Below are 72089 nucleotides of genomic sequence, written 5' to 3'. Positions count from 1 at the left end.
TACCTTGATAGCATGTGTATGTCAATTCTAACCATATCCCCTGTTTGCATTACCTATCTTTGTAAACACTGGCAACACTGCATTTGTAACATCTCTATACTATATTTGGTAATCTCTGGTTATTCTAACCTTTCTTTTCTGTATAAATAAATGTGATTGTTATTCTTTTTACACAGTTATCATTCCTTATTGATTTCATAGGTTATAGATGCAGGGGTTGATTCATATAGATAAAAGGTTTTAATCACCTATGTTATATATCATTAAGCATATAGGTTGGGTAAGTAAAAATAGCCTTGTCAGATGTGCCCGGGTGTGAGGAAGTTTAACGTTTGGGTGAATGTTATTTCATGTATGGAAGACAGAGCTGGTTTATACTGAATACCCAGACTAAAAAACTTCTCAGAACTTTCCTTGTTTATCTTTTGTCTATACTAATACTTTGATGAGACTTATTTTGAATAATGTATATAAGAAATAAAATTTTAAGTGCGAATGATAAGGGCTCCGTTTGGAATCTTGGAGGCAGTGGAAAAGGATATGTGCCTCTCTGCCAAAAAGCAAATTCAGTTGACCCTTTGAATGAGATTAGGTCAATCTTTGTGATTGAAACACACCTGTGGGTATAGGGCTGCCTTTCCACTGGTGCAACTCCAATGTCACATGATTTAGAGTGTGACTGTGAGATGCAGCTTTAGTGGGACTGGGGTGTGGCTTTGAATGCGACTGATCCAGAGTCACATCAGAGTGGTGCAGGTGCCTTTTCAGAGTCGCTGCAGCTTTGAGTCACATAGATTGGAACGGGTGCTATTGAAATGGGCTGCGACTTGTGTCCAAAGTTGCATGACAAATTGCATCAGTGGAAAATATTGTTCTGACAAGTAGTGAAAAGCAGCAATGGTGACAGGGGCAGTACCTGTCAACCCAACCCAAGTGCCCGTAAGGATGGGTAATCGAATCACTTCAAAGAGGGGGTCTGAATGGGGTAAACCCTATCAAATGACCCCAAGGGAAGAGATGATAGATAAATATGGGCCCTGGGTTGTAAAATATATTCGTGAATGGGATAGGTGGACAAAAACGAGTTTGTCTAAGAAAGGTACATTTAAACTTAAAGTATGGGAAAATCTGTACCGTGCTCACCACAAAAAGATGACACGGCCATATGGAAAAGATACTTGGGCTATATGGATGCTTGCATCGGTGAATAAGACGGGGGAAATTAATGTTTTTATGGTGGGAGTTAAGGAGAAAAAGCACCAAATGATGCTGAGGAGTAGGGACATGCAGGGACAGCCACTAGACCCACATTCCCAGAGTAGTGACAGTGATGAACAGGGAGACGATGAGGAATTGTCAGGATTGGGGCCTTATACAATCGCCCAGTCCTTGGTGGCAAAATACTCAGAAGCTGATAGGAATTGTCATCTATCAACAGATGACAAAAAGGGGAAGCCACAACTTGCTGCCAAGTTTAACACCCCATTTAAAATCCCCAATGAATCACTGAAAAAACTCTTCATGTGAAAAATTGAAACAAAAGGAAAGAGATAGTGCAGCAAGCCAGGGGAAGGGAATGCTGGAATCAAGGGAGAAAAGTCACCCCAGTTCCAGAGACCATATTACTGACTGCGAGCCTGCATTCTCCCCTAGACAGCAGTTAACTAGCCATTCTGCTGCTGTAAGCAATACGGGCAGTTCTGCTACAGAGTATGTACCTTTATACCCCCAAGTAACTAGCACCCCACAGCAAGGACCTGTGTGGTGTCACTCAAATGCCCCGTACACACGGTCAGACTTTGTTCGGACATTCCGACAACAAAATCCTAGGATTTTTTCCGACGGATGTTGGCTCAAACTTGTCTTGCACACACGCGGTCACACAAAGTTGTCGGAAAATCCGATCGTTCTGAACGCGGTGACGTAAAACACGTACGTCGGGACTATAAACGGGGCAGTGGCCAATAGCTTCCATCTCTTTATTTATTCTGAGCATGCGTGGCACTTTGTCCGTCGGATTTGTGTACACACGATTGGAATTTCCGACAACGGATTTTGTTGTCAGAAAATTTTATAGCCTGCTCTCAAACTTTGTGTGTCGGAAAATCCGATGGAAAATGTCCGATGGAGCCCACACACGGTCGGAATTTCCGACAACACGCTCCGATCGGACATTTTCCATCGAAAAATCCGACCATGTGTACGGGGCATAATGGTAAAAGGATATCACCCAATGTGGGCACACCTGTGTACCATGGGACTGTTAACGCCACCCTTCAGGGCACTTTGCAGTTGGATAAAGTGCCCCCCACCTGGCAGCAACAATCTTCCCCAGTCTTATTGGGATTCTGTAACAGAATCCCAAAAGGCAAATACACAACTGATATCTTTTTCAGATGACATATCTGTCTATCCTGTAAGAGAACAGGTGGTTTATGATAACAGTGGGAGAGCCACTGGAAAGGTGACACATCATGTACTGTGGACTCCCTCCGAGATGAAGGGATTTCTGAGTGTTATCCCCCATCCAAGAACAGATCCCATTAAATTTGCCAAAGAGCTGCTGGACATCCAGGCAAGCTACAATGCAAACTGGGGTGATATGCTTCAAATAATGAAAAGGGCTTGTGGAGATGGGGACTTGGATGAAACCCTTAGTAAAACTTATATTCCACGGACCCTGTATGTTGACTCCAGCCATCTAGGAGATATACTCACTAAGCAATTGGCGCAGTTGATTAAAACAGTCTATCCTCCCCAGTCTTGGACCAAGGTGTCAGGAGTGATCCAAGGTCCACAGGAAGATTGTATGACATACTACAATCACTTTAAACAAGCCGTGGAATCGGCTGGTGAGGACATTACTAACAGTGCCCTATCACCTATATTGATACATAGCTTCATGACCGGGTTGAGAGGAAACATCAGAGAAAAATTGATGAATGCAAATCCAGACTGGAGAGATAAGCCCCCCTCCTCTTTGTTGTCGCTTGCAACTGCTATTGAAAGGGATATAGCAGATTGGGAGTCTGAATTCAGGGGGGTGTCCTCCACACCTAAGGTATGTACCAACAAGAATAAATCCCTGGAAGGTAGGAGCTCTTTAAAAATTTCCCCTATATTTTGTAAGCCGCAGGTAAAAACCACTAATCCAGAAAAAGCCATCCCACATTCTCAGTCGTCTAAAGCAAAGCCTTTTGTTAAGAGATGTTGTACCACTTTAGATAAGATAACATGTTACTTATGTGGTTTATTTGGCCACATCGCAAGATTCTGTCTATCCAGTTCCAGTCAAAAAGTCGGTAAACATAATCCATATAGGACCACAAGACGTGATTATGAAGTTGACTCAGTGCGCTTTGCAAAGTGGCCTAGGTGTACGAAGTATGAACCTCCTACATTATGGGTCCCCCACAAAATCCTGAGAATGCGTCCATACAGGCTGAGAAGGGGCTAAGAAAATGGGATGGATCTCTGAAAGAATTTCAACCTTACCAAACAGATGTTATGGGTTTAAGAAGAAGTATGGGTTATTATAGAAAACATATTGATATGTGTGATGTCTAGAGGTCATCTTTGACCTAGCTAATTGTGTGAGTGTGTGTGGAATATGCAACATATGTCGTGTCGTGTGATGTTTGTTCTCAGCTGCTGACAGCCCACCCAATTGACCCCCCCCCTTTTTGACCAGGTCAGTGAGAGTGTAAAGCGAACTGTATTGACTTGCAAATTACCTGAGCCAAGATAATTATCTGTAATACTGAATTGAAAGGTACATTTACTAAATTGTGTTTGTTTTCCAGAAAAGACAGTTCTGCGAGAGGTTTGTGGTGAGGTATTATAATTTGTTGATAAAAGGTACCGCTAAAAGATTTATTACAAGTTGCTAATTTTTTTCTCACCATGGTGAATACATTTTTTTGGGGGACTTATTGGTATACCATAAAACAAAAATCCAAGTGGTATTAATATGTATTAAGTAATACATATTAATAAAAAGTTGAGCTCAACCATTTTTGGTATTTTTTTTTTTTTTTTAAGTGCACTGTTTATGTAATGTAATGTATATTTGTGTTGCATATGCTAATGTCTTGTTGCAGGTATATAACTATTGAATTATTTTGTTTCTAGGAGGAAAAATGTAATGTTTATTACTAAAATTTTATTGTTGTCTTATCCCTCAGATTCGATAATTGGGTTTCAAGGCACACCGGTTGGCTTGAATTGTACCCCCTACAGTTCAGTGATCCCGGTGCCTCAGTGCTGCAAAGGATTTTTCAAGAGAGGTTTAATGGAGACTGCTGTTGGAGCTGGAGGTGGGGCACTGGGTACCTTGAAACACTATGGAGCGGGAGATACTCGAGACCACATTGGGAGGCCTTGTACTACATATCAGGGAAGGGGTTAGGAAAGCCAACCTGCTCTGTCCAGCATCCAGGACCTTGGAGAAGTAACTGACTCTTTCTAAGTGGGTCAATTTTCACTTTGTAAGGATGGGCAGGTGAGGGTAGTATTCAGGTTGCCTATGAGTCATAATAGATTGGTGGATGACAGTTCCAGGATTGTCAAAATCTAACTTGCACTGTTCTCATTCCTAATGGCAGGGACGGAACATTGTGCAGATAGCACGGTCAATCTGAGTACTATCCTATCAGACTCTACTGTGTTACACCCTGGAGTCCATCTTGTTCTGATGGTTTGAGTCTAGACAGCCTCAGATGACTGGTACTGATGAGTGCTGGAGAAAGGAAGGTGTTGTGCTATGGGAAAAGGCAACAATGCTGGCACAGACGGGATCGTGTCTAATGGATGCCAGAGTAGTGTCACGACTGGTCCTAAACAAAGTTAAAAATACTTGAGACCTGAGACCAGGGTACTGGTGCTGGTATCACGCACTGTTTTCAGCATCAGGTTAAATGATACTCAGCAGGGTACACTACCTTGGGGCATCTATTGTACATCTCTTCTGGCCCTTGGCATGGATATAGCAGGAACACCGGGTTGTACCCCGATCACCCCTGAAGAAAAGTTTTATAGAAAACCTGACATCTCCTTACACCTATTAAAACTTTCGTTGGGATTTGGGGAGGAGTTAAAAGTTGGTGGTTTGAGTAACAGGATTTAGATAGTGACAACAGTCTGTGCAGGGTGTGAATTGAAGGCCGGCTCAAGGGATTTATGATCTAAGGAGAGGAGGGTGGTACAAAATAATAGCTGCTGGGAATTATCTGATATGGAGCTGGCTGAGGTAACATTTTAGGTGGAGGCAGGGTAGGCTTCCTGGAATAAAAGTTTCTAAGGAGCTGGCTGGACATATGGGGGTGGGGAGTTCCAGAGGTTCTGGAGCGGTCCTGATGTTGAGCATGGGAGAAGGTAATAAGGGAGATGGAAATCAGGATGTCTTAGGAGTGAAGTGGACGATTTGGGTGATCTCAAGATCAAAAGAGGTCAATCCAAATATCTCAAACTAAGATTTCTTAGTGGGAAAAGTTAATTCAGGTACAGTCTTAGGGCCACAGCTTTAGTGAACTCCACCCTGTTGCTGTCCTGATGTGGGTAACTATTAGGAGACCAATGTAGGGGATTGTGTACATTTAAAAGAGGACCCTAGAACTATTTTTTTTCTTCTTTGTTGTTTTGGGAAAAAACCTCTAAAAAAATTTTTGAGCAATAAAGTGCAGTCGGGTTTGACTAAATTCTAAAAGTTTTTGGCAACCATTGTTTTATTCGCTTCTATTTTTAATATTTTTTGGTACCCGACTTGTAAATTTTTAGTGACAGTGATCCTGTTAACCTGTTGATCACTAAAAAGGGAGAGGAGTTACCTATTTTTATTTTTTTTTGTTCCTCTTTATTTTTTTTTTTTTTGCTAAGTTGCTGCTGTAACGGCAGCAATGTACTATTTTTCAAGGCACTTTATAATAAGTAATAAATATTTTAGGACACTTATATATTGTTTGTTTGTTTTTATGAATGCAGATTCAATGCTCTTTGGCATCTGGGTTGAAGCAGCATTAAACCTGTATGTTTTTTTAATTTTTTGCTTATTTAATTTTTTTTTCTCTTCTTTCTCCTTCCTACATTCTTTGTTTCATATTCTTATCTTTAATTACTTTAAGTGATGGTACCAGTCCATTAGCTGATAATGTTCTTCTATATCTTTAAAAGTAAATGTGTAATGCCCTGTACACACGGTCGGACTTTGTTCGGACATTCCGACAACAAAATCCTAGGATTTTTTCCGACGGATGTTGGCTCAAACTTGTCTTGCATACACACGGTCACACAAAGTTGTCGGAAAATCCGATCGTTCTAAACACAGTGACGTAAAACACGTATGTCGGGACTATAAACGGGGCAGGGGCCAATAGCTTTCATCTCTTTATTCATTCTGAGCATGCGTGGCACTTTGTCCGTCGGATTTGTGTACACACGATCGGAATTTCCGACAACGGATTTTGTTGTCGGAAAATTTTATATCCTGCTCTCAAACTTTGTGTGTCGGAAAATCCGATGGAAAATGTGTGATGGAGCCTACACACGGTCGGAATTTCCGACAACAAGGTCCTATCACACATTTTCCATCGGAAAATCCGACCGTGTGTACGGGGCATTAGTCTTCTGGAACTTTTATCTGAATATCAGAGATGAGCTGTGAATTGTTATGCCCTGTACACACGGTCGGATTTTCTGACAGAAAAAGTGCAATTGCATTGTGTTGTCGGAAATTCCGATCGTTTGTGGGCTCCATCGGACCTTTTCTGTCAGAATTTCCGACACACAAAGTTTGAGAGCAGGATATAAAATTTTCAACAACAAAATCCAACCGTTTAAATTCCGATCGTGTGTACACAAATCCGACGCACAAAGTGCCATGCATGCTCAGAGTAAATTAAGAGACGAAAGCTATTGGCTACTGCCCCGTTTATAGTCCCGACGTATATGTTTTACGTCACCGCGTTCAGAACAATCAGGTTTTCCGACAACTTTGTGTGACCGTGTGTATGCAAGACAAGTTTGAGCCAACATCCGTCGGAAAAAATCCGATGGATTTTGTTGTTGGAATGTCCGATCAATATCCGATCGTGTGTACAGGGCATAAGGCTTTACCGTTTCTGCCTGAGTCTGTTTTAAAAGTCCAGTGGGTCCTATAGAAATGTTTACTGAAACACACAAGTACCATATTTCACAATGTATCCCTGGACATCCAGGTCTTATGTCTTAATGTAATGCTACCTCCCCTAGTCTGCCTACTGCTTTAACCTGAGCCCCGTGAGCAGGTGTGCTGAACCCAGGGACCTGGCAATAGCAGGCAGTGTTGACTATCCCTACCATCAAGGGCCATGGATGATACTGGCTGTTGCTCGGACTCTGTACCCTGTGGGGATCCCACTTCACTTGTTCACATTACACCCGTTATAAGTATTTAGCCTTAATGGGCACATCGCTGCACCTGTCTGGCATTCCTCCCATAATTGTACACTGACGTTCTCCTTCCTTTTTTTGTATTTATGCATGACTGTCCGGAGGCCCGCCCAACCACCACCTGAGGAAGCAACGACAACCAAGTTATTTCTTGAGACAAATGTTCCACGAATAGGGATGAGCCGAACACCCCCTGGTTCGGTTCGTACCAGAACCTGCAAACGGACCGAAAATTCGCACGAACGTTAGAACCCAATTGAAGTCTATGGGACTCGAACGTTCAAAATCAAAAGTGCTAATTTTAAAGGCTACTTTGCATGGTATTGTCCTAAAAAGGGTTTGGGGACCTGGGTCCTGCCCCAGGGGACATGTATCAATGCAAAAAAAAGTTTTAAAAACGGACGTTTTTCGGGAACAGTGATTTTTAATGATGTTTAAAGTGAAAAAAAAGTGAAATATTCCTTTAAATATCGTACCTGGGGGATGTCTATAGTATGCCTGTAAAGTGGCGCGTGTTTCCCGTGCTTAGAACAGTCCCTGCACAAAATTACATTTTTAAAGCAATAAAAGTCATTTAAAACTGCTTACGGCTTTAATGTAATGTCCGGTCCCGGTAATATGGATAAAAATCAGTGAGACAAACGGCATGGGTACCTCCCCTCCTTCCATTACCAGGCCCTTTGGGTCTTGTATGGATATTAAGGGGAACCCCGCACCCAAATTAAAAAAAGGAAAGGTGTGGGGCCCCAGGTCGTCTGAACAGCAGTATACAGGTGGTGCAAACAAGACAGGGACTGTAGGTTTGTTGTTAAGTAGAATCTGTTTGTAATTTTGAACTGGTACATTTTTAAAGTGTAGCTCCAGCCAAAAAATTTATTTTTAAGCTTTTTGGAAAACATAGGGAAGGGTTATTACCCCGGTGACATTTGTTTTGCTGTCTGTGCACCTCTTCAGAAGATTTTACCTTACTTTCTGTCCCAATGACAAATGTTTTTTGACAATTTGGGGTTTTTAGTGAAACATGGATTGGTGATAAAGCATCAGTGGACAGGAGACACGTTTTCCCCATATTAACTCTTACAGGAGAGAATTTCCCTTCCTAGGGGTAGATTTCATCTCACTTCCTGTTGTCTCCTTCCGTTTGCAAGTAGGAGTCATTTGTAAGTTGGATGTTTGAAAGTAGGGGCCTGCCCTATATACTCTGCAGAAATTGGGGCCTTAGGTGTTGGTGTTGCCACAACACTGTAAGCCCTCACAGTTACTCTTGGTGGGCGCAGGAACGGGCTCTGCTGTGGCATATTAGATCAAGAATTGTAATTACATGCCCCTGTTGAACAGGGTCAGAAAAATTGGGCCTTTGGTGTTGGTGGTGCTGGTGCCACAACACTGTAAGTCCTCGCAGTTACTCTTGGTGGGCACAGAAATGGGCCCTGCTGTGAAATATTAGATCAAGAATTGTAATTACATGTCCCTGTTGAACAGGGGCAGAAAAATTGGGCCTTACACACACACACACACACTGTGCAGAGGACGCAGTACACTAACTGTAAATACTGTAGCTGCCTGCCTGTGGTATTAATAGGATCAGAAGAACACCACAAATTTTATTCAGGTAGCTTTAGGTGCACACTGTGCAGAGGACACAGTACACTAACTGTAAATACTGTAGCTGCCTGCCTGTGGTATTAATAGGATCAGAAGAACACCACCAATTTTATTCAGGTAGCTTTAGGTGCACACTGTGCAGAGGACACAGTACACTAACTGTAAATATTGTAGCTGCCTGCCTGTGGTATTAATAGGAGCAGAACAACAGCAATTGTCTCCAGGTAGCTTTAGGTGCACACTGTGCAGAGGGCACACTACACTAACTGTAAATACTGTAGCTGCCTGCCTGTGGTATTAATAGGATCAGAAGAACACCACTAATTTTCTTCAGGTAGCTTTAGGTGCACACTCTGCAGGGGATGCACTACACTAAATTGTAAATACTGCAGCTGCCTGTGGTACTGTACTAAAAGGATCAGAAGAACACCACTAATTTTCTTCAGGTAGCTTTAGGTGCACACTGTGCAGAGGACACACTACACTAACTTGTAAATACTGCAGCTGCCTGCGGTACTGTACTAATAGGATCAGAAGAACACTACTAATTTTCTTCAGGTAGCTTTAGGTGCACACTGTGCAGAGGACACACTACACTAACTTGTAAGTACTACAGCTGCCTGCGGTACTGTACAAATAGGATCAGAAAAACACCACTAATTTTCTTCAGGTAGCTTTAGGTGCACACTGTGCAGAGGACACACTACACTAACTTGTAAGTACTACAGCTGCCTGCGGTACTGTACAAATAGGATCAGAAAAACACCACTAATTTTCTTCAGGTAGCTTTAGGTGCACACTGTGCAGAGAACGCACTACACTAACTTGTAAATACTGCAGCTGCCTGCGGTACTATACTAATAGGATTAGAAGAACACCACTAATTTTGTTTAGGTAGCTATAGGTGCACTCTGTGCAGAGGACGCACTAAGCTAACTTGTAAATACTGCAGCTGCCTGCGGTACTGTACTAATAGGATCAGAAGAACACCACTAATTTTCTTCAGGTAGCTTTAGGTGCACACTGTGCAGAGCACGCACTACACTAACATGTAAATACCACAGCTGCTTGTGGTACTGTACTAATAGGATCAGAAGAACACCACTAATTTTCTTCAGGTAGCTTTAGGTGCACACTGTGCAGAGGACACACTACACTAACTTGTAAGTACTACAGCTGCCTGCGGTACTGTACAAATAGGATCAGAAAAACACCACTAATTTTCTTCAGGTAGCTTTAGGTGCACACTGTGCAGAGAACGCACTACACTAACTTGTAAATACTGCAGCTGCCTGCGGTACTATACTAATAGGATTAGAAGAACACCACTAATTTTGTTTAGGTAGCTATAGGTGCACTCTGTGCAGAGGACGCACTAAGCTAACTTGTAAATACTGCAGCTGCCTGCGGTACTGTACTAATAGGATCAGAAGAACACCACTAATTTTCTTCAGGTAGCTTTAGGTGCACACTGTGCAGAGCACGCACTACACTAACATGTAAATACCACAGCTGCTTGTGGTACTGTACTAATAGGATCAGAAGAACACCACTAATTTTCTTCAGGTAGCTTTAAGTGCACACTGTGCAGAGGACGCACTACACTAACTTGTAAATATGACAGCTGCCTGTGGTACTGTACTAATAGGATCAGAAGAACACCACTAATTTTGTTTAATTAGCTTTAGGTGCACACTGTGCAGAGGATGCACTACACTAACTTGTAAATACTACAGCTGCCTGTGGTACTGTACTAGTAGGATCAGAAGAACACCACTAATTTTGTTTAGGTAGCTTTAGGTGCACACTTTGCAGAGGACGCACTACACTAACTTGTAAATACTACAGCTGCCTGTGGTACTGTACTAATAGGATCAGAAGAACACCACTAATTTTGCTTAGGTAGCTTTAGGTGCACACTTTGCAGAGGATGCACTACACTAACTTGTAAATACTACAGCTGCCTGCGGTACTGTACTAAGACAATCAGAAGAACACTAATTTTCTTCAGTTAGCTTTAGATGCACACTGTGCAGAGGACGCGCTACACTAACTGTAAATACTGTAGCTAATAGGACTAATAGGATCATAAGAACACCAGCAATTTTCTTCAGGGAGCTGTAAATACTGTAAAAACACCTGCCTGCCTGTCAGTAGTAGGAAGAGAATAACAGGAACGGATCTAGCTAAACTGAATACAGTATATATATATATATATATATATATATACAACACCTAGGATGTATCTATACACAATACACTGTAAGTGCAGCTAACTGACTCGCCTGCCTACTCTATCTAACTTAAATCAAATGACACTGTCTCTCTGTCTATCTCTCTCTCAACGCCGAAACACACTACACAGGGCGGCCTTATATAGTGTGGGGCGTGTACTAAACCCCCTGAGACATAATTGGCCAAAGCCATCCTGGCTTTGGCCAATTACGGCTCTCTGTACAGACGGCGCTGTGATTGGCCAAGCATGCGGGTCATAGTGCATGCTTGGCCAATCATCAGCCAGCAATGCACTGTGATGCCGCAGTGAATTATGGGCCGTGACGCGCCACTCTAATTTTGCGCGAATGGCCGATATCGTTCGGAATTCGACGAAGGACTGAACAGGCAATATTCGAGTCGAACATGCGTTCGATTCGAACACAAAGCTCATCCCTAGCCATGAATAAGACTCTCCTGAACTTTCTCTCTATACAATGTATCTGTATTATCTCTTATGTCTCTTTTCTTATCTTAACCTTTTTCTTTCCTAGGAGTTGCCTTACCTTGATAGCATGTGTATATCAATTCTAACCATATCACCTTTTTGCATTACCTATCTTTGTAAATACTGGCAACACTGCATTTGTAACATCTCTATACTACAGTCAGGTCCATAAATATTGAGACATCAACACAATTCTAATCTTTTTGGCTCTATACACCACCACAATGGATTTGAAATGAAACAAATAAGATATGCTTTAACTGCAGACTTTCAGCTTTAATTTGAGGGTATTTACAGCCAAATCAGGTGAACGGTGTAGGAATTACAACAGTGTGTATATGTACCTCCCACTTTTTAAGGGACCAAAAGTAATGGGACAATTGGCTGCCCAGCTGTTCCATGGCCAGGTGTGTGTTATTCCCTCATTATCCCATTTACAAGGAGCATATAAAAGGTCCAGAGTTAATTTCAAGTGTGCTATTTGCATTTGGAATCTGTTGCTGTCAACTCTCAATATGAGATCCAGAGAGCTGTCACTATCAGTGAAGCAAGCCATCATTAGGCTGAAAAAACAAAACAAACCCATCAGAGAGATAGCAAAAACATTAGGTGTGGCCAAATCAACTGTTTGGAACATCCTTAAAAAGAAAGAATGCACCGGTGAGCTCAGCAACATCAAAAGACCCGGAAGACCACGGAAAACAACTATGGTGGATGACCGAAGAAAACACCCTTCACAACAGTTGGCCAGATCAAGATCACTCTCCAGGAGATAGGTGTATGTGTGTCAAAGTCAATAATCAAGAGAAGACTTCACCAGAGTGAATACAGAGGGTTCACCACAAGATGTAAACCATTGGTGAGCCTCAAAAACAGGAAGGTCAGATTAGAGTTTGACAAAAAAAAGCCTTCACAGTTCTGGAACAACATCCTATGGACAGATGTGACCAAGATCAACTTGTACCAGAGTGATGGGAAGAGAAGAGTATGGAGAAGGAAAGGAACTGCTCATGATCCAAAGCATACCACCTCATCAGTGAAGCATGGTGGTGGTAGTGTCATAGTGTGGGTATGTATGGCTGCCAATGGAATTGGTTCTCTTGTATTTATTGATGATGTGACTGCTGACAAGAGCAGCAGGATGAATTCTGAAGTGTTTTGGGCAATATTATCTGCTCATATTCAGCAAAATGCTTCAGAACTCATTGGATGATGCTTCACAGTGCAGATAGACAATGACCCGAAGCATACTGCGAAAGCAACCAAAGAGTTTTTTAAGGGAAAGAAGTGGAATTTTATGCAATGGCCAAGTCAATCACCTGACCTGAATTCGACTGAGCATGCATTTCACTTGCTGAAGACAAAACTGAAGGAAAATGCCCCAAGAACAAGCAGGAACTGAAGACAGTTGCAGTAGAGGCCTGGCAGAGCATCACCAGGGATGAAACCCAGCGTCTGGTGATGTCTATGCATTCCAGACTTCAGGCTGTAAACCAAATATTAAAAAGTGAAAGTTTGATGGATGATTGTTAATCTGTCCTATTACTTTTGGTCCCTTAAAAAGTGAGAGGCACATATACAAACTGTTGTAATTCCTACACCATTCACCTGATTTGGATGTAAATACCCTCAAATTAAAGCTGAAAGTCTGCAGTTAAAGTGCATATTGTTCATTTCATTTCAAATCCATTGTGTTGGTGTATAGAGCCAAAAAGATTAGAATTGTGTCGGTGTCCCAATATTTATGGACCTGACTGTATATTTGGTCATTTCTGATTATTCTTGCGATTTGTGCAAAGTTATGTATAATAAATATGTTCCTTTTTTCCCCCATGTAGTTGTATATAATGTGTTTTTTACTTTGGATAAATCTGTAATTTCCCCACCATATATATCTCTTGACTGATATGTAATGACAATATATTTTATTTTTTATTTTTTTATTTTGCACTATGAATAGATTACGGTGAAGACAATCTATGGATTCTGTGAATATATTCCAAATAGCTCCCAGCTCTCGTAAACCTCCATCTCATACAAATAGACTATGGGTTATTTCAGGTGTTTGCATTTTCTGCCTTCGGACAGAGAATAATAATTTAAAGCATGCCCTGGTTTCCACACTGTATCTCAGGTATACCCTTTACAACTGTCAATTTTATCATTGCTTTGTGGCTTCTATGTCTCCTCCCATCTGGGTCTTGATCCGAGTTCCTGGGCTGGCTGCCCCCCCCCATTTGGAAAGGTTGGCCCTGTTACTGTGCTTCTTCCTGGCAGGGGGAGACAGGCGTAAGGCCCTGCGCCTATTCATGCATCCACTAGAGGGCTGGACCCTCTGGGACGTGATATCTCCCTGCCAGCGGCGTTGCTGATCCTTCCGGACGCCGGGTCCATGCCCGCGCGCATAGTGATGCGCGCGCGTAACGTCACGGCGCCACGCAATTGCGGTGGAAAGGATGGCGGTGCCGGGTCAGCTTGTCTTCTGGAACGCCTGGTGAACTACACGCAGATTGCTGACATTGTCGGCACTGTTCTTGCAACAGGTAAGTAAGGTGGGGGTGGCTGACGCTCACCTGTGGCCTCTGTCAGCAATAATTGGTCTTTAATCTTCAGTACTTAAGGTGAGCAGTTTCCCATGGGATCCCTCATTTGATCCCCACTGCTCCAGTAGGAAGTTCACCCACACAGGGATATCTCTGTGATAGGTAACTATATTATTTCCTCACACTCCTTATATTTCCTTGAATACCGGATAACAACTAAATACCCTTAACAATTTTATTTTAGATCGGGTACTTTTGCTTACAACACTTATACTCTGTGCAACCCCAACAGACTGTTTTTTTCAGATTGGTGTGTTGCTCATATGCCTTGCACCTCCCAGGTAAATAACCTTGGTTATTTTCACCCTCTCCTGGCATTTCTTGTTTTCTCTGCACCGTAGTCCCTATTTTTGTCACCTTTTTATCCTTCCACTTATTTCATCTTCACTTCTTTTGACTATTTCACACTTTTCTTTTTTTTCTTATCCACACCATTCCTTCACTCACTCGTTTTGTTTGATTCACTATTCGTTCACTTACTTTTTTTTGTTTTCACACTGAGTTTTTTCTCTTCATTCACCAGTCTTCACTTTGCACTGTCACCTCTCAACCTTCCCACATTCTTCTCTCCAACTATGTCTTGCTTTTTTCCTTTCCTCTATTTTTTTCCATTTCCTGTGTTTTTTCCCCCACCATTTTTCCTTCCCCCTTTCCCTCCCCATATTTTTTTTTTTCTTCCCCTTCCTTCCCACCCATTCCCCATCGGCCGATACATGTTCTATTCTATTCTATTCTATTCATTCTCTTATTCTTCCTCTTCTCTCTCTCTCTTTCCCTCTTTTTCTTATCCTATCTATTCTTGTTTTTTTTCCTCTTGGGTACATTAACACATACGTTAACAATTTTTGATTATTTATATATAATTCTAATCGTTGTTACAAAACAACGCTGTTAAACATCCAAAATTTTGTACAAATATGATCATTATCATTTGACTTATTTAAGTATACATAATTAGAATTCATAATCATAATTCCTTATATGCACTAATCAGTGCCATTGCTTGATGTCCAGACCACAGGTGCTGCTGGCTCACACGCCCATTGCCAGGTGCAGGGTATTCCACAAGTGTAATCCACCGTAAGTTGCTCCGTTTCTGTTTGGCCTCCTCCCTTTGGGGTGGTGGCAGGCCGGGGGGATCCGGGCCGGGACCGGATGGTGGAGGTCTTTTGAAAGCCTCAAGCTCAGGAGATATGGCTATACACATATAATTGGTAACTATGTATCAAATTGTTTTTTGCATTTTCATATTTATTATATATAACTTTGCACAAATCGCATTGATACAATTTTTATGCATATAAACTTTTTCTACAGCGCATACATATCCTCTGAAGAAGACCCGATGGGGTCGAATCGCGTCAGTACTTTCCAAGCGCTCGATTATTGCATAATTTGTGTATAGTTTTATATGTGCTCCTGCGCTTTTATATCTTTTGTACCACAGCTCATGTTTTTTACTCTATTGTCATATGCCTCAATAAAATTATCCTTTTAAATTTAATGTCATCTGTACATGATGTTTGCTGCCTAGAAAACCCCTTTCTCCTGGGGGAGAATTTCCTTTTTTCTGAACTTTTTTTGGCGAGTGCAGCCATTTCCTTCTCTCAAGTGTCCCCCTTTCTTATATCTGATTATTCTAACCTTTCTTTTCTGTATAAATAAATGTGATTGTTATTCTTTTTACACAGTTATCATTCCTTATTGATTTCATGGGTTATAGATGCAAGTGCAGGGGTTAATTAATATAGATAAAAGGTTTTAATCACCTATGTTATGTACCATTAAGCATATAAGTGAGGTAAGTAAAAATAGCCTTGTCAATAGGTAGGAGAATATGAGGTCAAGGCAGCTGCCAACAGAGTGAGTAGAAGTGTGTGTCCATTGTTTTAGGTCAAAAGAGGAGGTTAGGCTCAGCAGCTTAGACGTAGCAGGAGTGTTAAGATTAACAGGGATGTTGAAGTCACCAAGAATGATTGTTGGAATTTCAGAAGAAATAAAGTAGGGTAGCCTGGCAGAAAAGTCATCAAGGAAGTTTGATACCGGTCCAGGGGGGCGATAGATCACAGCAATTCTCAATGAAACTGGAGAAAATAGATAAATACAGTGAGCTTCAAATGAGGAGAGGGACAGAGAGGGGGGTGGATGAAGAACCTGAAAAGTGCTTTGAGGGGATAGGAGGATTCCAACACCACTTCCTTTCTGTCCACTAGGCCTGGGAGAGTGCATCCATAGGAGGCCACCATAGGAGAGAGCAGCAGGAGAAGAAAGGTCATATTCTTGAATCCAGGTCTCAGTAATTGCAAGTAGGTTCAGGGAGTTTGTGATAAATAGGTCATGGACGGTGGTGAGTTTGTTACAAACAGAGCAGGCATTCCAAAGGGCATAGGAGAAGGGGAGGCTGGTTCTAGGCTTTATTTTGTATAGCTTTGAATTTAGTCCCACTATAGGATGAGATTATTTATAGTATTTTCCTACAATATTTAATTTATCATGCGCTTTATATGGATTCTGATATGAAGTTCATTCATTATTTTATTAAATGATTATTTTTTCTTGTTAAATTATATACAAATTGCCTTTAAATATGCCAAATTGCTTAAGGGCCAGTTCACACCAATGCAGTCCAGTGCATATTTTATGCATCAAAAATGCATGGAAAGTCAGTTATATGGTTTTCAATGGCATAGTTCACACCAGTGCTTGCAGTTACAGTGCGTTCCAGTTCCAGAAAAAAAAGTAGAACATGCTGCATTTTTTCTGCACTGGACTGTACTGGAAAGCTGTAAAACGCATAAAAAATGCACTGGAAAGCACCTAAATGCACCAAAAATGCACTTCAACACACTTGTCCTTATTTAAGGTTAGGAAAAAAGAGGGGGGAAAAAAGCACTGGACTGCATCAAAAAATGCACCAAAAACGCACTGGAACGCATCAAAAACGCACATGCAGAAAAGCACCTGTAATTTAAAAAGGGCCCAAAAAACATCCCTGGGAATTACAGACCAGTTAGCCTAACATCAATAGTATGTAAACTCTTGGAGGGGATGATAAGGGACTATATACAAGATTTTAGTAATAAGAATGATATCATTAGCAGTAATCAGCATGGATTCATGAAGAATCGTTCTTGCCAAACCAATCTATTAACCTTCTATGAGGAGGTGAGTTGCCATCTAGATAAAGGAAGGCCCGTAGACGTGGTGTATCTGGATTTTGCAAAAGCATTTGACACAGTTCCCCATAAATGTTTACTGTACAAAATAAGGTGCGTTGGCATGGACCATAGGGTGAGTACATGGATTGAAAACTGGCTACAAGGGCGTGTTCAGAGGGTGGTGATAAATGGGGAGTACTCAGAATGGTCAGGGGTGGGTAGTGGGGTCCCCCAGGGTTCTGTGCTGGGACCAATCCTATTTAATTTGTTCATAAACGACCTGGAGGATGGGATAAACAGTTCCATCTCTGTATTTGCAGACGATACTAAGCTAAGCAGGGCAATAACTTCTCCGCAGGATGTGGAAATCTTGCAAAAAGACCTGAACAAATTAATGGGGTGGGCGACTACATGGCAAATGAGGTTCAATGTAGAAAAATGTAAAATAATACATTTGGGTGGCAAAAATATGAATGCAATCTATACACTGGGGGGAGAACCTCTGGGGGAATCTAGGATGGAAAAGGACTTGGGGGTCCTAGTGGATGATAGGCTCAGCAATGGCATGCAATGCCAAGCTGCTGCTAATAAAGCAAACAGAATATTGGCATGCATTAAAAGGGGGATCAACTGCAGAGATAAAATGATAATTCTCCCGCTCTACAAGACTCTGGTTCGGCCGCACCTGGAGTATGCTGTCCAGTTCTGGGCACCAGTCCTCAGGAGGGACGTACTGGAAATGGAGCGAGTACAAAGAAGGGCAACAAAGCTAATAAAGGGTCTGGAGGATCTTAGTTATGAGGAAAGGTTGCGAGCACTGAACTTATTCTCTCTGGAGAAGAGACGCTTGAGAGGGGATATGATTTCAATTTACAAATACTGTACTGGTGACCCCACAATAGGGATAAAACTTTTTCGCAGAAGAGAGTTTAATAAGACTCGTGGCCACTCATTACAATTAGAAGAAAAGAGGTTTAACCTTAAACGACGTAGAGGGTTCTTTACTGTAAGAGCGGCAAGGATGTGGAATTCCCTTCCACAGGCGGTGGTCTCAGCGGGGAGCATTGATAGCTTCAAGAAACTATTAGATAATCACCTGAATGACCGCAATATACAGGGATATGTAATGTAATACTGACACATAATCACACACATAGGTTGGACTTGATGGACTTGTGTCTTTTTTCAACCTCACCTACTATGTAACTATGTAATGCGTCTGGACTGTGTTTCTAAGGGCCAGTTCACACCATAGAAACGCAGTCCGGATGCGTTCAGGTGCTTTTCTGCATGCACGTTTTTGATGCGTTCCAGTGCATTTTTGGTGCGTTTTTGATGCAGTCCAGTGCTCCCCCCCCTCTTTTTTCTTAACCTTAAATAAGGACAAGTGTGTTGCAGTGAGTTTTTGGTGCATTTAGGTGTGTTCCAGTGCATTTTTGATGCATTTTACAGCGTTCCAGTACAGTCCAGTGCATAAAAAATGCAGCATGTTCTACTTTTTTTTTCGGGAACTGGAAACGCACTGGAACTGCAAGCACTGGTGTGAATTATGCCATTGAAAACCATATAACATACTTTCCATGCGTTTTTGATGCAGAAAAAAACGCACTGGACTGCATGTGGTGTGAACTGGCCCTTAAGGAATAAAAGTTATTTAAAACTACTCGCGGCTATAATGAAATGTCGGTCCGGCAATACACATAAAAGTTCAATAAAGTAAAAAGTGTACTAAAGCGCTGATATGAACTAGTAAATAAATAAATAAGTGACAAATACTAGAAGAAATAATATAGCTGCAATTATTGTCTGATATCACACAAAAAGTGTTGTATATATTCAAAATGTATAATGCGCTAATATTAACCTCCCAATATAACAATATGGCTTTCAAAGAACTTCCGTAGTATGAAACAACAAAGAAAGACCATTGCGCAGGCAGTGTGATATGTAATCCCTATATAATAAGGGTGGTCGGGAGGGGCCAGCGACGAGCAGTGCTGTGTGTACACTGTTGGCGTGTGAGGAGATCCCAGCTGTTAGCTGTATGCAACTGACCTAATCATATGCAATTTATTCTGCTGAAAAGTGTGAGTGAAAATTTTTACCCTTATTATATAGGGATTACATATCACACTGCCTGCGCAATGGTTTTTCTTTCTTTGTTGTTTCATACTGCGGAAGTTCTTTGAAAGCCAGAAGCCAGCCCATACTAATGAGCAGCTGAATGTATGAGCAAGCCAGCTATCACTGGGGATTACTCATTGAAACCTGTCTATATTCATCAAATCACCAAAGACGTTATATTTTTTCACAGCAGGATGCTGTCCTATTGAGATACTGTGCACTGTAGTTCATCACATTAATATATCTTATCTTAATTTTTTCTTTTTAATTGTGTTCAATAATTTATTATCACATTGATATTTAGTTATAGGATTTTGTTATGGTGAAGGATGTTATGTTATTTATAATAGGCTCTATTTGATTATTTTGCACATGATTCGCTGATTAATCATTAAGAGATCACACCATGTTATATTGGGAGGTTAATATTAGCACATTATACATTTTGAATATATACAACACATAAAAGTTTATTGATAAAAACAGCATTAAGAAAAAAACAAAATTAGGAAAAAAAAATGGGGTTCCCCCGAAATTCCATACCAGGCCCTTCAGGTCTGGTATGGATATTAAGGGGAACCCCGTGCCAAAATAAAAAAAAATGCCATGTGGGTCCCCCTCAAAATCCATACCAGGCCCTTCAGGTCTGGTATGGATTTTAAGGGGAACCCCGCGCCAATTTTTTTTTAAAAAATGGCGTGGGGCCCCCCAAAAATCCATACTAGACCCTTATCCGAGCACGCAACCTGGCAGGCTGCAGGAAAAGAGTTGGGGATGAGAGAGCGGCCCCCCTCCTGAACCATACCAGGCCACATGCCCTCAACATTGGGAGGGTGCTTTGGGGTCATCATGTTGATGGGGACAAGGGCCTCATCCCCACAACCCTTGCCTAGTGGTTGTGGTTGTCTGCGGGCAGGGGGCTTATCAGAATCTGGAAGCCCCCTTTAACAAGGGGACCCCCAGATCCTGCCCCCCCCGTGTGAAATGGTAATGGGGTACAAAAGTACCCCTACCATTTCACAAAAAAAGTGTCAAAAATGCTAAAAATTACAAGAAACCGTTTTTGACAATTCCTTTATTTTTATTTTTTTTTTATAAATCTTTATTTATCCAAACAATTTTACAATTTTTAACATAACATACAAAACTCAAACACATCTAAAACAATAGAATTTCTAATATAGCATTAATTCATATCTACTACCCTTCTACCTATCTACCTTATTTTATACATGTGTATCACCCGATTCATCCCCCCCACCCATTCTATCATACCTATGCATTCTTGGGAAAAAAAAAAATTCTTTAGGGGACCAATATCCTCTCTCCCTCCATCCATCAAAATCCTATACTATCGTGCTTCTATAGGCTCCTATATCTCGCTAAGTAGTTACGAGGAGCCACTATACTCTGTCCATCTAGACCATGTAATTAATATCTGCTTACTTAATCCCTCCTCTAATACCTTTCTCTCCTCCAGGGCACGCATTTCCGCCATCTCACACTCCCATTCCATCATGGAAGGCGCATTTGAGTTTTTCCATTTTCTCGCTATACAAGTACGTGCTGCCGTCAAGAAATATTTTAATAACCCTTTCTTTATGTTTTTCAATGATCCAGGTATCATAGATAATACCGTCATATGTATATCTGGATATAAGTCATTCCCTGTCGTAGCCCTATAGATCTCAAAAATTTTTTGCCAGAATGGTTGGATTTTGGAGCAATAGTACCATATATGAGACATTGTACCCGGTGCTAAATGACACCTCCAACACTCTTCCTTATTAATTGGATTTATCTTATGTAGGTCCACAGGGCACTTATACCATCTGGCTAAAATTTTGTAATTTCTTTCCTGATGTTTAGTAGATAATGAAAGTTTATGAGTAACTGTAATAGCCTTTTCCCATTTTTTCCTAGGGATCTCCAACCCTAACTCTTCCTCCCATTTCTTAATATAGGGTGTCCCCTGATTTTGACCCTCAGTATTCAAGATCTTATATACCTTTGATAGAACGTGTAGAGGTCTACCCTCTTGGGTAAAAATTTTTTCTAAGGCTGTTAAAGGCCTATCTATTTCAGCTTCTTTTATCAAAGATGTAATATATCTTTGGAGTAGACCGTGCTGCATCCATTCTTTTTTATGATCCTCACCCATAGCTTCCAGCGGGAGAATTTTATTCCCTAACATCATTTCTATTATCCTGGTATCTCCACATCTTTTCCATTTAAGAAATGTCTTCGCTTCTACTGCCAGTGGGAATTCTGGGTTACCAAACAGTGGGGTCATAGGCCCTCTAAAGGTAGATCCAAACCCCCTTTTAATCATGGCATCCCATGCTTTCTTTTTTTTATAAATCTTTATTTATAAAAGACAGGATATCACATTGCAGGATTATAAAACTGTGAGTATAGAATCACATCCATCTGGATGAACGGTTTTTAGGTGATATACCAGTCATTTTTTCTTGTTATTTAACAAAAAGGATGAGTCACATAGAAAGAAAAACAAGAACATCGATGCTATCAGTCATGTATACTGAATACTAGACAGTCACTTTTTAACTGGTGTAGCTAGCATTGATAACAAGAAAAAGGGAGAAAAATACACCAACAGTGTGCCAGGTGACAAAAACAAAAACAAAAACAAAAAAAAAAATTAAATTAAAAGCATGCTTGTCTTAGTCCCGGGGCTATAAAAGCTGGACAGGTCTTTCCCAGGGTTTAGGCTAAGTTCAGTTGTGCAAACAGTTTTTAAGGTGGTCTGAGCGGGGTCACGCGGAGAGAGGGGGGCAACATACGCCTCCAACTAACCTCTCTCCGCGCTCCCCACCCCCCAGCCCCCCCCAAAATCACCCGACAAAGCCATATCAGCATAATGACACTAGAACACCCCCTGTCCGGGGTGTCTCAAGGCCATAAATCTCCAAGGACCATCCGGTTCCTTTGCTTAGTCATTTCTTATTCGTCACCTGGCAACAAACATATTATTTTGTTTTTAAACGAGCAACCATAACTAGTTAAAGCTCAATAGAGTATTTAGGAAAGAGGAGAGAAGAAAAGAGAAGAAAAAATAGTCTGGAACATACCTGGGAACCTGCGTCCAGCTCCGCCCCCCGTCGAGGCCCTCCTGACAGCACCATACCTACTAAAAATTAGAACAGTAGAAGGGAACACATGTCCCCTAAGTGTTTGTCACCTTAGTTTATCTCGGGTCTTGGTTCTCTGCTCCCCTCTGTGGGTCAATAAGGCGTCCTTTCAAGGATGGGTCAGCTAGCTCAAGAAGGGCTATGTCTAGGTTAGAAGGAATGTGACTTAAGTCTGAGGTATATATTGTCCAGGGTTGCCACATTGCCGTGAAGCGGTCTCTAACTCCTTTACATGTGGCAATCCAGTCCTCTGCCTCACGGATATCTCCCACCTTGCGATACCATTCCTCTCTGGATGGGACTTGCGACCGCTTCCAGTATATAGGGAGAAGCCGCTTTGCCGCGTTAAGCAAGTGGGGCAGTATACTTTTTTTATACTGGCGTATTGGCATGGGAGGAATGTGTAACAGGAAATGTTCCGGAGAGAGAGGAATTTCAATGTCCATGATATCTTTCCAAAAGATTTTATTGAAATTTTACAGGTTAACATGTAATGTTTGCCATACATCTTAGAGAAAGAAACAAACAATCAATGGGTAGCATGCACTTATAGAACAGCAGAGTATAAACCTGAGCCTATATATACCTTAGTAATCATGCATGAGGCTCAACAGTCTAACAAAGTAGGGATCGCCACTTACCACTATGGAGGCAAATGCAGATAGAGAGTGAGCGGGTGCGGTTTGCAGAGCAGGGCCAGACCGCCTCATAAGCAATCCCGCTTCCGTTCACCCCTGACGGGATCTTAGCTGTGAACGAGAACGGGATACCTGACAAGGCATGAATAGTAGTTAACCTAACGGTCTGTTGCCTGGAATGCAAAACCAGTACGAGGAGTTGAGGTCGTCCAAAGTGTAGGGCGGACCGAGGATGAATCAGTCGCTCGAAGGGGGAATCTATGAAGTTGCTGTTGAGTAAAGGCGTGTATGATATGCATGTATACGGCAAGCATTAGGTTTCCTGAGAATGTCAGGTCTATATCTTTGGTGGGGGGAGGTATAGGGAGAGGGGGGACAGTAGGGCGGGTGTGTTAACAAAAGTGGACACTAGTGCACTTGTCGTGTGTGCCTCTCAGGGGGTCTGAGGGGTTGGTTGGGCCAAGGCCTGTTGCTTTTGTGAGCTTCTATACTCAGTCCAACAGGCCCACGTGGCCTGAAATTTGGTAGGAGTATCCGCTGCTTGAGCGATGAGTTGCTCCATTTCCGCTATTCGGTCTACCCTGCAAGTCCATTCTTGAACTGTGGGGGGGGAGGGGTTCCTCCAACGTGCCGGTATGCAAAGATTGGCTGCATTAATCAGGTGTATAGTTAGGGTCTTTTTGTAGGAGGAGGGGGAACCTCGTCTGTGGTGCAATAAGTATCTGGCGGGGGAGAAGTCTGGAGTATATGTGGTGATTCGGGAGATTAATTCATGAATGTCTGACCAGAAGGGTTGGAGAAGGGGGCACTCCCACCAGATGTGAAGTAGAGTACCTCTAGCGGTATTACACCTCCAGCAGGTAGAAGGGACAGAGGGGTGGAAGTGGTGTATTTTGTCGGGGGTCCGGTACCATTTTGAGAAAATTTTGTATCTATTCTCCTGCGTCGTGACATTAATGGAGCCCTTGTGCATGAGGGTAAATATGTGTTCCCACTCTGAGGGGGTGAGGTCTATGGCTAGGTCTTTTTCCCATTGTTGTGTAAGGGTGTCATCTTTAATTTTGTGGCCTGAGAACAATAGTGCGTAATTTGAGGAAATGAGATGGCCTTGTGGTTCTGTTGAGGCGCAAAGCAATTCAAACGGTGTGAGGTCTCTGTGCCAGGGAGAATTTTGGTTGGAGGTTTGGAGGAAATGTCTTATTTGCAAGTATTTGTAAAAGGGAATGTCGTAGTTAGGTAGAGTAGTGACAAGTGTCGGGAAAGAGAGGAAAGACCCATGTAGGAAGAATTTCTGTGCTCTGGCTGGGGAGCCGAGGGTCTCCGGGGCAGGATCTTTTAGGAAAAGACCCGGGGGAAAGGCTGGGTTGTCGTCCAGCGGGGTCATGGGGCCTGGTGAGGGTGTGAGGGCTAGTATTTTACATGCTCTTTTGAACACTGAAAGTGTGGTCCCAATGAGGGGATGAGTAGTGAAATCCTTAGGAACATTAGTGTGGGTCATCCATGGTGTGTTGGCTAAGGGCAGGTGTGCGAACCATGCTTCTAGTGCAATCCAGTCCTTAGAGGGATGATGTGTATGCCAGTCCACCAATCTGGTCAGGTGGCAAGCCCAGTGATATTTTTGGAGGTCTGGGAGACCCAGACCCCCCAGTCTTTTAGGGAGAACAAGTCTGTCACAGCCAATACGCGGAGTTTTGGAGGCCCACACAAAGGTTCGGGAGAGCAGTTTATAAGAGGCAAAGAAGGAGGTAGGTAACGCGATCGGGAGAGCTTGAAGGAGATAGAGGAGCCTGGGTAGGATGTTCATTTTTAATATTGCAATTCTACCCAACCAAGAAAAGGAACCTAGATTCCATTTCTGCAGGTCGCCCTGGATGGAGCGGAGTAAGGGGAGGAAATTTTTGGCGTAGAGGTCTTTTAGGTCAGTAGTAATTTTGATCCCTAGATATAGTAGTTCGGCTTGCTCCCAAACGAATGGGAAGTTACTACGACATAGCTTCACCGTCTCCCTTGGTAAAGTGACATTAAGGGCCTTGGATTTACTAAAATTAATTTGGAGATTGGATAAGTTCTTGAAAAGGGTAAAGTCCGCCAGGAGGTTAGGTAAGGTCGTGATAGGGTCTGTCAAAAAAAGTAAAATGTCATCAGCGTATGCTGCTAACTTATATTGTTTTTGTTGGATGTTAATTCCCTTGATAGCCGAATTTGCTCTCAGTTTACGGAGTAGGGGTTCTAACGTTAGAATGAAGATAAGGGGCGGCAGAGGGCACCCCTGTCGCGTCCCATTGGATACAGAGAAGGCGTCCGACAAGCCACCATTGATCCGGAGTCTAGCGGTCGGGGAGGCATAGAGCGCTAAAATCATGTTTAGCATGCGAGGTGGTAAGCCCACTGCCTGCAAAGTAGCCTCCATATAATCCCAAGCTACCCGGTCGAACGCCTTCTCTGCATCCAGTGAGAGAAAAAATCCCGGTGTGGCCGTTTTAGTAAGCCAATGATGGATGTTGAGGGCCTTAGTGGTGTTGTCCCTGGCCTCGCGGCCCGGGACAAAACCGACCTGATCTAGAGAAACCAGGGCTGGGATGAAGGGGACGATACGATTGGCCAGGACTTTCGCGTACAGTTTTAGATCGACATTAAGAAGCGATATGGGACGATAGTTGGATACCAAGGAGGGATCTTTGCCCTGTTTCGGGATGAGGGTAATATGCGCTTCCAATAAATCTCTGTGGGCTACCGAGGTTGTTGTAAGGTCATTAAGTGCGTTGGATAGATGTGGTAGGAGAAGTTTTGGGAACGATTTGTAATAGGCTGCCGTGAGACCGTCCGGTCCCGGGCTTTTGCCTGTCTTCATGTGTTTGAGAGCAAGTAGAATTTCGTCCGACGTTATTGGGTGGTCCAGAGTCTGTGAGTCCTCTGGTGTAAGCGGGGTGGGTCCAAATTGTGCTAAAAAGTCAGTTAGGGTCTTCCTACGATCAGCTGTAGCATCAGAACTTCGGGTATTTGGGAGGTTATATAGCTTGGTGAAATATTGTACGAATTGCGCTGAGATGCCCTCGTTTGTGACCACTGCCTCTCCTTTGGGGGTAGTAAGCTTACGAATAGTGTGAGAGGCTTTTTTAGACTGAAGAGCTCTCGCCAATAGTTTACCGGCTTTATTGCCGAATTCGTAATATAGCTTATGTGATAACGCGTACTTGCGTTTGACCGCCGTCGTCAGTGTGTCTAAGAGTTCTTCCCTAGCCTGAGAGAGTTCAGCAAGTGTGGATTTGGCGAGGGAGGCCTTGTGTGTCTGCTCTAGTGTACGAATGCGAGCCAGCAACTCCGCCATGCGGGAGTTCTTGAGTTTGTTACGGTGTGCAGCTATATTCAGCAATTCCCCTCGGACGACACATTTATGCGCTGCCCATGTAACCGTGGGAGCCACGTCTGGGGACGAGTTATCTTGAAAGAAGTTGGAGAGGCAAGTGGTCAGTCTCTGAGCATATATCTCGTCTGTTAATAGGGAGCTGTCTAGGCGCCAAATACGTGATTTCCTGGTGGGTGGTTGCAGTCGTAAAGTCATGGAGATGGGATTGTGGTCCGAGAGGATGGCTGGGTCAATGGTTGCGTTGGCTAGGTTGGAAAGATCTGTCTGGGAAAGAAAGAAGTGGTCAAGTCTTGAATATTTGTTGTGCGGGGGAGAGAAGAAGGTATAATCTTTTACTTTGGGGTGTAGTGTGCGCCACGTGTCATGTAGTAGGAGGTTATGAAATTGTTGCTTGATCGACTTTAGGGCCCTATAGGAAAGGGAAGAGGCTCCATTTGAAGTATCAATGGAGGGGGAAAAAGAAACGTTAAAGTCGCCGCCCACGATGAGGGTTCCTGAGTGGAAGCTGGAGAGTTGCTGTAGAGTATGTCGGAAGAAGGTCACTTGGCCAGTATTAGGAGCGTAAATATTCGCAATGGTGAGAGGTATTTTGTTCAGGGTGCCTCTAATAAAAAGAAAACGTCCCAATGGGTCCGTTTGTACTTCCGTTATTTGGAGTGGGCAATTCTTGGCGATGAGGATGGTGACCCCCTTAGATTTGGCTTCCGGGTTGGAGGAATGGAATGCTGTGGGGAAGTAGTGATTTTTAAGCTTAGGGATAGAGTCTGACTGAAAGTGGGTCTCCTGTATGAGTGCGATGTGGGCGTGAGCTTGCTGTAGCGAATGGAGAAGTTTAGATCGCTTTTCCGGAACGTTTAGGCCCCGAACGTTTATGGAGTATAGTTTGAGTGAGTGTATTTGTTGTGCAGTAGTATCCGTAGAAGGGTTGGTGTCCTGTGTGCCCGCCATAAGTGAAGGGAAGGGGTAATAGAAGGGTAGTTAGAGGTAGGGGGGAAATCCGAGGGGCTAAGAATGTGAGTGAGTCAGATGAGTGTGTATTCTGAGAGTATCCGAAGAGGTGTGGAAGTACTTATCCAACGACCTCTAGAGTAGCAATCGGCGTAAAGCGGAGCACGGGTAGGAAGAGAGTCCTTACATACGGACAATGTCCCTAACCGAGTCCGTGTGGGGGTTGGCCGAGAAACCTGGCAGCGACGGACGAGATGAGGGTGACGGTCAATGAACAGAATGTGAGCCGCCATCACGGGATGGTTTGTAGCTTGAAAGGGGTAGGTATATCCAACGGAGCACCTCTAGTGGGTGGGTTAACATCCCAGTGGGTAATGTAATATCAAAACAACTCCCCGAGGGTGGTGCGGCGGTGAGAGGTGAATCTAGCTATGGGTAATGTGCAGGTTAGCAGTAGGGAGCCTTACAGGTCTGCAATGCTCCCCTGTCAGGGAAGAGGGCTCTAAGCCGACCCTTCCCCACCCCCCACCCCCCACTCGGGGTCCGTGAAGGCGGGGAAGGGACGGCGGCAGCCGACACAAATCAGGCTCTGCAATCCCCAAAGACTTAATAGGGAGATTTGTCTGGTCTTAGGGGGGTGACCTGTGCATGTCTGTATGTACTTAAAAAATCTTAACAGTATAGTTAACCTCTAAAAACTCTTACGTTACTCTAGGCTGCTAGGAAAACAAATTGGTGCAGGTCAGCTATGCAGCCAGCAGTCCGCTGTGTTGAGAGGGAAGCAAAAAAGAAAAACGGCTAACAAAAAAAAAAAAAAATATAGAACTTATACTTATAGACTTGTTGCAACGGCTGTGTTGTTTCTAGGACAGTGTAGGTGTGAGTCCTTGAGTCTCTTGCCGATGTAAGTAGACGGACGTCTGTCGCTTTCGCGTAGTCTTAATAATTTATTGTTAGTAAAGTATGTACTGTACAATGTGAGAGTCCATGATATCTTTAATTTGTGATTTAATATCCTCCCAGTAGCATTTAATTGCAGGACAATCCCACCAAATATGGAGGAGAGTGCCTTTGTGGCCACAACCTCTCCAACATAGTTCCGACGTTGCTGGATATATTTTCGCTAACTCTGCCGGTACCCGGTACCAGCGCATCATTATTTTGTAATTCATTTCTTGCGTCTTAGACTCAATGGAACTAGACCGAGTGAGTTGATAGAGGGCAGATAGCTGGGCAGAAGTAAAGACTACCCCCAAGTCTCGTTCCCACATCCTGATGTATGGCGATTTCACTGTTGGGGTAGCAAAGCTGAGCAACTGATACAGTCCCGAGATCATATGTGGAATTGGTTCTTCATCTATGAATAGGCGCTCAAACGGTGTAAGGGAGGAAATATCTCTTATAGAGCTTCCGTGTTGTTTAAAAAAGTGATGAAGTTGCCTATATCGCCAAAAGTCCATAGGGAAACTCCCTGAACGGGCTCTGAGGGCTTCTAGTGAGACTAATTTACCACTTTCCATCAGTTTACCACAACAGGCATTACTGTCATCCACCCAGGAGCTAAAAAATCCTATCTGTTCCCCAGGCAGGAACCATTGGTATCCTCCCAGCGGGGCCAGAGGTGACACGGGGGGCGCCAAGTCCAAACTAGTATTGAGTCGGTCCCAGGCTTTCAAAAGCTGGGTCGTCAATGGAGACGCACAGATTGATAATCCCCTGTGCTCCCGGGCTAACCACGGGGCAGATGCCAGATTTCTTCCCGCTATATACTTTTCCAATGAGACCCATACATTGGAGTGTGCGTGGAAGCGCCAATTTAGTATCCTTTGTAAGACCATAGCTCGATAATATTTTTGTGCGTCTGGAAGGCTCAGGCCCCCCATATCCCTGTGGCGCCTCAGCAATCTAATGGCGATTCTCGGTCTCTTATTGTTCCACACAAAGGTGGATATTATACTGGTTAATTGAGTAAAAAAACTCTTAGGTAAGGCCACAGGTATCATCTGCATGTAAAACAGTACCCGGGGTAAGACATTCATTTTAATAATATTAAGCCTTCCAGTCCAAGTGAAGGCTGTCTTAGCCCACTGAGTCAGGTCTTTCCTCACATTTGTTATTAGGGAAGGAAAATTAGTGTTGAATAAGGTTTCAAATCTGTCTGTCAGTCTTATACCTAAATATTTTAGGGATGATTTAGTCCAAGTAAACGGGAAAGCAGTTTTTAGTCGGTCTGTCAGGGAGGACGTCATTTGAATGGGTAATATCTCTGATTTTGTGTAGTTAATTTTGAAATTAGACAACTCTCCAAAATGTTGAAGTTCCCTCATCAGATTAGGCAACGAGACTAGAGGCTCTGTGATGTGGAATAGCACATCGTCAGCATAGGCCGAAAGTTTATGTTCTGTGGGACCTACCGTAAGCCCCTTAATGTTTGGATTTGCCCTAACAGTGCGCAGGAATGGTTCCAGCACAAGGGCGAACAAGTGTGGGGATAGGGGACACCCCTGCCTCGTGCCATTTCTGATCGGGAACCCCGCAGAGAGGGAACCGTTCACTTTTACTTGAGCATGTGGGTCTGAGTATAGGGCCATTATCCAAGTAAGCATATGGGAGCGAAGGCCCAAAGCTTCCAACGTAGCCCGTAAAAAAGTCCAGTCCACCCGATCGAAGGCTTTCTCCGCATCAGTGGATAAGATCAAGTAAGGGGGGGGTGCGGGAGATGTTCGGGCCCAATGGATTAGGTGGATTGCTCTAATTGAGTTGTCCCTAGCTTCCCTGCCGGTAATGAACCCTGTTTGATCGGGGTGGACTATTAGTGGGATTAGTTGTTTTAGTCTGGTCGCTAGGATCTTGGCTAGTATTTTAATATCTACGTTGAGAAGAGATATGGGTCTGTAGCTCTGGGGCATAGTGGGGTCTTTCCCTTCTTTAGGTATTACTTAAATGTGAGCCAGTAAGGCTTCATTAGGGATAGCTGCGCCGTCTGCTATGGAATTAAAGTAGCTACACATTGATTCAGATAGCAGAGGTAAAAACATCTTGTAATAGGCCTTGGAGAACCCATCGGGGCCTGGGCTCTTCCCGTTGGGTAGAGAGTTCACCGTGGCTTCTATCTCAGTGACAGTGATGGGTGCTTCTAATGTAGAACATTGTTCGTCTGTCAGTGCTGGCAGTCCAGAAGCGGTCAAATATGTTTGGATGGCTGTTTTTCGTATGGCCTGGGTCTCTGGGGTCTGTGTCGAATTTAGGTTATATAATGTGTTGTAATAGTCTCGGAATCCAGAGGCTATCTGGGAGGGTCTAACTGTGTACTCACTTGTGGGGAGGCGTAACTTATGCACATGCATAAGCGCTCGTTTTTTTCTAAGGGCTCTAGCCAGCATACGGCCGCATTTGTTGCCATGTTCATAGTATTTATGCGATAAATATCGCGTTCGTCTGCCTGCCTGTCTGTCCAGTAGTCGAGAGAACAATTCTCTCAAGTCTATCAAAGCCCTCAGAGCCTCCGGGTCGCTGTTCTGTTTGTGTCTAAGTTCCGCTTGCTGAAGCGCTTGGAGTACCCTGTCAAAGTCTGCTTGCCTAGCTTTCTTCAATCTAGATCCCTGGGAAATCAGTTCGCCTCTCACCACTGCTTTGTGGCCCTCCCACACAGTCCCCTTACTCAGCCCCTCTGTAGTGTTTTCTTTAAAGTAGTGGGACAGGACCTTTTTGACCTCAGAAACCGCTACAGCATCGTCCAACAGAGATTCGTTCAAACGCCACGACCAAGTCCTACGGCTACTCTGTGGCAAATCCAGGGAGGCCATTACTGGGGCATGGTCAGAGATCGTTATATTTCCGATGGACGAGGACTGCAGCAGCTCCAGGGCCAAGTGATCTACACAGATCAGGTCTATACGGGTATAGACGTCATGTGTTTTTGAATAGTAGCTGTAGTCTCTGTCAACCGGGTGAAGAATTCGCCAACTATCTAAGAGTCGGTGTGTCTGCAGGGTTTTACGAAAATGTTTTAAAAAAGCGTGTGAGTGAGAAGGGCGCTTGTGCGAGGTGTCTAGTTGTGGGTCCGGGCTGATATTAAAATCGCCTCCCAAGATCAGAGGGCCCTCTCTAAATTCCGCCAGTCTATCAAGTGTATTGTCTATGAAGGTGAGTTGGTTTGAATTAGGGGCATAGATCGTAGCAACTGTAATCTTCTGTCCAGCTATAGCCCCCTTAAGAAAGACATATCTCCCCAAGGAGTCTACCTCAGTGTCAATTACTTGGAGGGGGCAGGACTTATGTATGGCAATAGCCGTACCTCTTGATTTCGCAGTAGGCGAATTGCTGAGGAACCATTGGGTATATATATGATTGGGCAGTTTGGGCAGTGAGTGTGGAGTGAAATGCGTCTCCTGTAAAAGAACCACCTGGGCTCCTGATCGCTTAAGTTCCCACCACAATTTACTACGTTTGGATGGGGAGCAGAGACCTCGCACGTTGTATGAAATTACCTTAAGTGATGCCATAGGAAGAGCTCGGGATGAGTAGTTTTCGCAGTGATCTAGTGGGCACAGAACGGGAGGCGGAGCCGAAGGCAGTCCCTACAAAAGAGTATACAGTAGAAGAGAGTAAACAGAAGGGAAGGAAGAAGACAAAGTTAAAATAAGTAAGACAAATTGCAAGGTACATTAATATGAACATTACCACAACGTGGTATACCTGAGAGCCAGATATCGGGCCTCCCCCCGTTAGGGAGAGATGTCCGAGACCCGTCTCTATTTCCAAATATAGGAAATATATACCTAAAAAGGTATGGCCTACATGGGGGACGTGGACCATCACGAGAGGGAGGGGAGCAAGGACCAGCCCCAATCCACCGCCCTCTCCTGATCAATAGGCAGTACACATTATACAGTGTATGGGAGAGGGGAGTTTCTATAATAACAAAAAACAAAAGTTCGCAGCTCTATCTTGAGATGAGGAGAAAAATTCAAAAAGATAAAAATGAAAAATAGGGGGAGGGGGGGGACCTCAAAAAAAGAGAAAAAAGCGCTAAACAGAGAACTGGGTAAGCAGGGCGTCCAGAATCAGAGCCTAACTTGGCAAGTTCAGAGCTATGGCTTCCGTGTCTTCTCCTGGGATATTCTCAAAAGTTCAAAGCCAAGTTCCTAATCAGGGGCATTCATCCCAGGATAGGTGGTCGCGCGCCGCTTCGTGTGCATATGTGGCTCTGTCCCAATTGCAGGCGGCATGTCTGTGTTAGTGGTCAGGGGCCCTTCACAAAAGTGGACAATCAGATGAGGTTCTGTAACATACGAGGAGAACGTCTCTCTCAGAGTGCAAATCAAAGGTAGGACAGCTTCCTTTAGTGCCTTGGTGACACAGGTCCCACGGGAGATGTGGATGCAGGACGTCTGCGGTCTCGCCTGCGGCTCCTACGGTTGGCCGTGAGCCACGGCTGGGGTAGCTGTAAGTGAGGATGATCACTCGGACCTCTCCAGTCCGGGAAGTCCACTGGCTCCAGACCCAGGGTCTCTAGAAAAATGGAAGGTCGTCCTTAGTGCGTAACGTGACATTCTTCCCCTCTTTGGTTGCTTCCGTGTCTTCTCCTGGGATATTCTCAAAAGTTCAAAGCCAAGTTCCTAATCAGGGGCATTCATCCCAGGATAGGTGGTCGCGCGCCGCTTCGTGTGCATATGTGGCTCTGTCCCAATTGCAGGCGGCATGTCTGTGTTAGTGGTCAGGGGCCCTTCACAAAAGTGGACAATCAGATGAGGTTCTGTAACATACGAGGAGAACGTCTCTCTCAGAGTGCAAATTTAAGGTAGGACAGCTTCCTTTAGTGCCTTGGTGACACAGGTCCCACGGGAGATGTGGATGCAGGACGTCTGCGGTCTCGCCTGCGGCTCCTACGGTTGGCCGTGAGCCACGGCTGGGGTAGCTGTAAGTGAGGATGATCACTCGGACCTCTCCAGTCCGGGAAGTCCACTGGCTCCAGACCCAGGGTCTCTAGAAAAATGGAAGGTCGTCCTTAGTGCGTAACGTGACATTCTTCCCCTCTTTGGTTGCTTGTAGATAGAAAGGGAAGCCCCAGCGGTAGGGCAGACCTGCCTTCTGAAGGGCCTCAAGCAGGGGCCACAGGGCTCTGCGTTGCATGAGCGTGCGTCTTGAAATGTCCTGGTAAAAGTACAGGTGCGCTCCATCAAAATCAAAGTATTGCTTCCCACGCATTTTCTGCATAATTCTGTCTTTTAGTGTATATTTATGAAGCTTGCAGATGATATCTCTTGGGTTATCTGCATCTTGGGAGGGTGGTCTGAGGGCCCTATGAGCTCTGTCTATCTCCACAGGAGCCGTGGCCGGTAACCCCAGTATTTCTCGGAAGACGTCTTCTAGCGTGGGAATAATATCCTTTGGTGCCGTGGCCTCTGGTAAACCGCGTATGCGTATATTTGCTCTCCTGCTGCGGTTTTCAAAGTCATCTAACTGACACAACAGGGCTTCTATTTTCTGATCCTGAGAGTTGCATCTGTCTTGTAGTTTAACAATAGTCGGCAGCACCTCATCCAGCCTCTGCTCCACAGTTTCCACCCTGTTTCCCAAGTGAGTAGTGTCTGTCTTGAGCTGGGCTATATCTTCCCTGAAGGCCTTCTCAACCCTGGCAGTGAATCTCTCTAGGTCTTCCTTGGTGGGGAGGGACCAAATATGGCGCTTTATGTCTCCTTCCCCCAAAAAATCCGCCATGTCAGGGCCCTGATCATGGGAGGCAGAGGATCCCGGGGAGAGTGGAGGGGCTGTATCACTCACCAACCGCGGGGAAGAAATCTGGGAGTGCTGGTGCTGCTGCTGCTGTTGCTGCTGAGCCAGGGCCTTCTGTGTGGCTTTTGTTGTCTTGCCAGCCTTCGGCGTCGGCGCCATCTTGGAGGCCTCGTGTCCGGGCCCGGCGTTCGGGCCGAAATATGTCTCCATCTGCTCCTGCCGTGAGCCCTCCACTCTCGAGTGCTGTGAGAGAGCCCTCCGTCCTTGCGACATGTTCTCCGGCATTCCGGAGGCGATATCTCCCCTCTGTGCGGCTTGTAATGCGGCGGTGTATCGGGAGCTGAGGGAACACGCGTCCTCACTCCTCCATAGCCAGGCCACGCCCCCCCGCATCCCATGCTTTCAATGTCTATACCACTAAGGGAGGTATATAGCCTTCCAGTGGTCTTTATTCTCTTTTGATCCAGGGCAATGATTTCAGTTTTAAACCTGTGATCTCTTCTTCTAATCTCACCCACTGTTTATTATTACCATTATGAAACCAGTCTACCATTCTAGTAACCATTATTGCCCTGAGGTATATTACTATGTCTGGGAAGGCAAGGCCCCCGTCTTTTTTGGTCTTATTTAGCACTATTCTACTAATTCTAGGCGTCTTGCCTGCCCAGACAAATTGCCCAATCACTCTGCGCAGCCTTTTCAGGATGTTTGTTGCAGGAAATATGGGGATCGTTTGTAAGATATATAATATTTTGGGGAGTATGTCCATTTTTATAATGTTTATCCTACCCATGCATGAAAATGTACCTTTTTCATATTGCTGGAGTGCTTTCGTTATTTTTTGCACCATCGGGACGTAATTATATTCCTCTAGTTTATTCAAATCCGTGGGGATATAGGTGCCGAGGTATTTAATAGCATTTTCCTGCCATTTGAAGGAAAAGTCCTTTTTAAGCAGTTCTACCATGGACTTTGACATATTGATATTCAGTGCTTCAGATTTACTATAGTTCACCTTAAAATTACTCAAAACACCAAATCGATTAAATTCTGCTATCAAGTTTGGTAGTGTTATCAGAGGGTTTGTGATATATAACAGAATGTCATCTGCATATACAGACATCTTATACTCTATATCCCCCACCTTTACTCCTTGTATATCTTTATTCTCCCGAATCGCTCTTAATAAATGCTCCATGACAAGTATATATAATATTGGAGATAATGGACAACCCTGTCTAGTTCCATTTGATATATGTATTTCCTCCGATAAACCACTATTCGCACGGATCTTAGCAGTTGGGTGCTGGTATAAGGCCATTATTTTATCCAACATTACAGACCCCAGTCCCCATTGTGTTAGTGTCTCTTTAATGAAGCTCCATCCCACCCTGTCAAACGCTTTTTCAGCATCTATTGCTAGTAAACAGGATGGGATGGAGCCCCTCTGTGCATATTCCATTAGTGTGAGTGTTTTCAAGGTATTGTCTCTCGCCTCTCTACCTTTTACGAACCCCACCTGATCCAAATGTATATGACTGGGTATTATGGGGGTGAGTCTATTAGCAATAACTTTGGAGTATAATCTGAGATCAATGTTCGTTAAAGAGATTGGTCTATAATTACCACACAAAGTATGGTCCTTATCAGGTTTTGGTACGAGTGCGATATATGCCTGCATACTTTGTGAACCAAAGGGCACCGTTGTAGATACAGCATTAAAGGTCTGCTTAATTATAGGCGTAAGCTCCTCTTTAAATATTTTATAAAACCGTGGGGTAAAACCATCTGGACCTGGACTTTTCCCAGGTATTAATGAGTCAATTACCCTTTGTATTTCTTCTTTAGAGAATTCTTGCTCTAACTGTGTTGTTTCTATTGATGTTAAAGCAGGGATTGCGGTTTATTTTATATATTGATGTATTTTTTGCTGAAAACCTTCTGGATCATTGTTAGCCTTATAATTAGGTATGTTATATAATTTCGTATAAAATGTCTGGAACTCTTTCAGAATCCCTTTTGGGTCATATCTCACGTCCCCTGTTTCTGTCTTAATCTTAACAATAGGTGATGTTTTACCCCTATTTTTTAAGGCCCTTGCCAACAGTTTACCTGGTTTGTTTCCCTGTTGATAGTATAGGGAACGATTATTATCCCTAATATGTAATGTCTTCTCATTCAGCAATGTTTGTAGCTCTGCCTTTAACTCCGTTAATTCTATTAAAGTTTCCCGTGATAAATTTTGTTTATGTTGGGTTTCCACAATCGATATTTCTTTAAATAGTTGAGTTATTCTACTATTTTTCATTTTTTTCAAACCGTGTTTTATAAATAAACCTCGAATCACACACTTTAATGCTTCCCATTGGATTGGCAAGGATGTATTATCTCCAATATGATCGTTTGAAAAATCCATTATCGCCTTTCTTATCTCTTTTACACATGCCTCATCATACATCAAATTATCATTAAGTCTCCAATTTCCCCTATTATTCTCGCCCGTAAGTATGTCTACTTTCAAAAAGACTGGCGCATGGTCAGACCATATAGTATTACCTATCTCGGCTGATGTAATAGCATTTACCCCTCTCTGATTTATTAAAAAAAAGTCTAATCGATGATATGATCCGTGAACTTTTGAATGAAACGTGAAGTTTTTCTCTAGTAGATGTAACAAACGCCAGATATCTACCAACTGACACTTTGCCATCATTTCTTTAAACTTTTTCTTATCCTTACTGGTCTGTACAGTCGACGGTACCGTGGTGTCCAAATTTTTATCCATAACAAAATTAAAGTCACCCCCAATTATTATTATACCTTCTGCCTTTTCCATAAGTTCACTAATCACTTGTAATCCTATTTTAAGCTGATTTTGATTGGGTAAGTATAAATTAATAAGAGTATATTTTTTACCATATATATTAAGTTTAAGTAATATTGCTCTTCCATCTCTATTACGCCATTCTTCCAGTACTTGATAGGGAATTGTTCTATGAATTGCGATAGACACACCCTTTGACTTATAGGGCGTACACACGGTCGGACTTTGTTCGGACATTCCGACAACAAAATCCTAGGATTTTTTCCGACGGATGTTGGCTCAAACTTGTTTTGCCTACACACGGTCGCACAAAGTTGTCGGAATTTCCGATCGCCAACCACGCGGTCACGTACACCACGTACGACGAGACTAGAAAAGGCCGGTTCAGAACCAAGCGCGGCACCCTTTGGGCTCCTTTTGCTAATCTCGTGTTAGTAAAAGTTTGGTGAGAGACGATTCGCGCTTTTTCAGACTCGTGGCTTTCAGATCGTTTTCTGCCGTTCAGTTTGTGCTTGTGGGTTTGTATCTGCTCTTCAGTGCGTGCAGTCAGTTCGTATCAGAGTTTTCTGTGTGATCTTGCCTGCTCGTTGCTGTTTTTCAGGTCGCTCTTCACAGGCCTTGCTGTTCTTCAGTGCGTTCTGTTACTTCGTTCTGAGCAGCCGACCGTTTTCTAGCCATGTTTCGTATGCGTACTCCTCGTAGAGTTCGTGCTGTGCGGGGGCTTGGTGTTGGGGTCCTGACCTTGACACAAGTCCAGTCCATGAACAGGGTGGGGAGGAGTTCATGGACCAAGAATTGGTTGCTTCAGCTTGACCAGTTCTCTCATATGCCTTTGCTCCGTGAGATCCATGAGAATAATCCTGATGATTTCAGGAACTTTCTCAGGATGACGGACCCCGTGTTTCACCGTTTGTTGGCTTCGCTGACCCCCTATATCAGCAGGCAGGATACCTGCATGAGGCAAGCCATCACTCCGGAGCAGAGGTTGGTCGCTACCCTCCGGTATTTGGCCACAGGGAGAAGTCTGCAGGACTTGAAGTTCTCGACAGGCATCTCCCCCCAGGCTCTAGGTATCATCATCCCAGAGACCTGTTCTGCCATCATACAGGTCCTGCAGAAGGAGTATATGAAGGTAAGATTTTTATCCTTTTATATCACATTTTATTGTCTTTAATGTTTGATAATATATTGTATTTCTTTCCTCGTTCCCTAATTACCATGCTTGTAATATGCTGTGAATGTCCCCTTTGTCCTCATGCATGCTGGATTTTTATGTAATTATTATTTTAGGTCCTTCATACATATTTGCCCTTCAATAACCTCCCCAGCATGGTGTCTCCTGGCCCTATATTCATCTCATGTAGTCACTTAACAATGTGTTTTATCAGCTCCATAGTAGTGCTTTACCCCAAACACCCCCTAAAATGTTTGGTAATGTTATTTTTGATTTAAATTCAGGCAGAGTGCCAGAGGCTTTTTTTTGTGGTGTCCCCAAATAATTTTTAGTAACCCTCCCTCCCCCAACTGCTAAGTCAGCTGATCCCAATTCTCTATCTATCCTCAATCATCTATCTGCTGACTTTGCCAAACCCATACACACTATACCCACCTCTTTACTGGTCAGATTTATGGCTGAATTACCCAAAGCATGTAGTGCAAGGGCCTGCCTGTATACTTTCCAATGGTACTGTTTAAAGTTTTTGTATCCTATTATTATCTTGATAGGTAATAGCAGAATGTCCAAATGTCCTCAAATGTTTACAATGTGTATTTATATCTTTGTATTATGACACTTCTTACCTGTCCAGTGGGCTGCCAATAGTGTAACTAAGGAGGGGCTGTTCCAAGTAATACCCATTATTTAGGCATTCATCTCTCAATGAAGTGAAGAGGGTTACCTGTCCAAGATTTCCACACACCCCATAATGTTAGAAATGGCCCATGAGAGGGGGGGAGGGGGAATATGATAGGTGTACCTTATACTTTGGCCTTGTTAAATTCCCCTTAATAAATGCTATCTGGAGGTTGCCCCATAATGTTTGTGTCTAATCTGCTTGCCATGTTTCAGAGTAAAAATAGCAATGTTTATTGTTTTTTCCTCAACAGTTTCCTTCCACGCCACAGGAATGGCAGACTGTGGCCTCCCACTTTGCCCAGCGGTGGGACTTTCCTAACTGCGGAGGGGCAATTGATGGGAAACACGTCCACATCGTCCCACCACCCAACTCGGGGTACTATTCGTACTATTATAATTACAAGGGGTTTAATAGTATAGTGATGTTGGCGGTGGTGTCGGCTAATTACGACTTCTTGTATGTGGACGTAAGGAAGAATGGCCGGATGTCCGATGGTGGAGTCATCGCCCAGACGGAGTTCTACAGGCATCTCCAGAATGGCAGCTTGGACTTGCCAGCTCCAGAGGACAATGTTGAAGGACTCCCATTTGTGTTCGTTGCTGATGAAGCATTTGCGCTGGGGGACCACCTGATGCGGCCATTCCCGATGAGGACCCTCACCCCGGAACAGAGGGTTTTTAATTACCGGCTGGCCAGAGCCCGAAGAGTGGTGGAGAACACATTTGGAATCCTGGCCAGCCGGTTCCGACTATTTCTGACACCTATCCATATGGCGGAGTATAAACTGAACCATATATTACTTGCGTGCTGTGTTCTCCATAACTTTTTACGGAAACATTCTGCCAACTATGCTGGCTCAGTTGGGCCTGAGGCCGGAATCCTACATCAAACCACACTGACGGCGCTTGAAAGTGGCCGTCCTGGCTTGCCCTCCCTGAGTGCCCGTGATGTCCGGTTACGCTACCTGGAGTTCTTTGCGGGTAGGGGGGCTATCAATATGCCAGACAATATGTGAAGCCTTTTTAAAATAAAAAAAAAAGAAAATCTTTGTGGACAATTACTGCTTGTGTTTGTTTTAGCTGACCCTGACAGAAATGTTTTGAGTGCAGAAAATGTTGTGATTGGGTAACCTTATACAAAGCACTGTTGGCTCATTTCCTAAATGCAAAAACACATTTCACTACAAGTGCACTTGCAACTGCACTGAAACTGCACTTGTAGTGCAAAGAGGATTTGCCCTTAGGAAATAACCCCCACTTTTGCATAAAACAGCTATTACATCACCCCAAAAGTGTTGTAGTGTTGAGATAATAATCCACACATTCTTGAGTAAGCCACTTTTTTATACCTGCACAATCACATGTGCATTTACCAAAGGTTTTTAAAACAAACCAACATATTTGTTGTATAACAATTTTTGCAGTAGCATTAGCAAAATTCGAAATGTCCATTTCAGATAAAACAGGGATGTGTAAAACCAACAAGAAAGCCAAAAAACTTGAACTTACAAAGTTCACATTAGGTAAAACCTGAAGGCTATATCGGACATCAGTATTTAGGAACTGGGTTTGATATAGCGTTCAGATGGGGGGAAATCACCCCTGGAAAAGCCAAATTTGGAAGATGCACACAAATTTCCCAATGTCAACATGTGCTATCTGCCATCAGGGGGGATCAAGGGACATGCTTTGGGGGAGCAAGCCCTTCCTCAATGCGACTTTATAATTGAGGAAGGGTTTGCACCCCCAAAACGCGTCCATTGATCTCCCGTGATGGCAGATAGCACATGTTGGCACACTGTGTGCATCCTCCAAATTTGGCTTTTCAAAACATTGCAAAAAAATTTAAAAGATTGAACCATAATACAAAAAGTGATTTTGTGAGGTTTTAAATTCGCCCCAAAACATCAATGATAATAATATATTCAGGCAATCCCACTAAAAAACACAAATAAAAGTTTGTGAGAAGTGTGTGTGAATATGAGCAGCAAAACTACTTAATTCTTGTCACATTATAAAGAAGAAGAGAGTGCGCTGTATTAAACCATTTTTAACATTGCAGCATGACGAAAGTGCTGTATCCATTGCGAACGCCAAGTTTACCAGAACGAGCTGTCCCGTCTCGGAATTTCTTCTGAGCATGCGTGGCACTTTGTGCGTCGGAACAGGCCACACACGGTCGGAATTGACGCGATCGGATTTTGTTGTCGGAAAATTTTATCTCCTGCTGTCCAACTTTGTGTGTCGGAAAATCCGATGGAAAATGTCCGATGGAGCCCACACACGGTCGGAATTTCCGACAACGCGCTCCGATCGGACATTTTCCATCGGAAAATCCGACCGTGTGTACGGGGCATTAGAGTACCTATAAGAATCATGGAACCATGTAGTATAGTATTTATTTTGTAGGTTGGGAATGTGATCCGTACGGAAATGCATCTCCTGGAAAAAGACAACCCCCACCTTCTGTTTGTGGAGAGAGTATAAAACCCCAGACCTCTTTGAAGCAGAGTTAAGACCTCTAATATTATATGAGCATATTTTCATTGTCTTTCAAGGCTTAGTAGTAAGGAGATGGAGAAAAAATAAATTAATTAATTAAAAAAAGGGGGGATTATGAAACCAACTCACACACACTACACACACTACCCGATTTGCAACCTATTGACTATAAAACAGTCTATCTTACTAGTACGTAAGTTCCCTCAAATGGGGAGATCAGAGCCTGACGACCAATTACTGCCACCCAGTCGGTGGCCGCACGCTGCTTTTTAAATATTATTCTCTTATTTCTATAATTCTTTATTTCTTTATATTTCCTTTATTCCTTTATTTCCCAAAAAACAAATGAATATTAGGGGGTTGGGGGAGACATCCCATCAAAGAGGAATTACATGTCTTATACCATATTTCTTCCATTTCCCCTCCTCTTCCCTCTATCTCCAGATCAAGTCCTAACATATAGAGTGAGAGGAGAAGAAGGAGGAGAAAAAAAAAAAAAAATTATATATATATATATATATATATATATATATATATATATATATATTTATCATAAAATGAAGAATAATGTATTATATGCTATAAAAAAAAAAAAAAAAGGGGGAGGGGAGGGAGAACCCCACAGAACCCCACTCTCCATCCCCCATTCATACATTATATACCATGTTATATCTATCTATATATTGTGATATGTGTGTTACATATAACTCCAAATTTATCCTTATAATGAATATTGCATTAAACCCTGTACTACCCCATGTGGTCAAAACGTGAGCCTTAATCATTACATATATGAAAAAAAAAAAAAGAAAAAGGGGGGGAAAGGGGAGTAGGGAAAAACATCCCCCCGAATCCCCCATACGTACAAAGCCCTCTGTGTCTATCTATCAAAATATTACAACGTATCTGTTAATTGTCCACTACAAATTTATCCTTGTGATAATTGTTGTACTTAGACCTATACCACCACTTGTGATTGGGGAGGGGGGGGAGGGGGGAGATGCCCCCCCCCCATGTCATACATATAACACTTGGTGCAATGCCTATCAATAAATACGAGATATCTATAATATATCCATTCAAAAACTGCTATAGTGATAAAATTATATTATAATCTATAAAAAACACTGTGATGGTGTCTTTATACCCATATCCATGACATAAAAAAAAAAAAAGAACAGACCCCATCCCCCCCCCTCTCCTCCCCATCTTATTCTCTGACTACCTATACTCTACGTCTCCTAATTCTATTTCTGGTAGATTAAAAGTTGGCTTGGTAGGTCTTCCAAGTCCCTAAATATTACAATAAGTCCCTCTTTTTGTGCCTGTAATTGGAATGGGAATTTCCATCTGTATTGTAGATTGTTCTTCCTTAACTGCTCCACTAGAGGTTTTAATGCTCTTCTTCGGTCCAATGTAAATTTAGATAAATCTTGAAAGAATTGTATTGGCTCTCCCTCATACTGGATAGTATTATTTTGACATGCAGCATGCATAATCCTATCTTTTATATGAGCATAATGCATCTTACATATAACGTCCCGTGGCTTACTAGGATCCAATCTTCTTATTCCCGTTATCCTATGGGCCCGATCAATTATCAGTTCATTTGCTTCTATCCCCTGAATTAGTTCTTGAAAAATCTTTTGTAGTGTAGTTATTAACTCTTTAGCACTCACATCTTCCTTTAATCCTCTAATTCTAATATTGGATCTTCTACTTCTATTTTCTTGCTCATCTAGACTATTTATTAATTGGTTTATTTGGTTTCCTTGTTTTTGTACACTTTCCTTTATCTTCCTTAGTTCTTGTTCCGCTTGCGAGACTTTAGTATCTAATCTAGTTGTTTTTTCTTGTGTGGCTTTAGTGGACTTTTAAGCTCCTGTATCTCCGCTTTATATGAATTTTCCAATCTATGCACATATTGGTCCCTATCTTCTCTGGTTGGGAGGGATTGAATGTATTTTCTCATATCCCAGTTTTCTTTATCCATTTCTTTTGGATCACTTACTGAGCCTGTTGTATCTATTAATGAGCTACTTCTAGGGTGTTGCATTTGTATTTCCCCTGATGATCTGGATGTTACTGATGTTTCCGCTATATTTGAGATATCTTGTGATGTGTGTAAGGCTTGTGCTGCTCGGGGAGATTGTAGCTGTAATTGTTGAAAGATCTCTTTAATATCAGACGTCTGTGTAGTTTGTGTCCCTGTGGGGTTTTTACTTTTGCTTTCCACTTTATCCTTCTTATTTTTCTGAAGTTGTGGTGTTTTATTTCCCTTCTTGGGCGCCATATTTTAAAAGTATTTTTCTGATACTTTTATCTTCCTCCCCTTTCCTTCCTCCCACCTTCCTCCTCCCCTGTGGGATACTTTATATGTTTGGAAAGTTACATAGTTACATAGTAGGTGAGGTTGAAAAAAGACACAAGTCCATCAAGTCCAACCTATGTAAAGTTGTTATCCCTCTTATCTGTCCTTTGATATTTATTCTCGTATGACTATATTATACAGAGTGTAGCCTTTATCATCTTTAATCTCTCATGTTAATCCCTTAGATAAGAATCAGAGATAATTATCAGCTCTATGTTTATAATGTCCACTATTAACTGAGCATGTTATTAAACTCTTGTGACCATTATATTCCCATCCAGAAAGTCACACGCTCATATCCTCTTGATCCATATAATATATTTTTTCAGGGGGACTATTATGTTACTTAACACCAGCCACAGTTTATAGAAGTTTATGTATCTTCTTTGTATATGTTAATAGATCTTACATGTCCATAGTCATACCTGGTTTCTGGCGAGTTTATTTATCTTACCAGTTCCATGTAGCGACTTTCTTGTATAGTAAAGATTTCTTCTGTTATGCTTTAGAAAGGGAGATCACCCGGTTCTCCTGATCCCTGCCGTTTTGAGATTCAAGACCATCCACCGCAGTGCACGCCACGCCACGCCAGCGAGCTATCCCCGCCGTCTCTGCCGTCTGTGTGTGCAGACCCGCCAAGGCTCCCTTCTGGCTCCGCGCTATCACGTGGTTCCGTCCCCGACCTCTCTATCGGCACTCCACAGGTAACGCTTGTCCCCGGGACTTACGATCTCCCTAAATCACAGTCTGTTCAGATGTTTGTTATTCCTAATGAGTCCATATGACCATTAAACAAGGCATTCCTTTGCCCATGCTAGGATTTTGGGACCAAGCATAGGTGTTTGGGTATTTGAGTCAGCCGCCCAAACCTTCCTACACTACGGCGTCTGCAGCCTCTAGAGCATGTCAGCATGTCAGCCACTCTGTTTCACTGAGCGGCCATCTTGGGCGTAAGCTCCTCCTCCCGACCACAATTCCTTTATTTAAAGTCTTCTTCTTTCCATCTTCTTCAGGTCTTCTTCCTACTTCCTTCCTTCTTCCTTCGGTTTCTTCCTCCATCTTCTTCTTCCTCTGCTTCTTCCTCCGATACTCTGCTTCTTGCTCCGGTGTTCTCGTCCGGCATTGTCAGGTACCTGGTAGGTTTTGAGCCCGAAATGCAGAGAGAGGCCTCCCCTATGGCTCCCACTCAGGGCCCTCTGGAATGGGGACAGAGGACACAGGAGTGAGGAGTGGTATGAGTGCCTGGCAGGATCAACAGTCTGTCCAGAACTCCAGAGGTAGTTAGGACCCAGGAAACAGGAATTGGAGAGAAGGCTGGAGACTGGAACGCTGGACTGGAACCAGGAACAACAGCAGGTAGCAGGCTGGAGACTGGAACACTAAACTGGAACCAGGAATAACAGCAGGTAAACAGGCAGAAGACTGGAGTGCTGGACTGGAACCAGGAATGCGGCAAGTAAGCAGGCTGGAGACTGGAATGCTGACTGGAGCCAGGAACAACAGCAGGTAAACAGGCAGAAGACTGGAGTGCTGGACTGTAACCAGGAATGCAGCAGGTAAGCAGGCTGGTATCAGGATTCAGGCAGAGGATAGTCAGACAGGCCAATGATTGATATCAGACAGACAGCAAGGTACCAGGGATCAAATAGTAGAATGGTCTAAGCAAGCCAGGGGTCAAATGCAGGCAGATAGCTGGGATGGTCACAAACAGGAAGCCGGGTCAAGTAACAGGAAGTCTCAGATCAGATCAGGGTTTGACACACAGAACGCCATAGAGCAGACAGCGGAGACAGGCAGGTTTAAATAGCCCGCCTGGTGCCAACAGGGATGCGTGTGGGTGCACCCGTGCGCACACCTGCCCGTGTGCGCAATGGCACTCGCGGCTGCGCACCAATGAGCCTGGGATGCTGATTACTGGCAGGATCTTCCTGACAGGCATCTTCCTCCACGGCTTCTTCTTCCCCGCTTCGTTCTTGGGCCGCTCCGCATGCATGGGAGGCTCCCGCTGTGTTACGCTTCTCTTCTTCTGACACTTCTTAAATAACGGAGGGCGGGGCCACCCGGTGACCCCGCTACCTCTGAAGCTCGGTTCCGTTATCTAAGTGTCAGAAGAAAAGAAGCGTCACACAGCGGGAGCCTCCCATGGATGCGGAGCGGCCCAAGAACGAAGCGGGAAAGAAGACGCCGTGGAAGAAGATGCTGGATGAGAACACCGGCGCAAGAAGCAGAGGATTGGAGGAAGAAGATGGAGGAAGAAACCGAAGGATGAAGGAAGGAAGGAAGAAGACCCGAAGAAGATGGAAAGAAGAAGACTTTAAATAAAAGAATTGTCAAAAACTGTCTCTTGTCATTTTTAACATTTTTGACACTTTTTTGTGTCTGATTTAACTGAGGAGCGCTCTAGCAGAGCGCACTTGGGTTGAATCTGGACCAGCGGTAAAACCGTCAGTATGAAAACCTTCTCATAGGCTTGGAGACGTGTTCTCAGTGTGTGGGGACATTTGTAAGTATCAAGCACGATGTGCTGGGCTTCTTGCCTTCAAATGTCTAAGCACATTAGAGAAGCGAAGTTCACATAACGAGAGAAACATATTATATTTCTGTTGTGGCTACGCTATTCCTTTTGGATACATATCTGCTTTTATAAGAGGGCATTGATATCTGCCTTGTTGGTATACTCGTACCGTATATTGACAACAGCATTAGCAATATCCCTGCAGATCGTCTCAAGCCTGTAAGAACAAGTAGAATGATTTTACTAGATAATGGTTACTCTGAGCAGTATTGAATAGGCTCCATGCTGACCAAGATAGAGGATGTGCATGCATGTGGCTGGACAGGGGCAGTGTACATGCCTCAAATGGGTGAGACGTGTGCACTCCCTCCCCCACTCCTGTAGATGCCCTCCCCTTTACTGTTGTCATTTCCTGTGATGTAATTTCCTGTGATGTCATTTTGCATAGAGGAAGTGATTGGTTGTTGGGGCCATGACTTCCTGTTTGTCATTCCTTTTGTTGCCGATAAATTAAAAAACAAAGTGTCTGTGCTCGGGAGGACAGACACGTCGAGACTCCAGCTTGAAGCAGCATCTTTTCTGATTCTATCTGGTGCTACTGAAGTACTTCAATTCCCTTGTACCAAAGAGCTGGATAAACGTGCTTTTAAGCACAAAGGAATTGTTGTGTGCTTTGTGTGCATTTTAATGCTGGAAGTGCACATTTTGGTGCGGTGTAAATTTGCATACAAAGCCCAAGAAAAAATTCCATGACAAACTATGGCTTTTGTACTTTGTGTCTTTTTACTTGTCATCTTTAGTAATATACTGTATTGCACTATGAAGTATGAGTGAAAAATATCTGACTGATGTAACAGGGCCCTAAAAATATTATAAATAATTTTGCATGCTGATTCTGGCATGCTATCACTCAGCTTATTAGCAAACTATAGTTGCTTTGACATCAGTTTGGTACACTTCTGAGGTCATCCAAAATTAATTGCAGATGCAGTTGATCAGCAGTTGACCAGAATTTGACCTGCTTCAGCTGCTTTTACATTCCCATAGGGGTATGTGGGAAGAAAAGCCATTCCTAAGCAAACAAAAGCCCATTGATATCAACCCAAAAGTCACTGAAAAATAAGAAGTAGCAGATAAGGATTTCTGATATTTCTGTGATTTTCATGATCTCCATACATTCTCTGGGTCGGTGGCTCAGAAAGTCAGTTTGAAGCCAAAGTCAATATAACAGTTATGAACCTAGCATTTTCTCAACTGCAGCATACTTAATAACATACTATAGCTAATGCCCAAAACCTTTTTTTAGTTTTTAGAGTGTGATTTATTTTATTTTTTGTATTTATTTCTTTTTTCTGTCTTTATCTCGTTGAGTACATTTACCCTGAGACCCCATTCACACAGGGGCAACACGACTTGCCGGTCGCCTCAGCGAGGCGACCTGCAAACGAATGGCAGGGCGACTTGCAAAACGACTTCTGCATAGAAGTCTATGCAAGTCGCCCCAAGTCGCCCCCGAAGTCGTACAGGAACCTTTTTCTTTTTTTTTTTTTTTCAAAATTTAAAGCTTTATTAAAGAGCAGTGCAGTACAAAGATGAACATAAGTTACAAAGGAATATTGGAAGAATCCCCCATTAGTAAGGGATAGTAATTATGCATGGATATCGCAAGCAAACAAAGGTTCAAAACCGAAAACTGTAGCCTTTGATACGTTAGGAAAAACTAATGTTGATGTTCCCTGTGTTGGCGGAGAATCCCAACACCCCTGATGGGAACTCACTGTGCTAGGACTCCGCCCTCCACAGGGAGAGCATGGAGGCTGATCCAGAAAACCTACCGTACCCACCCCCGGGGACCTGCCATCGCCCGAGAGGTGGGAACAAGAGACCCTTACTAAGGCCATAATACCCTTCCATCAGAAACCCTTCAACAAGCCGAAATCCGTTCTGAGTTAAGAGCTAAAACTCATTGAAGACTATCTGAAGGTGGCAATAGAGGTTCTACTATTATGTAAACGGATAGTAAAACATAACTTTTACACTGCTAGCTTGGAATCAATTTGTTGTACATACCAAAAAGATATGGAGAGACAGAAGAGAGGAAGAGAAGGCGAAGAGAAAAAGAAGAGAAAGAACAAGAGAATTCGCTGTCATGGAGAAAACGTTTATAACCAGTCCAAGGACCCCCTTTATTTTTATTTTTTTTTTTTTTTTTATATTTATTATATGAATAAAAGATTCAACTAGGCTGAGATAATGGAATTCCTGTGATAAGGGAAATGCCTAGGTGCCTAGCCCAGGGCTCCCATGTCGCCTCAAATGACCTAGAGGTGTCCATCATAGAGCTGACTATTTTTTCAAGTGACATGATCCAAGATATCTTTCTTTTGGCAGCCTGGAAAGACACTGTGGGTTGCTTCCAGGCTTTGGCTAACGTAGTCTTAGCTCCTAGTAGCATAAAGGAAATTAATTTTTGAGAGTGTTTTGTTGTTTTAGGGGATGGAGCATTGAGTAAGGCCACTTGGGCTGATTTAGTGATGGGAAGTTCCGTTACTTTACGGATTAATGTGAATATTTTGTTCCAGAAACCTCTTATTTTCGGACACTCCCACCAGATATGGATCATAGAGCCCTGGGCTTGACACCCTCTAAAGCATAATGGGGAGGCAGAGGAAAACATAGTTGCAAGTCTGGAGGGAACTAAGTACCATCGCATAAGCACTTTTATATTAGTTTCTATCAATGCTATATTTAGAATACCTTTAAAGGCTGTGGATCCTCTCTGATGCCAATCCTCCAGGCTCCAGGTCTCCCGCAGATCCTTTTCCCATGAGTCCAAGTAAGAGAATTTTGCGGTGGGTTCCACAAGGGACGCATAAAGGAGAGATATACCCCCCCTTGTGTCAAGTGCTTGACCGCACCAACGTTCATAAGGTGTAAATTCCAGAGGGAGTTCTTGTCCCTTCATTAGGGAGGCAAGAAAATGGGATATCTGAGCGAATCTAAATCTCTCTGACCCAGGGAGTTTGAGTTTAGTTAGGCATTGCTTTAGCGTCAATGGGCCAGATGGGGAGAGAAAGTGGCCTATGCGGTACATCCCCTTGTCTAACCACCATTTGAATGACTTAATGTCCAGACCCGGAGCAAAGCGGGGATTATGAAAGATGTGCTCCAGAGGGCGTAATGGTGAAGTTAAAGCTGGGGAGCATTTCTTCGAGTCCCATAATTTAAAGGATTGAGACAGTGTTGGAGCTAAAATGGTAGGCCTTAATTTCATAGGGCACCAGAGCAGGTAGTCTAGGGTATATGTCGGAGCAGCTTGTCTCTCTATTTCTATCCAATCTGGTTTCTCAACTTTGAAATATACCAAAGATAGTTGGGCCAGCCTTGCCGCTTGGAAGTATCTGAACAGGTCTGGAAGACCCAGGCCCCCTTTGGTTTTGGGGCTAAGAAGCACATTCCGGGCTATTCTATATCCTTTTTTACCCCAAACGAATTTTATTATCTTCCCTTGTAGTGGTTTAAGATGATGTTTTCTAATATCTATCGGGAGAGACCTAAACAAGTATAGAAGCTTGGGCAAAAGAGTCATTTTGATAGAATTGATTCTGCCCAGCCAGGATATATTAAAGTTGGACCATGTTTGGATGTCAGATTCTAATGTGCGGAACATGGGAGGGAAATTAGCCTGGAAGAGTTGCTCAAACTTAGGGGTTAGATTAATTCCTAGATATCGGATTGAGGATTCGCTCCATTTAAATTTGAAAGCAGGCTTGAGCCTATTCACATCTGCGTCTGAGAGCGAAATATTTAATGCCTGTGACTTATCCATATTGACCTTTAAGCCCGACAAGGATCCAAATGCCCTCAAGAGGTTGCAAATATTGGGAAGAGAGATAGTAGGGGAAGTGACAAATAAAAGGATGTCGTCCGCAAAAAGGGCGCATTTGTGGGATTGCGCTCCACACTTAACCCCTTTGATGTTTTGGTCAGTCCTGATCGCAATTGCCAGGATCTCTATGGCTAAGGCAAAGATCACTGGGGAGAGGGGACACCCCTGTCTGGTTCCCCTGGTTATTTGAATGGGATCTGAGTAGAAGCCGTGCATTTTTACCTTGGCGCTCGGAGTGGAATACAGTGCTTTCAGGGTATTTATAAAATTGTTCCCAAATCCCCATCTCCCCAGGACTGCAAAAAGGAAGGACCAAGATAAGGAATCAAAGGCTTTTTGGAGGTCCAAAGACAGCAATAAGCCTTCCTGCCTTGGGCCTCCATCCCATCCCGACTGTAAAAGAGATACTATATCGACCGCCCTTCTGACCTGGTCCGGGCCTTGTCTTCCCGGCATGAAGCCTACTTGATCTTTATGAATATATTGATTGATGAAGGAGTTGATTCTATTAGCCAGGATTTTAGTGAGTATTTTCAGGTCGTTGTTAATCAACGAGATCGGTCTGTAATTTTCGACTAGAGATGGATCCTTGTCAGGCTTGGGTATGACCGAAATGAAAGCTAAATTTAAATTTGGCTCAAGGGGAGACCCTTCTCTTTTGGAATTGAAGAATTTTGTGATAAAGGGTGCCAAAGTTTTCTTGAATGTTTTATAGTATTGATTAGAAAAACCATCAGGGCCAGGAGCTGAGTTCCCTTTTAAGTTTTTAATGACGTCTAATGTTTCTTCCGTGGTGAAGGGGGCTTCCATGATATTCTTATGCTCATTACTTAGGGTTGGAATGTTAATGCTATCTAGGAAAGCTTTTAAGGAGGAGTCAGACATTGTGTCATTTTGTTGATACAATTTAGAGTAGAAAGAGTGGAAGGCTTGCAGGATTTTAGGGGGGTTAAGGGCAGAGGTGCCATCCTGAAGTCTAATATTGGGGATGGAGAAGTTAGTGATTTTGGGAGATAGCTTTCTTGCTAGAAGGGTACTCATCTTATCTCGCTGAAAATAGAATTTTGCATTATTCCATTTCAGGTGTGTCTCTGCCCTCACTGTGTGGGCCAGATTTAATGCTGTTCTGGCTGCATCTAGTTGGGCTATGGTGACCGAGGTAAGGTCCCGTTTATGTTGCTTGCATAGAGCCTTGAATTCCCTCTCTAGTTTCTCTATCCCCGCCTTTTGCTCTTTCTTTTTCCTGGAAAATATTTGAATGAGTTTTCCCCTTATGGTCGCTTTATGAGCGGCCCATAGAGTCTCGGCTGAAATTCCCTCCACATTGTTCCGCAGAAAATAATCTTTTATGTCCTTCTCAAGTTCTATGACTGAGATATGGTCATTAAGAATGTTGTCGTTGATTCTCCAATGGGTATTGGGCGGTTTGTGAGAGCCGCCCCTTAGTGTTACGATTACCATAGCGTGATCCGATAGGGCAGAATCCTTTATATAGGCCTTAATCGCATAGGGTATATGTACTACTGACATTAGTATGTGGTCGATCCTGGAGTATGTTTTGTGAGGGTTTGAAAAGTGTGTATAATCCCTCTTAGTGGGGTTAAGTTCTCTCCAAATATCGGATAGGCCTTGTTGATATATTATTTTTGCAATCTTGGAGCTTGTTTTTGTGGGGCGAATTGATTGAGCTTTTAAAGGTTTGGATTTGTCTAGGCCTGGGTCAAAGGCCACGTTGGAGTCACCACCGAAAATTACCGTTCCTTCCAATAATGGAGTTAGAGTTTGTAGCATTGCTTGGAAGAATTTTGTTTGGCCCTTATTGGGGGAGTAATACGAGATGAAGGAATAGAGGCTTTCATCTATTTTACCCTTGACCAACAGGAATCTGCCTTCAGGGTCTCTGTGCACTAAATCAGGCTTAAATTTGCACTGTTTTGCGATTATAACCGCAACACCTCTGGTCTTATCCTCTGCATTCGCTAGAAAGAATGTGGGATATTGAGCATGTAGAAATGTTGGGTTATAATTGGGTGGGAAAAGTGTTTCCTGGATCATGACTACCGCCAATTTTTGTGTGTGGTAAGATTGGAATAATTTACGCCTTTTAACCGCTGAATTTAGTCCCTGGGCATTATGGGAGGCTAGTTTAAAGGAAGGGTGAACCAAATTGCCACTAGACATGTCGTCTAATTGGGGGAGTTGTGTGTGGTGCGGTATCTCTTACCTCCTCTGGGCGCGGTGGAGCATAGTCATTCGGATCGCGAGGTAGGACCTGGAGCCTGGAGGATAGTGGGCTGTTCAAGCATCCTGTGGACTGGCACAAGCAAAAGAAAGGGTTAGAAAATAGGACAGAAGAGGAAAAGAAAGAGAAAGAGAGTAAATGCAAGTGTTTTCGAGAGATTAGTCCCAAAAGGAACCGGTGGCATCGAGGGGGTGTAAAGATCCCCTCCATGCCACCCAACCATAAACAATAATAGCCCTCCGAAGAGGTCATCAGTCCATCTCCCGACCATGGAGGTTCCATTGTCGATAGATGGATGGAGGCGCATGACTGCTACCCCAGTCAGAGCCAACCCAATTGGTAATCCTAAAAAATGAAATTAACGAAATCTATTAAGGACAACCATGTCAACAGAAAAGCATTTCAGTTCAATTGTAACAAAGCCAGCCGGCTTAATAAAAAATAAGACAAAAATAAAGTCCTGCTGAAGGCCAAAAAGGCTTGGGGGGATATGTTAAGGGCATGGGGGGTGGAAGGGTGGAGAAAAAGGGAGGGGAGGGGGATGAGGGACAGGGATGAGTTCAATAGGGGGGGTAGTTGTGGGGGCTGAAAAATACCCCAGTAGGAGCTGTCCATTCCTAATAGGCTCGTGAGTCGTCGTGTCCGTTCCCTGGACCACCAGAACACCAGCCGGTGAAAAGGCGGACCCGCAGGTGGGAAGTTCCAATAACTTGTTCTTCAGTGTACGTTGCAATGTTGATTGTGGTAAATCTAGGCGTCCTCTGTGGGAAGGGGTGGGATCCAATTGTTAGCGAGTCGCTTGAGAAGGAACAGATGCCCCATTGGTAGTGGTCGCAAGACACAACGAATCTTATTCTAGGTGTGGAGTGACCTAATCGGTCAGCTGTGTCGAAACCTGTGAAAATCCATATGGACGTGGGAGTCCAGTGTCCCTGATGAGTTCAGAGATCGTGCATCCTGATCCTAAGTAGATCAAGATGGTCTTTTAGGGTGGATGATGACTTGGAAAGTTTCCTGAGTAATGTGTCCGGGTATTGTCCGGGCGCAACCAGATCATTCAGGAGGGCATCGGTTCTCTTGTTCGTCTACTCTTTGTGGTTTTCCATAAAGGGGAAACTGGGCTGGTTGGTGTCTGTCTCTTATAAGATCCGGGTTGCATGTTTGATGTGTCCATCTCCAATTCTTGGGAAATAAGCTTCAGAGACAGGAGAATCCGCTATCCTTCAGGTAGAGTGGTGAATGAGTGTGTCTTGCCTTTGTAGGTGAATTTTAAAGCAAAGGGGAAAGCCCACCAGTATTTTATTTCTTTTTGTGTCAGGACTAGAAGTAGAGGTTTAAGGGCTCTACGTTTTTGGATCGTCGTAGGCGATATGTCGGCAAATATTTGAATTTCGTGTCCTTGGAATGATATGTGTGGTTGCTGGCGGGAGAGCTTCATGATGCTCTCTTTCACTCCGTAGTGATGCGGCTTCACCACGATGTTCCTGGGGGACCCATCTTTTCTGGGGGGACCCAGAGATCTGTGGGCTCTGTCTAATTCCAGGTAGTGTTTAGATATATCAGGGATAAGGGATTTAATTAATTCTTGTATTGCTGTGGGTACATCCGTGCACGATTCTGGGATGCCTCTGACCCTGAAGTTCTCCCTTCTCGATCTGTTTTCCAAATCGTCGGTCCTACTTAAGGCTACATCCAACTGATCCTGCACGATCTGTAAGTGATCAGAATTTTGATTGGTTCTGGAGACTGTGTAGTCCAGTTTTTGTTCAATCGCTTCAATTCTGGTTCCCAGATTCTGGAAGTCTGATCGGATGTCATTTGTTATTTTTTGAGCTGTATTAGCTAAGCCCCTTTCCAGTAAGTCAGATAGTTTGAGGAAGAGGTCTCCCGCATTCTGGGGCATATCTGTGCCTGTGCTTCCCATGCATTCAATATTATGCTGAGAAAGAGGAGAGTGTCCCATAGGAGATAACAAGGGGGCTGCCAGGGGGCTCTCATTTAGGAAAGCCGAGTTGTGGCCTGAGGGGGATGAGGTGGGATGAGCATAGGAGATTGCAGTGGAAGGGTAAGAGAGAGCAGCAGGAGCGATCACTTGCCTGGGTTCTTGTATCCCCCCTGATGCTGCCTGTGTCTGAGGCGCGGCCGCCATCTTGGATTCGGCCTGATGTTTCTCAGCCTCAAAACGGGGTCCCAGGTCCTTCTTGACTGCTGTGGATGGCATGGGTGGGGAACCGCTGTGTTCCCCTTGCCGAAATTGCTGTGTGCGGGCTGGCAGCAGCTTCCAATACGGCGATAGGGCGGCTGGCTGGCTGGGGTAGTGAGGAGCTCCCGGCTTACGCGGCCATCTTGGAGTCCCTCGCGCATGCGCCCCCAGGAACCTTTTTCTAAGTCGGAGCGACTTGCGTCGCTCCCCTTAGAACGGCTCCATAGTACAGAACGGGAGGCGACTTGTCAGGCGACTAGGTCGCCTGACAAGTCGTCCCTGTGTGAATGGGGTCTTATATTCTGTCCCAGAGACAATACAGAAAGAGAGAGGGAAGCTCTCTAAAGTAAGGGGGAATTCCTATTTACACAGTTGTATTTACAAAAGAGGTTCCCATTGGAATATTTACCATATGTTCCTGTGATAACAACTGAAAAATGTAGGACTTTACCTTTTTTTGTTCCAGTGATAAGGTCATTCAAGTAACAAGAGGACGGATTTCCTCAGTGAGGACATAATCAAAACCTGACACAGTTTTAACAATTCTGCTCTCTACAGAGAGCAAGGTTCCCCCTTGTGGGATTTTAAAGGCCCTGGTGAAGATATATCACCAACAAACAGTATACGTAATATGTATGACATATAAATTTATTATAGTATGTACAATTCAAAAATAAATGACAAACAATAGATAATTGATAAGGAAAACATGGCTAATACAATTACTCATCAACATGACACAATGGCTAGATGCTGTAAGGGATCCTAGGTAACCACATGGTAGAGATGGAGTGCAGGCTCAACTCCAACGCATTTCAGAAATTGCTTCCTTCTTCAGGAGAGTATCAATGGATGAAAGCATTCATACTAAAAATGCAAATAAATAAAGTTTAAACAAAAACAGCATATCAAGACATGAACAGTATGGACTTTGTCTATTATGGAACCATGGCCAAAAACAGACTTAAATGTTGACAATGGAAAATCACATATTAGCCACATAGGGTATGCAAATATAAAAACAGCCAGATCCAGCCAGGGGTAACCCATGCGCCAAAACCGCTCACCATCAGAAGGACATCCAACGAGGTCAGAAAAATGGAACGAGTTCTGATGTGCAGCAGAGAGATCCTTAGATCCTGAGTGGTGTGGCTTCTGAGCAAAAAAGCATATATATATATATATATATATATATATATATATATATATATATATATATATAGTGATATGAAACAACATTTAAGCAGTAACAACACAGCAAGAAAACTGCTTGCAAATATATCAAATTGTCGGCAGGAGGAAAGTTTCAAACTAGCCTAGGCAGGTATACGCTTTAATAACCAGAAAGCCCTAATAGAGAAAAATATATAAAAAACATGATTTCTGTGGTAAGCAGGGCATGGACGTATATATAGATATAACCATGAAAATCATAATACATGTATGGGCATGGTAATCAAAGAAATCAGTGTAGTTGTCCTATGCCCTAATAAGTGTGGCCCTATGCAAAACAAATATGCTGGCCATCCAAAAGAAATCATCAGAAAAGGACATCCCAGCATTACTTATGGAAAGAAATCATGAGTTGGAGCATCCCCTGGAAGTTGGTGAAAAACACCCTACCGAATAGCATACAGAAGTGACTAAACAAGCTCAGCAGAGCATCTTAAATACCCCTTGGGGGTATCAGCCATGCTGTCACGCCACTTCGGCGGTGCATAGCGCCATGCTGGGCTGATGTGCGTTTCACAACTGACCCCCGGGAGCACGACGCACGGGGCGTCCCTGCTCGAGAGACAGAGCCGCGTCCTGCGTCACGCACCCACCGACGTGCAGATGGGCGGAGCCAGGACATCGCGACCAGGCAACTCCAAGGGCTGCTAAGCAACCCAGAGGAGGAGGGGCCACTGTCCGGCAACAAACTCGCCCAAGATGGCAAAATCCACCACCCTCTGCAGTCGCATGGGTGGCCCGGTTGCGCTGGGTGGGTACCCAGAAGAGCCAAGGGATTGGAGCGGATGCAGGGCAAGTGAACCCTGGATGGGGGAGGCTGGAACAACATATTTAGAGCAGACCCTTGGATGTTGCAACATACATGCAGCCTACTCTTAAAAGACAACACACAGGAAAAAGCAAAACAGAGATATTAATAAATATTGTTAAATGCAATGATCAAATGTAGTGGAGTAAATAGATGTTCAATACACAATTAGTAAAAACAGAAGTGAGAGAAGAAGGAAAGCAGGCGTAAAGAAGAAAGAAACCAAAGCAAAAAAGGAAGGAGAGACGAAAGCAAAAAAAAAAAAAGATAATAAAATAAATGTATGAGTGTTGGGATGAGAAAGCATACGTGTGGAATGGTCCTATTTATTATGGGGCAGGGTTGAGGCTGCTCCCACAATAGACATAGTGTTCCTATAATACTAAGATTCCTACATTCCATATAATAGATGGTCCCCCCATATCTCATCTTTCCCAACCCCGTGAGGTAAAGCCCTTTAAGAAGGGTTTGAAATTGGTGACCTCAATCATCCCTGGGGGTGATGTGGCTCCAAGGCAGTAAATCCATCTTAATTTGGATTGTAGTAGTTTTTTATTCCAGTCACCCCCCCCCCCCCCCCCAGAGGGGTGGTGTACTCTATCCAGTTTAAAGAATTGAATCCGAGGGAATTTCTCGTTAAGGGCATCTCTGACATGCCTCCCCCAAGGTAAGTCTGGGTTGCATGATTTCATGCTCAGAACATGTCTGTAGGCGCACTTCCAAAACTCCTGTATGGTTTTACCCATGTAGAAGCACCCACACTCACAGGTAAGGAGATAGACAACTTCCTGTGTTTTGCAGTTAGCATAGTGACAATGTTTGAATATAGTATCATGTGGCAAGTGTATTTGTTTTGCTGTTCGCATAAATTGATAATAATTACAGCCCCCCCAGCTAAAGGTACCGGGTATTTACATGGATCTTTTCTACCGCCAACTGCAAATTCACTGTGGACCAATTGATCTTTTATCGATTTGGCCCTCCTATATGTAATGTAGGGTTGATCTGAAATATGTGGGCCAATCTCAGGGTCCATACTTAAGAGGTGCCAGTATTTTTCCATAATTCTCCTTACCTGTGAGTGTTGGCCACAATATTGGATTATGATACATGTGGTTGTGTTGTCCTTAGGTTTCCTAGAAGTGTATAATAAGGACAAGTTTTGGAATTAAAATGCTTTAGCATATAAAATTAGTATTGGTGTTCAATAGTTACTTACCTCCGCACTCACTGGCAATGTTCCATCTCTTTTCCGCACTGATGCCTTTCAGGCAGAGTCAGAAAAGTAATTGAACTGTTGAGCAGGAGATCACGACACCCAAGATATACAGCAGCAAAGAGTGCAGTAACACAAATGCAGTAGGGGCCCGCTGGAGCCCAATCTGGTTCCCCCTAAGGTCAGCCCAAGCCTGATAAGTTGTAATCTATGTGATAGCAAAATCTATGCGATAGCAAGGAGCCCCTATTCAAGAAATAGATAGGGGAAGGAAAGGCAAGGGAATGAAAGTAGAGAAAATGAAAATATTCTATATCTATCTACATTTTCTGTTGTTCCATTAAGACCTGCAATGTTTTTCAACATTTTAGGGTCACAATTAAATACACATTTTTTAAATGTGAATTAAACTACAAGAGTAATCCAAGAGATGGATGTTTAAATGTTTTAAATATCTAACTGATGTAAAAGGGCCCTTAAAACATTATAAATGTTTTTTGCATGTCCATTCTGGTATACCATCACTAAGCTATTTAGTAAACTACATTTGCATTGACATCAGTTTGGGACACATCTGAGATCATCTAAAATTCATTACAGGTGCAGGTGATCTGCAGCTGATGTATGTGGGGAGAAGAGCAGTTTGTAAATAAACATAAGCCCATTGACATCAGCCTTAAAGTCACTAAAAAATAATAGCAGATAAGGATTTCTGGCATTTCTGCGACCGTTAGGCATCGAGGAAGAGAAGCATTTTTAGGAAGAGTTCTAGATTTTTTTTTATTTTTGCTGTCCTTATCTCATTGAGATTTTCCATTATGTCCTGTCCTAGAGACAGAAAGTGAGAAGGAAACTTTCCAAATCTAAGGGAGCATCCCTATTTACACAGTAAAGGGGTTCCTATTGGAAGATTTAACCTTTTTAAACGTTTTTCCTGTTCGTATAACAACCATAACATTTTGGATTTCACTTTATTTTCTGTTCCAACGAGAAGGCCATTGTAGTAAAAAGAGAGTGAGTGAGAATTTCCTCAGCAGGGGCAGAATCAAACCTGGACAGGATTTTAACATTTCTGCTTTCTATCCAAAACTAAAAACAAGTTTTGGCATTAAAATGCTTTGGCATATAAACCTAGTATTAGTGTTCAGTGGTTGCTTACCTCAGCACCTACTTTAGCAATGCTCCGTCACTTCCATCCTAATTCCTCAGGTTATAGGCAAAGTCAGAACAATAATTTAACTGTTGGGCAGAAGATAACTCCATCCAATAGAGCAAGATATTCAGCAGTGAGGAATGCAGTAACACAAATGCAGTAGGAGCCCACTGGAGGATACTCTGGATCTTTGAAGGATCACTCAAAGCTTGATGAGGTGTAATATTGGTGATGGCAAGGGACCCCTATTCAAGAAAAAGGAGGGGAAGGAATTCTCAGGAAAGGAAGATGCCAAACACGTACAGTATGATGAAGCAGGCTAAATTACTGTATAAGGACATTAAATGGTAAGCTGGTATTAAAAAAAAAACTCAACATAAATTATAAACATAAAAATCACAATTGTCATCCTTTGTTAGCCTTACCAATCATTATAAATCTTTAATCAGTGGAAAAGTAATGAGTGGCAAGTACCATTTCATCATAATGAAACTGCCATAGTGGCCTTTTATTAGACAGCATTGGACAAGAGGATGAGAAGAAGATGGTTTTCAGGCGTATAAAGCTGATACAAAAAGTACCTTTATTATATGTGGCTTCTTTCAGGTGAGAATTTCCCTTACAGTATAAAAGTTTAAAGTACAGCAGTTATTGTGAAGCTGGAAGATTCTCATCATGGGAGGGTTAGGATTTTTGAAAAAAAAAAAAACTTTTAGAAAGAACTGATGTCAAAGCATAGGGTACATGAAGACAGACATTGTTTTGCATCTATTTTGTAAACTGGTGAACAGTAAGGTAATTTTTTTTCTTACTTCATAAAAAAAGTGTTTGAAAAACTTTTTTTCTTTATTTTACTCACAAAGCAGGGTAAGGGCATAAGGGTTCCATGTTACTTGCACCCCACAGGCTGGGCTGTTGGAAATAAGAATCCCTTCTGAATTCTTACACAATGTCCAAGAAAATAAAGATCCTAAATTTTAAAAAAGTACGGCAGGGGATGCAGTGTACAAGGCACATAACAAGGGTGAGGCACTAAAATAGTTGGGAATTTTCAAACGATAAGTTGTGTAAACATTGACTTCAATTATCCATTCATGTGAGTGTGTATTGCAAATTTTCTGTTACTGGCTGGAGAGCAAATCTGTTAAGGTAACTCTAAACTAATTTATCATTCATGTTCTATTATTAATTATGTAGAACTTCTTGCTTACTAATCACTCAGTAAACATGACACATCTCTATCTTTGCTGTCACAGATTCTACACTTTTGAAAACGTGAATTTTAAATCTAATGATTGCCGAAGCTCTATGTGGGATTCAACCGCCTCATTGTGATGACTCATGGTCCCTTACTGAGTGAATGATTGCGATACAAAAAAAAGAGTAAGACAGAAAAAGAAATGAAACTCTAATTTAGATAAAACTTTAACTTACCTATAACCCAAATCTCTTGTTTTGACAACAGTGTTGAGGAAAGATGGATTTTTCAGCGCCCCCTCCCCTTTTTCCTTCTTCTCCCTTCTCTCTTTTTTCTCTTTCTTTTACCTTATCTACCCTCTCATCTCCTAACTTGTTCCCATTTTCCTCCCCCTCTCTAAATCTTCTATATCTCCACCACCTACCCTCCATCTAGACAGTCAGCTACCTTTGTATCAACACCAGCGTTTCTCAAACTTATTTCAGTCAAGGCACCCTTTAAAATTCTGAACAATCTCAGGGCACCCTATTCTAAAATGTAAAAACATCTAAACTAACAGTTTTACATAATGCATCAGCATCCACACATGTAGGACACCCAATATTAGAGGTGATTTATTCTTCCAAAGCACACTGGCACTGACTAGTCTCTCAGTTTCTCTCCCTCACTCAGCTATGTGACCCCAGTGCTGACAGAGAGGGGCAGAAGAGGGGCTGACAAGGATGCTGTGTAGGTGCCCGACATCGATATCAACCTAGATGTCATTGATTGTTAGGACACTGGTGGCTGGAAGATTGTAATGGTGCACAATGAAGACCTGTGGATTTGTGTAACTAAAAGACAGGCTTGATCCACCCGCTGGCTTGTATACAGCTTTGGGACAATTTTTAGGCATTTTGCCAAGGCACCTCTAAAGAAACCTGAAGGCACCCTGATTGAAAAAGGCTGATCTACACTATAGAACAACCCATGTTAGCTATATTCGAATTACCAATAACATTGATATAATAATGCAAGATACCTGCCTTTTTAAGGACCAAAAAACAGACATTGAGCATTGCCCCTCCCACTAACAAGTCATACAAACCACTCCTATGACTGAATCAGATTTCACACTCAGGAATACTTTATGCATGTTAACAGTAATTGACACATCAAAGGGATAAACAACCCCCACCCATCATCATGCGTTATCATAATGTTACAATTCTGAACTACCTTAACCACTTTAGGTCCACCCCATAGCAGTTCTACTGCTACAGGGCAGCACCTGTGCGCTGAATCACACTGATGTGTTCCTGCATGTCAGATTCGCATCTATACCAGATAGCACAACATGTTTTATTTAGATTTATCTGGATGTTGTTGTGTACAATGTTGTGAGTGCTGCTGTCATATCATCATTTATTTGAATTTATTCACACATACACTGAGTGCAATATATATTTTTCTTACCCTATTTTTATACACTTTATAAATTGCTGCTGGTGAAACGAGTTTTTTTATCGCTATGGATATCTTTGACTATAGGAAAGATAGGAAAACAAACCATTCGGGTGTATTCTTACAGGACCAAAAGGATGATTCATATGATCTAAGAGGCACTTTTATGTGCCTAAAAAATAATATGGTCTCATTAATACACACCCGATGGGACATTATTTTCCTGGAACAATATGTTAAAGAGGCTAGGATACCTAGAAGCCTTAGATGGCATGTGTTTCTGGAAAAGAATGATAATGATAATGAAATCAAAGATTGGTTTCATTATTTTAATGAAGCAGGAATTAAATTCCTTGGATATCTAATTGAGAAAAAGAATAGGAAATTTAGGTCTATTGAGTTGAAGATTAATTCCATCAAGGAAACTCTTTTGCCTCATTCCAAAGAGGAAGCATATTTTAAATATTCCAAAGAATTGCAAGAAATCTTAACAAAAGAGGAGGATGAACAAAGAAATAAGAAAAGGAAAAAAAATTGTATGAGACTGTGAAGATTACAGATTTAGGAAAGTTTTTAAATGGCAAGACAATATAGATGTCAATATAAATATAGTTCCTGAAGAGAATATGGAGGCAGGACCTTCAGAACTGGTTAACAGTAGCGAGAGAGAGAGGGTACTGAGAATAACCCTAAGGTTTTTTCATATATATCTCTCATTAAGAAAGGGAAACCTCCCCACAAATCTAATCATAAAAAAAGGTTATAAAAGGACTCATACGCCAAACAGACCTAATTTTGAAGGTAATCCCAGATTTAGAGATGAATCACTAGGATTTAGGAGTCCATTGCCTTTACATAATAGGTATGCTCCTTTAACCCCAGACACATTTACACCTAGATGGAGACCAAGATCTCCCTCTAGGAATCAGAGAGGGTATGACAATTATTGGCATTATGGCCGGACTCCATATCAATACTCATATTATCCACCTCGGATATTTCAACCTTCACCTCCACCACCCCCCCAGATCTTTTTTAGAGGAGGGTCCCAAACAAAAAGGAAAGGTGAGAAGATGAGAGGAAGTAAAGGAGGAAGGAGAAGCAGGGCCAAAAAGGAAAAGAACTTAGAAAATAAACGTGTTGTTAATTTAAGCACAATAGAATTATCCAAGCCAGAATCATCTTTGTTAAATAAAGGTCTAAAATTTGCTCCATCTAGAAAACTCAATAAATTCGAAATGTTTATTGACATTAATAAGTATGTGAGGAAATAAAAAAAGAAAAGATATTTCCTCAACAACCCCATAGGATTCACCAGTTGCCAACCTGCCACCACAATTTTACTGCGGCAGGTTGGCACGGCTGCGCAAATCGTCATCAATGTATGTCAGCTCCCTTAAGTTCTTATAGCAGGACTCGATGTCCGCTGGTAACCCGTGATCGCAGTGTACAGAGGCAGTATGGGAATCTGCCTTTGTAAACAAGCTCTTCTGTTCCCAGTGATCGGGAACAGTGATCTCTGTCATGTCCGTGGCAGCCCACCCTCCCTACGGTTAGAACACTCTGAGGGAACACAGTTAACCCCTCAATCGCCCCTTAGTGTTAACCCCTTCCCTGCCAGTGTAATTTATGCACTCATCAATGTAATAATGTCACCGATCCCCAAAAAGTGTAATGTGGGGTCAGATTTGTCCGCTGCAATGTAGCAGTCCGGCTACAAATTGCTGATCACTGCCATTACCAGTAAAAACAATTAAAAAAAATTAAAGTCCTTAACTCTATCCCATAGTTTGTAGATGCACTAACTTTTGCGCAAACCAATCAATATATGCCTATTGCAATTTTTGTTTGCCAAAAATATGTAGAAGAATTAATATCGGCCTAAACTGATGAATAACTGTTTTTTTTATTTTTTTTTGGATATATAGAAAGTAAAAAAAATATTTTTTTTCAAAATTGTCGCTTTTTTTTGTTTATGAAATAAGAAACCGCAGCGGTGATCAAATACCACCAAAAGAAAGCTCTATTTGTGGGAAAAAAAGGACATCAATTTTGTTTGGGTATAGCATCGCACAACCGCACAATTGTCAGTTAAAGCGGCGCAGTGCCGTATCGCAAAAAATGGTCTGGTTAGGAAGTGGTTAAACAATGCTTCTACATTTAACCCCCCAGGTAATTTAAATCCTAATTTGTCAGTATTCAAGGATCTTATGATTAAGGACCGAGAAGAATTCAATATTAAAAATAGATCGGACACGCAGGTTCAAGACAGGACCCTCTGTGAAAGGAAAGGTCTGGTGATACGCCGATAAAGGAGGAAGGATTGTATTATTGGACAAACAAGATTATCAATGCGAAATGAATAATCTATTATCAGACAGATCAACATATCAAATCTTAAAAATAGATCCTACTTCTCTATATAAAAAAGCCCTAGAACGGATTGTAAAGGAGGCTTCTGAAACAAATATTTTAAATAACAAAGAAAGGTCTTTTCGTATTCCACATTCCCCTAAAATTATGGGAATTTATTACCTCCCTAAAATCCACAAATCAGCAACACTCCAGGATGTCCTATAGTCAGCGGAATTGAATCAATGACGTTCAGAGCTGGTAAATACATAGATTTTTTTCCTACAGCTGTTGCTAACGCATACCCCTGCCTATCTTAAGGACACTAAGGCTACCATAATAGCCATAAATAAAATGACAATCACAGGATTGTATACTCATCACCGGAGATGTATCCTCATTATACACCATTATTCAATATGATAGAGCTCTTGCTGCTGTCAAACATTTTTTGGACGATGAAAAAAATTTACCAAGGATACAAAAAAGTTTATTTTGACTCTACTTTTTCTGTATGAGTCACAACTATTTCTGGTATGAGGATCAATTCTTCTTACAACTGACGTGTGTTGCCATGCTTACCAAATTTGCTCCCAGTGTGGCCAATTTATTAATGGCCCACTGGGAAGAATCAGTCATTTTTGCTCCACCATGACATGAACTTATTTTTTGACGTTGTTACGTAGACGATGTATTATTCATTTGGAAGGGTTCAGTTGATATGTTGACTTAATTCATGGATGACCTCAAGAGGAATGAGTTGGGCATCAAATTGAACTATGAATTGAGTCATTCAGCGGTTAATTTCTTGGACCTTGCTATAATAAGACAAGGGAAAATATTTGTGACAAAATATAACTTTAAGAAAATGGACAGGAATGGATACATCCCGTCATCTTGCTGTCATCATCCAAATTGGCTTTCAAACATTCCTCAAAGTACATTTTTAAGAATCAGACAGAATAGCTCTAGCATTGATGACTTTCATAGGCAATCAGGAGTAATAAAACAAAGATTCACTGAAAAAGTTTACACAGAGGACACTCTGGATGCCATAATTTCACAGGTTGCTAATGTGGATAGGGAAACTATACTAGCCCCTAAGGATAAAAGTAGACGAATGTTGGGATATGAATGATCTTTTCAGACCACGTATTCTAACCAACATGGTGTAATTAAAAAGTTACTTAATAAACACTGGAAGGTGTTAAAAAATGATGAAGTACTGGGTCCAGCACTTCCAGAGCATCTGAAAGTCATTTTTAAAAAAGCTCTAGGACTCAGACACTTAATAGCCCCAAATGTAGTTGAACCACCTACGAAACCCACTTTTTTTGGGAACTTAAAAGGTTATTTCCCTTGTCGGAGGTGTTCAGTATGTGTATGCAGCAGACAAAATTGTATTCGAACTACATCATTCTCCTCCACAGTTACTGGTAAAACTTATGACATAGAGAAATTTTTATCATGTAACACCAAAAATGTAGTATATTTATTGGATTTGTAGCTGCGGAAAGCAATACATAGGTGGAACAAAAAGAGCCCTACATGTCAGAACAGGGGAACATTTGGCAAATATCAGGAAAGGATTCCCAAAACATAACTTATCCAGACATTTTGCACTGAAACATAATAAAGATCCATCTCAGATAAAGGTTGTTGGTATAGAGGTGGGTTCACTACACTGGAGGGGTGGAAATATAGTCTGACAAATATCTAGACGTGAAACTCGTTGGCTATATGAATTAAAATCCTATCAACTGAAGGGGTTAGATGTAGAATGGAATATTAACAGTTTCATACATAATAGCTAAATTAGAAAATAAATTAGCCTCTTCTCTTTAAGATTATAGGAACTATGTATACTATTTCTTAATTTTTATTTATTGTTTTGATCTAATATAAATATATTTTATCGATTAGAATAACATGATAATACTTATTCTCTATTTATATTTATATGTGTAATTTATTGATGAAATTCTATATGGATAGGGTGCCAATTTATATTAACTAGGGGGTTGACACTGCTCACATATGTTGGTATCAATTTGTTTTGAATACCATTGGTTGTAGAGGTGTCTAAATCCGGCTAGATCAGATAATCCATTTAGCATTGTTTAACATTTTGTATAATTTGTTATATGTATTTAGGTGTATATATGATAAATCTTATGATATGTTTTGATCAGATGGTTATAATGTTATGGTTATAATGTTGTTAACAACAACTTCAACCACTGAGGAATGTTAACAAAATGGCTGCTGTTTTACAAATATAGACCAAGGCAACATGGCTATGTGGTGCAAGGTGGTTTATATGCAAACTGGTAGAACATTGCTGCCCTTTAGTGGTTGTTATATCCTACAGTATATAAGGGTTGACTTTGCACACTGCTGCCCCTAATGCCTCACAGAAAACATCTATTCAAACGAAACATACGTCGGCAGGGCAGGAATAGCGGTGAGTGTTAGGACAATTTTTATTCCCTATGCCTGTGATTACAGATCTGTTCTAAGTAGTTTTTTTTTTTTTTAAATTGCCAGTTTTGAACTTGGAAGCTGCTCAATGAGTTCTCCTTTTCTCGTATAATCAAGGATTGGATCGGCCTCCGTGGATATCCTGTGGCTCTATCACTGGCTTGTTTTCCCTAACGATCCCCTACACATGATCTACACCTAATGTGAGGGGTAACAAAGCTCACAGATGCAAATATAGACCTTGATAGGTCTTTGGATCTGGTAAGAATACATTTTTGCCTTAACCTGTTTAAACACTGGGTGTTGCACTGAATTTTAGGACTTTGCACAATATCACTATAAGGACTTTGGTGTTTTAAATATTGTTTTCATACATGTTATTATATTGTATGCCAGATTCACATCTATACTAGATAGCGCAATACGTTTTCTTTATATTTATCTGGATGTTGTTATGTAAAATGTTGTAAGTGCTGCTTTCATATCATTATTTATTTGAATTTATTCACACACACTGAGTGCAATATATCTTTTTCTTAACCTATGTTTTATAACAGAAAGTAAAAAAATATTGCTTTTTTTCAAAAATGTCAACCTTTTTTTGTTTGTGAGATATAGGATGTTGCTTCAATCTAGGTAGTAGAAAAAGAGATAGGGGCGGGTACCATCATCCTTGAAATTAGGATAGTGGAAAAGGGTGTGTCAGGGGCTACTCCAAAATATTGCCCCATGACAACAAGAATTATTATGGACTATCTCGGTACCCAGGGATTTAACAGATAAACAGATAAACTCCACTGGTATATGGGGAGTAAAGATGTAGGCCCAGGAGGGAGCTGCACACTGAAGATTTTTTACCTTCATGCATAGAATAGATACATGAGTATGTGTTGGAATACAGAATTGTCTTTTGTGTAACAACTACTGTGCACCAGTATTTAGTAGAGATATATTCTTTAACCAGTAGTAGTAGATGGCAGTGTTTATAAGTTTGTAGCTGCATCTATGGCATGCTCTATGTCTTTTGCCTGAATAAAGTTTCTGTTTCCTGTCTGCAGTTTAGCAGCAAAGCCCATGTGGACTGTGCACAGTTTGTTCTGTAGAGCTATATACAGAATTTCTAACAGTATGACACCTTCCTCCCCCAAAGAATATATACTTTTCACTCTTGCCTATACACATGTGAGTATGACGCTCATCAGAGAACATATTGTGAGCTAATTTTATAGGAAAAAACTATTTATTTGATATGTTCTATAACAGCAGGTAAACAGTTCTTTAAAAATTTCACGATACATGACTGCACGACCATGTAGTTGCCAGTCAAACTATCACAGCACTGAAAACTGCCAAAAATGTCCTGGTAATGAAGAGGTATGTACAGGCTTGTACTTAAGTGGGTAAATACCTCTTGGGAGCACTTATAGAGGAACTGCAGTCTGCTCACATCATTGTAATAAAAACATCTTTGCCACCCTTAAGCTTCTCTCTAACCACTTTACATATTATTTTATATATACTGTGATTCTGTACTTGTCAAATATGCTGCATAAATCTCCCTCCACTGAGTCTGGCTGCATCCATTTTAACTGTGGGCAGCTGAAGCTTCTGCCTGTTCACTTCCTGGATTTACACAGACACACACACCTCCAGCTCTGCAGCTCTCATTGGCCCTCTTATGACTCATCCCCCCTCCTGTCATAAACCAGATAAGACCAGAACTGTGTGGACTGCAACAGAGTGAACCAGACATAAATAGGTGAAAGTAAGTTTATTAAGGAAAATGCATATGTGAACACGCCACCAATACAGAGTGAACAACCAAACAATCAGTGATATAAAACCAACCAGCATATGTAGCAAGAAGGAGTACCAGAATCGTAGTCAAGCCAGGTCAGGGTCATAAACAGGGAATCAGTAGCTGGGAAGGGAGATAAACGGGACAAGAGAGGATGGATGGATCACAGGAGGGACTGGTCAGGTACAAGGCTCAGAGTCCAGGGTTCAGGTAACGGACAGGAAACAGGATCAACAGGTTCCAGGAATCAGGGTTCAGGCTACAGGTTCAGGAATCAGGAATCAGAGTAACAGGATACAGGTCAGGGCTCAAGGAACAATACCAGGGCAACATAAGTGTGCAATTGTCGGGTATTTATACTACAGTTCTGCTAATTAAAGTCAGGTGACACCTGTCTGCAGAGGGGAATACCTGCTCCATACTGCCAGGATTCCTCCGCTGGTGGACGCCAGTACTGCGGCCCAAAGGTGATAGAATACTTGCAGGAAAGAGCTCTTCTGACAGCTCCGAACTGCCAGGAGACACCTGCTGGTGGACCTCAGTACTGCATGCCAAATGATCAATATCACCAGCGGAGGAGACCTTTCCTGACAGTACCCCCCTCGAAGGAGCGACCTCCGGACGCTCCAACTAGCTGTTGCTGGGGAAAGTCCATGGTGTCCGGCCGGGCAGCGGCCACCTCAAGCTGGACAGCAAGCAGTGGCACATCAGGCTGGGCAGCGGACAGGAACACTTCAGGCTGGGCAGCAGGCACGGGCACTTCAGGCTGGGCAGCAGGCACTTCAGGCTGGGCAGCAGGCACGGCACTTCCGGCTGGGCAGCAGACAGGAACACTTCCGGCTGGGCAGCAGGCATGGGCACTTCCGGCTGGGCAGCAGGCATGGGCACTTCCGGCTGGGCAGCAGGCATGGGCACTTCCGGCTGGGCAGCAGGCATGGGCACTTCCGGCTGGGCAGCAGGCATGGGCACTTCCGGCTGGGCAGCAGGCACGGGCACTTCCGGCTGGGCAGCAGGCACGGGCACTTCCGGCTGGGCAGCAGGCACGGGCACTTCCGGCTGGGCAGCAGGCACGGGCACTTCCGGCTGGGCAGCAGACAGGAACACTTCAGGCTGGGCAGCAGACAGGAACACTTCAGGCTGGGCAGCAGACAGGAACACTTCAGGCTGGGCAGCAGACAGGAACACTTCAGGCTGGGCAGCAGACAGGAACACTTCAGGCTGGGCATCAGACAGGAACACTTCAGGCTGAGCAGCAGGCACGGGCACTTCAGGCTGGGCAGCAGGCACGGGGACTTCAGGCTGGGCAGCAGGCACGGGCACATTAAATGGAGCAGCAGGTACTTCAAGCTGGGCAGCAGGCATGGGCACTTCAGGCTGGAAAGCGGGCTCATCAGGCTGGAGAGTGGGCACTTCAAGCTGGGCAGCGGGCACGGGCGCTTCGGGCTGGAAAGCGGGCTCATCAGGCTGGAGAGCGGGCACATCAGGCTGGAGAGCAGGCTCATCAAGCTGGAAAGTAGGCACTGGCACCTACGGCTGGAACACTGGCACCTCCGGCTGGAACACTGGCACCGAGACTTTGGGCTGGAAGGCAGGCATCAAGACATCAGACTGGAAAGTGGGCACATCAGACTGGAAAGTGGAGACATCAAGCTGGAAGGCAGGCACTGATACATCAGGCTGGAAGGCAGGCACCGATACATCAGGCTGGAAGGCAGGTACATCAGGCTGGAAGGCAGGCACAGAGACATCAGACTGGAAAATGGAGACATCCGGCTGGAAGGCAGGCACCGAGACATCCGGCTGGAAGGCAGGCACCGAGACATCCGGCTGGAAGGCAGGCACCGAGACATCCGGCTGGAAGGCGGACACATCTGATTGGAAGGTAGGCACGTCAGGCTGGAAGGCAGGTACATCCGGCTGGAAGGCAGGCACCGAGACATCAGGCTGGAAGGCGGACACATCTGATTGGAAAGTAGGCACGTCAGGCTGGAAGGCAGGTACATCAGGCTGGAAGGCAGGCACCAAGACATCAGACTGGAAAGTGGAGACATCAAGCTGGAAGGCAGGCACTGAGACTTCAGGCTGGAAGGCAGGCACCGAGACTTCAGGCTGGAAGGCAGGCACTGGGATGTCAGACTGGGTTGGATTAGCTGGTGCGGAGGCAGGTTGGGTTACTGGCAGGATCGTCTTGGTTGGAAAAAACTTTCGTTTTTTCTTTGGCTTAGCCACTGAAGCTCTGTAGGTGAGGGGTGCAGCAGACTGGAAAGGAGGATTGGGATATGGTAGAGAAGAGGTAACAGTAGCTGGGGGAAGTTCCTGTGGGTTTGTAGGCAGCTGAGTTGAATGCAGGATAGGTACAGGGAGCAGAGACTGGATATGAGTATTTGGTTGGCAGCAGCGTATACTGAGCTGCAACTGCGGTTGACATGGGTGAAGGGGAAACATACATTTGGGTAGGCTGGTGTTTGGTGGCAGAGGTGGTTTGTTTGTATGGAGCTGCTTGCACCATGTCAGACCATGCTGAATGTATAGGTTGTACAAACTGTGCTTTTAAATCTCCCTGTCTAACAAAAGACTGAGCAGACACAATGCACTCAGCAATCACCTGTGGGGAACAGGCTGAATAGTGCTCACAAAAATCGACTGGATCATCTTCAAAAAGCCATACTAGGGATACAACCTGATTAATATCAAAAGGAGGAGTGAAATCATCATGGCCCTCTGAAATACAGGGCAGGGCCAGCTCAGTACATAGCTTGATCAAAGGCTGCACCTCCCCAAACAATATATAACCCTGATCGACCAGGGAGTGAGCCAAACGTATAGTGGCAAACAACTGGTCACTAGACCATCCTTTCAAAGCCTGGCGGCAATAATCACCACTTTCAGATGCCAGCAGAGAAAAATAAATAACCTCATCGGCATTCATGTTTGCAACCAACTGAATCAAAATGGTTCCCCTGTGCAGCCACTTCTGGTCAGGGATGGCCCTGGTATTCTGTCATAAACCAGATAAGACCAGAACTGTGTGGACTGCAACAGAGTGAACCAGACATAAATAGGTGAAAGTAAGTTTATTAAGGAAAATGCATATGTGAACACACCACCAATACAGAGTGAACAACCAAACAATCAGTGATATAAAACCAACCAGCATATGTAGCAAGAGGGAGTACCAGAATCGTAGCCAAGCCAGGCCAGGGTCATAAACAGGGAATCAGTAGCTGGGAAGGGAGATAAACGGGACAAGAGAGGATGGATGGATCACAGGCGGGACGGGACGGGTCAGGTACAAGGCTCAGAGTCCAGAGTCCAGGGTTCAGGGTTCAGGTAACGGACAGGAAACAGGGTTCAGGAATCAAGGAACAATACCAGGGCAACATAAGTGTGCAATTGCCGGGTATTTATACTACAGTTCTGCTAATTAAAGTCAGGTAAAACCTGTCTGCAGAGGGGAATACCTGCTCCAAACTGCCAGGATTCCTCCGCTGGTGGACGCCAGTACTGCGGCCCAAAGGTGATAGAA

This window comes from Aquarana catesbeiana, linkage group LG03, assembly GCF_042186555.1.
Source record: "Aquarana catesbeiana isolate 2022-GZ linkage group LG03, ASM4218655v1, whole genome shotgun sequence".
NCBI classification, from domain to species: Eukaryota; Metazoa; Chordata; class Amphibia; order Anura; family Ranidae; genus Aquarana; species Aquarana catesbeiana.
This window is presented reverse-complemented; position numbering follows the sequence as displayed.